We start from the raw sequence: 60,948 nt of genomic DNA on the forward strand, positions 1-60,948 counted from the left end.
GGTAGGAGGTATCACTATAAACTGTATATCCACATGTCCCACTCGGTAAGGCCAAACGGGTGCAGTAGTCAATCACTTCTTTAGTTTTGAAAAACTCTTTTCACGATTCTCATTTCACTCAAACTTGACGTTATTCTTTGTGAGCCGAGTCAAATGAGTAACTAGGCTAGAAAATTCTTCTACAAACCTGCGGTAATAACTTGTCATTCCCAGAAAGCTACGAATCTTCTTGACCGATGTCAATTTCTCCCTATCAAGCACTGCCTCAACTTTTTTGAAATTCACTAACACTCCATCCCTTTGATATGATGTGCCCTATGAAGGTAGTCTACTCGAGGCAAAACTCACACTTACTCAACTTTGCATACAACTTCTTTTCTTTAAGAACTTGTAAAACCTGAGTCAAATGGTGAGCGTGTTCCTCTCTACTTTTTGAATAGACCAAAATATTATCGATAAATACAATGATGAACTGATTTAAGAATTGTCTGAAAATCCTGTTCATCAAATCTATAAAGATGGTTGGTACATTGGTTAGTCCAAATGGCATGACCAGGAACTCATAGTATCCGTACCTAGTTCGGAAGGTTGTCTTGGGAATGTCCTCTGCCTTGATCTTTATCTGATGGTAACCTGAAAGTAGGTTTATTTTAGAGAAGGCTTGAGCATCCTACAACTGATCAAAAAGGTTATCGATCCTGGAGAGGGGTACTTGTTCTAGATCACGACCCTATTAAATTCCTTGTAGTCAATACATAATTTTAACGTCTCATCTCTTTTCCTTACAAATGTGACTCCAGCACCTCAATGAGAAATACTGTGTCGGATGAACCCACTCTCCTATAATTTTTTGATATATTTCCTCAATTCTTCCATCTCTATAGGACTCATGCAGTAAGGAAAAACTAAGATAGGTTGCGTGCCAGGCTGAAGGTGTATGGTGAACTCAACTTCCTTGTCTACTGGTAGTCTAGAAAGTTCATTAGAAAACACATTTGAAAAGTCTCGGACTACCGGGATCTCTTGAATACAAATTTGTTTCTTAAGTTTGCACAGTGTAGAGAAAATAACCAAGTTAAAGGGCTATGTAATAAGGAAATTATTATGAGGGAATAATATTCAAAACTTTTATTAGCTTGTAAATGACTATTTGTTAGGAGGCTTAAATACAATTTTTTCCCTGTAGAAATAATCCACGATGATGTGATACAGCGTTAACCAGTTCATTCTTAGAGATACATCAGGGTCCCCCATGTCAATCTCTATCAGGTCCATCATGAGTGAAACTGAGTCCCGTGGAAGAGAGGCTAGATGTTGCTGGGAAAGAACCGGGTGGCCCTGTAATAGTGACGGATGATATAGTGGTGGCTCCGAATTGTATTGTGACGGTGTCAGATGATATGACGGAGGAGCAAGGTTGCATCGAGGTGGCGTTAGATCCTCTCGTTGTAGGGATGGCTCATATTGTGGAAGTGGTGGAGGGTCAGACAGTTCCCTCTTCTCCTCTCTGCCCTACTAGGCAGAGATGAGTCTCTCAAAAATCTCAAAGAGCTAATCGACATCCTCTTGAAGTGACCCGTCTCGGGCTACCCTATTCAGTAAGGAACCTCATCTCCTCGTGTCTTTGTACTTATTTTACACAAGGAATGGTTGGGCAATAGTTCGTATTTGATGTTTTTAAGTCTTTGTGTAATGAATAGTTTTGAGAAACGCGACTCTGATACCAACTGTAAATATCCGGAACTTTTGATACAATAAAATCATAAATTAAATACGGAAGCGAAATAATAGAGTTAGAGTTTACATTCCTTACAAAATAATTTAGAATGCACAATAGAGTTACGGGAATGTATATTCTAAAAGAACAGACGAAAATTAAAAAAATAAACGAAAGGCAAATAACTAAGCAATTCTAGGACGACCTTTACTAGCTCTTGAAGGGAGTCGGGGTGGTGAACTATTCACAACCCCTTTATTGATCGGGATCTGGATCTTGGTCCTCTTGATCTGAAATAATTAATGAAGAGATGAGATACACTAACTCAGTAAGAATATCACACTAATCATATATACGGAAAATTGAAAATAGATAAAAATAAAAAAATAACCAATGAAGCCCTTAATTTAATATAAATTTATTTACTATAAAGAAATTCATTTATTCCACATTGTGTAATAAATCTTTCCTAACAATAACTTATGAAAACTCATATTCATATATTATTATTTATTATATATAAGATGACAAGAAATGATCATTTTATATTTTTACCTACTTACCGGTACCTCTGGGGGTCTATAGGGATGTCCTCCTACTTGTGAACCTAATATCCAATTGAACAATTAACTAGCCATTCCCATACCCTGTCCGGTAATGAGTGTCAAATATTCTACCATCTCAATACTCCGTCTGGTATGAAAGTGAACCATATCTCTCAAATCTTACTAGTAAGGGACTTCTCAGTCCCGTTCGACTGAAATAATGTTGATGATAGGGTTCCCTATGTACCAGGCCCGTTCGCCCTTTTCTGGGTACCTAGTAAGTCTTTTCCATATAGATTTCCATCAGCATAACAATCAACCATGCAATAACTATATTTCATTTTATACTCACCGTTCACTTAAACAACAATATAGTTTAACACAGTCAAATAACTAATGACTGGAATACCGACATGCAATGCAAGGAAACAAATAATAAAATAACCAAAAAGACTCTAAAAACTATCAATTGAGTTACGCACAGTATAATAGTAAATAAATATAGGCAATACAGAAAAATAAATAGGAAATTAAAATGATTGTGAACTAACTGGTTCTAACTCCACTAGTGACCTGTAATTATTTTTAATATTATCTAATTTTTCATAGAAATACAAAATTATTAATTATTAAGCCTCAATTCACCGGAATGGAGAAAATGGTAAGGGATCCTTACCTTAATCGGTATTTCAGGATATCGCGCTGTCTACTACGCTTTCTAATAGGTATCAGATTTCCTGAATTATCCCTGCGGAATCCAAAACACTTATCATATACCTAAAAATACCCTATGAATCCAAAATCGGTGAAAAAATCATTTCCAACCAATTTCAGGGTTCCGGCACAGTAACACTGTCGTGCTCCGGTGACGACACCACTGCCTGCGATGGTGATTTACCTCGGCCTGGCCATTTTCGGTCAGTTTTGGCCAGTTTCAGCTGGTTTTATACATATCCATGCAAAAAAATACATTAAGGGGCCTCAGTTGGCCAAACAATCAGAAAACAGAAACCTATCGGTGGTGGAGTTTTTCAGGTGTGGCGGCTTCGCTAGCTCACCTTCGCGGGTGAGAGTTTTTCTTCGGTCAACCTATAGAAAACAGAATGATGAACACAACGGTGGAAAAATCGCACAAAACAGAAAACAGAAAGGGGCTCAAGGAGGAGGTTGTGGGTTTTGCCTACGGCAGCGCTGCCAGGCTTTGCTTGCGGTTTCTGGCTCATCCACCATTTGTTTTGCTCCGATATGGCCACATGGGTGCTCAAAATCAAATTTCGAGCGGGTATGAGAATTTTTTACCTTTTTTTGCGGTCGGAGGTGGCTCTGGTGCGGTGGCGATCGGCTATCAGCTGTCGGCTCCCTTCTCCAGTGATTGGTTCTTCTTCTTCGACGGAAGGTTGGTGGCTAGAGTTTGGATTTAATGTGATGCGAAAAATTTATACTCATCTCGCTTTAATCTAGACCATTTATCACATTTGATCTCGATCGTCCGATCACGTTTAAGGAGAAAATGAATTTAGATCGTTCATCGTGATTTGATCTCGACTGTCCAATTACGTTTAAAGATGCAACAAATCTGAGCCTCCACGCGCACAAGATCGATCCTGGGCCGTTCGATCGGGGGGCACGCGGATCACTTACGTGGTATCTCGCGTAGCACCAACGTTAGCATGTCTTGCCACGCGGCGTACTCCAGTTCGTCGGGATTATTGATTAGGCAGTCTTACATGTCAAAATTTTTCTTATTTATACTCTGACATCTAGTTTCTAATTTTTCTTTCAAAAATATCATCCGAACCCAAATTTTTACCATTTTTTCTCAAAATTATTTTCAATTTCATGCATAACCTATTTTTTTATAAATTCAACAAAAATTAAAATAAATTAAATTTTTAAAAAATTTATATATTTAAAATGTTAAAATTAATCACGCGCCAATTTCCAGGATCTAGTATTACAACAATAATAAAAAAATAGACCAAAATTTTTTATTAATTTATTAATTTAATTAACTAACCAAAATTTTAATTTATAATTTTTTAAAGCGTATAAAAATGACATAAATTTGTAATTTTTTTTTTACTAAAAATAGAAGAAAACTGGATATTTATAACAAATAGAAAATATTATAGATTAAATTTTATTAAAAAAATAAGAATCAAATTATAGTAAGTTTAATAGGGTAATTACTTTTAAAAATTTTAACAAAACATATTCAGTTACACATGACAAACAAATAAATGACTAATCTATTCCGACTCCATTAGTAACCTATAATTATTCTTCAAGTTTTCTAAATTACATAAAATATCATATTATCAATTATTAAGCTTCAATACCATAACAGATAATAAGGTGAATGATTCTTACCCAAATCGGTATTCAAAACACTGAACTTTCAGGTGCGCCTACTGACACTCCTCGATTTTCCTGAATTTTTTTTGCGGAGATTAAAACATGTTTCACGTACCTAAAAATACCCAAAAAATTCAAAATCGATGTTAAAAACCTTTTCTGATCAATTTCAGAATTCCGGCACGATTGCGGTTTGCCTTGGACTGGCCGTTTTTGGCTAGTTTTTGCCGATTTTATACTCATCCCTACGAGAAAATATGTTAGGAGGCCTCGGTTGGCAAAAAAAAATGAAAAATAAAAACCTACTGGTGGTAGAATTTTTCGGTGCGGCAGCTCTGCCACCTCACCTTCATGGCTATGTGTTTTTCTTTGGTCAACCTGTAGAAAATGGAACTTAAACACAATGGTGAAAAAATTGCACGAAACGAGAAACGGGAAGGGGCTCATCGGAGGTAATTTCAGATTTTACCTGCGGCGCTGCTGGGCTTTGCCCACAGTTTTCGGCTTATCCGTCGTTCCTTTTGCTTTGATTTGGCTATGGGGATGTTTGAAATCAAATTCCAAGTGGATAAGAGAATTTTTACCTTTTTGGACAGTCGAAGGTGGCTCTAGTGCGGCGGGGGGCGACGGTCAGCTCTCTTCTCCGGTGATTGATTCTTCTCCTTCAGCAGGAGACTGGCGGTTAGGATTTGGATTCGATGCAATGCGAGATATTTATACCCCTCTCTCTGAAATCTGAGTTGTTCATCGCGTTTGATCTCGACCGTCCGATTGTGTTTAAAGAAAAAATGAATCTGGACTATTCATCGCAATTTGATCTCGACCGTACGATCGCATTTAAAGAGAGAATGAATCTGAACTGTTCATCGCATTTAATCGCGACCGTCCGATCGTACTTGAGGAGGGAACGGATCCAGATTGTCGACGCACGCAAGAATGCATCCGAGCCATCCGATCGCGGGCACACGGATTGCCAGCGTGGCCTCCCACGTGGTACCAAGTCAGCGTGCCTTGCCACGCGACGCGCTCCGGTTCGTCGGGGCTGCTGACTTGGTAATTCTACGTTGCGCAATTTTTTTTAATTGTGTTTTGACCTCCAGTTTCTGATTTTTTTAAAAAAAAAATATCATCCGAACTCAAATTTTCACCCATTTTTTTCAAAATTATTTTTAATTTCATCATCAACCTATTTTTTTTTCTAATTTTACATTAAATAAAAATTTATAAATTATGGGTCCAGATATCACAATTATTGCATATAATAAACTCAATAATTAAATCAGATTTTTTAAAAAATATAGATACCAAAATTATAGCAAAATAATACATTAACTAATTTAAATATTTTAAATTAGTACATAAATTAATTTAATATTTGAGTTTAAATATATGTGTCTTTCAAATTTGAGAATTGGTGTGATATATTAAATTTAATTTAAAATAATTTTTTAAACTTATGAAATATATTATTGTGTTAATTTAGATTCAAAATATTTTGTATAAATTGGTCTTGTCAAAAAAATCGACAGGATTAAATACAACTCAGATTTGCTGGAGAACCTTTTAAGATCTCACATTTTGGAACCAGTTTAAGTTTAGAATCAGAATCGGACCGTACATTTTTCAGGTGGCTTTGCCAATTGGATGTAATCCGGGTCGGTCCAATTTCGATTTCGGATCCTTGTTGATGGGAGACAGAGTGATGGTCAAGACCCTCCACGAGGGGTGAAAGAAGTGACAGTATCCATGCGTGTTCTCGGTGCCCGACAACTCATCTCCTCCATCAACTTGTACACGTGTCGCATTCACAGTGGCCACCTATAGATGTTGTTATTATAATATTTACTATTTCCTTTTTAACTGTTACGAAAATTAAAAAAAAAAAAAAAAGTTTTTGAATTTAATAGTCAAAAAAATTATAATTATTATTTAAATTAAAATTTTAATAATAATGTCTAGCTATGGAAGATAGATAATAACGGTCTTAGTTTTTGTTTAAAAATATGTTTTAATTAAGAAATACTTTGTTCAAATATATAATATTCTTTTCTATTATTTTGTTATGAAAAATTCTATCGAACAAATAATTGAAACAGATATTACTGTTTACTATTTACTTTTTTGTGTGTAAAAGATAATTAAAATTCTTAATTTAAATATTTTTTAAAAAATATATTAAAATCGTTGAAATTTATTTTAATTTAATAATTACATTTCTATTAATAAATAAATTTTTTTATCGTATTGAATTAAATATTATAAATTAATTATTATTTATTTATAATATATTTATAAAACAATAAATAATATTTAAAATTAAAATCTTTTAAATACAGAATAAGAGTTTTAATCAATTGTATTATTATATATTATATTATCCCCTAAATAATTTTTTTTTTTTTTTTAAAAAAAAAAAGAAAATCCACTCTCACCATTACAAGTTCATGTGTGGGGACAGTATGATACTTCAGGTTAGTAATAATTAATGGATAAAGTTAAAAGCACAGGGTGTATTTGTATTTGTATTTGTATTTGTATTTGTATTATGTAATTTAATTTGAAGGGAAACAAAATTAGGTTTTAGTCATAATAAAGAAGGTTTTTTTTTTTTTGTTAGTTTGATTGACAGATATTCTGAATTATGTAATATCACTTTCAAGTTTATTTAACTACAAGTACGTATAAGACAACCTACAATTAATTTTTTATCTCGCTAGCTAAAAAACACACGATTAATATAAATATAGATCTTACATATCCGTGATCCTAGCTATTACATAGAATATATACATATACATATACATCCGATAGCTAATATATAAGGGGACAGATTCAATGGAATGGGACATGAACCTAACTTATGTATTTGTTGAAGTTAAATATGCATGAAAAGATGGTGTATATGTTAATTAGGCAGCTAAAGGTTGATTAGCTAGTGATATAAACATAAATATATATATATATCTATAACTATGTTAATTTCCTAAATTTGATTTCAATTTAGCCGATGTTTTTTCCTATTTTTTTTTAAATATATAACCTTGTAAATGCTCAAACTACTTACTAAAGATTTCGAACGTATAATTCAGAAATAGTAAAATAAACAATATTAAATTTATAATTTGGCAGAATCAATTAGAGTTTAAGATTACATTCCTTACACAGTTTACATAAAATGCCGAGTAAGATTATGAAAATATTTTTGAAACTTTAATGGAAAAAAAAATAGAAGGAAAAGTAAACATGATTAATCTCTACTCAAAACTGACAAAGTGGAAGAGACAAGCTCCTAACTAATTTCTTATTGTTCAGGAACCGAGTTTTGGTTCTCCTGATCTAACATGGTTAATAATAAAGGAGTGAATTACATTAGTTCAGTAAAAATATCAACGACTTACCACTGATACGGAAAATCAAAGGGTTGTAGAAAATATAAAACAATCAATGAAGTCAATTTTTAATAAAACTCGAATGTTATTGCATTTATTATTTGTTTCGCTAAAAATGTTAATATTTTCTCAATTCACCGGAAAATTCGTAAATGTCATTTATTAAGGTAATAATCAAAATAGCAATTTACAATACGTATTCTAAAAGACATATGACAGTTAACCTTACGTTATTTCTCAAAATTGGATTCCTTACAATATTCATCATTATCATTTCACATTTCCTACTAATGTCGCTGGGGGTCCATAGAGATCTCCACTATACATAAACACAAACATTCTCTCTATAATCAAACGTTTGTTCTCATACCCTATCCGATAATAGATGCCAAAACACACAACCGTCTCAATACCCCTTTCAGTATAAACGTAACTAAAACAATTCCCAACTCCTTCTGGTATGGGACTTCTCAACCCTATACGATTGAGGGTAACTTTCACGGTAGGGTTTACCTTATGCACCAAGTTCGTACACTCTTTTTCATGGCACCCGATATGCTCCTTTCATTCAATACTATTAATTTACGCATATCTTATTTTTTATATACTATTTGGCCCTAAAAGACACGTATATTTATATTCCAAACAATAAATGAGTACGAAATTTATATTTTAGAGTAAGTACGTGAAATAAACATGCATTACATCGACAAAAACGTATCATACACACAATAGAATGATAGAATAACGTAGATCAAGAAACCTTATCATGTTAGCTGTAGATTTAGAGTGAATAAATTAAAGTAAGTAAAACAGTAAATAAATAAGCATAATAAACGATTGAATAAATAACTATTGCAATTAAAACTCAAAACAGGCATAGACTAACTGGTTACTTGCTCCATTGACAACATGTACTTAATTAATTAAAGAACTGCCGATTAACTAAAATTTCTATTTATTATGAGTTTGGTTTCAATTTAACCGTAACAGAAAAAATGGATGGATTCTTACTTTGTGTCGGTGTCCGGAACACCGTTTTTTTACTACGATTTTCGATTGTTGGATTTCTTAAGTTTTCCTATTAAGATTAAAGCGTACGTTAAAATAGTGTAAAAATATGCGAGAAAAGATAGAAAAAAGACAAAAATCTTATCGGGGGGTCGAGTTAGAGTTTCGGGGCAGTGGCGCTGTCGTGCTCCGCCGCCTGATCCTCCTTCTGCAATGGCTCCTCCTCTTGGTCAAGCCAGTTTCAGCCGACCCATGGTAAAAATATGTTTAAATCATGGTTATGAGGTATCTATCGATAAAAATAGGGAAGAAACCGAAGCTTATCGGCAGTTTTGGCTTTCGGTTGCAGTGGCTCAACCAAGCTCCACCACTCATTCCTCGCGGGTTACAGCTTCCCTTGGTTACCCTGCATTGAAAACACGTTAGATAGGCTAATGCAGAGAAACAAGAAGAGAAAAAAAGAATTTTGGGCTTACCGGAACATTTTGGTGTTCTGGCACAGTGGCACTAGCTTTCCTCCGGTGGTTGGTTTCCTTTTCGACCACACTTCTTCTTCTTCTTCAGTGGGTGCATCAGCTAGGGTTTTATGGTGTAATGCCCCGTTTTTTTTTTCTTTCAACGGCGTAAGATAAAATAATCTCATAACCCAACACGGAAGTCCCATGCCAATTTAATCACACACAAAGAAAACTTGTCCACATTTCATTGTTCAAACCCAATGTAAACTTACAATTCTACATATACATCAAATGACAAAACTATATCATACACCTCCAGCAAACAATATCTATACTAATATAAACTTTTACACACTATAACCCGCCACAAAGAAAACCCTTGCTCTATGGCGGTAAAGAATAGGCTCAGCAACCAGCAACTCAGATCCCAGCTCCATCCCTACTTCATCTGTTAATGATAAAAAGTGAGTTCACATAACTCAATACGATAAAAATCAAGTTGTAGGTATAATATGCAATGACAAGAAATTCAGTATGTCTATATGCATTTCTCCTACACAACCCAAGTCATACCTTAGAACCACCCTAGAACTAGCCATCATTAACCTACCCCGAAGTCCAATTATGGTTATCAGTAACACATATAACAACAACAAATCCAGTACCCCCATAGGTACCCTATCTATACCACCTACATCCTGCCTTAACACTACCCTAGTACAATACCAACCCCACTTATCCCGGTAGGCTATTCATATTGCGCATCAAATGTGACCCCCTGCCGAAGTCACACCGTGAGCACCCCTGTTCACATTTATCACCAATATCGGCGACCCATACTCAATTCTCTACCTCTCGACCCTAATAGGCCACACACACAAACATATACTATTATCTCACGTCACCAACATCAGCAATTCATACTCACTCCTCCACCTCTCGACCCTAATAGGCCACACACACACACAGATACCATTATCTCACGTTACCAACATCGGCGACCCATACTCACTCCTCTACCTCTCGACCCCAATAGGCCAGACACATACACAGATACCATTATCTCACGTCACCAACATCGGCGACCCAATCCCTTACCCATCAGAGTCTCCCGACCATCATCACTATCGGCGATCAACCTATTTTTTCTAAAAAGCGACACTAATATCGGCGTCCCCCTCCCGTACGACACACACCAACATTTCACTCATACACCGGCAATGTTCCCTCGCCAACCTTTAAATTTACAGCAGCTATACCAACCTATATCCCCTCCACATACTCACACTACATAACTACAAACACGCCCCTACTCTCCCACCTTAAACCACACCTTACAAGCCCCTCCTGTGCCATCCCAATCTCTAGCAGCTACACTGTCCTCCCCCTTTAGACTTACCTTTCCCTACAGTCATAACACGTCTCTTCCCTCACCTGAATCTCTTCATACACACCAATCTCTTATGTTACAGTTCACTCCATCGCACAGTCCTGAACTCTCCTCTCCCTCACAGCCCTCACGTCCCGCTTCCTTTATTCTTCTACCTTCCAAGGCCTATTCGAAACATCTTGACTCACACCGTCACAATCACCAACACTCATCCCTCTCACGGGACACTCACTGAAGACATTCTTCATTCTCTCTCCTCTTGCGACTCCCTCCGCACCCCCGCTCACACACACAAACTCTCCTCGTCATCTCGGATCTCCCACACACGCCAACTTCCTCACTCACCCTCTCTCCCAGTGACCTTCACTATGTGATCACACTCACCTCACACAACCTCCACTCTCTCCTACGGATCTCTCGTACACCCCAACGTCGCCATCCTCTCCCTTCCCACGGCCTCCTCCGTGAACGTCTCTGCCATTCAACCCATACTCTACACCGCCTACCTCCACTTCTCAGTTCTGCCACACTACATACTAACTACCTAGATTCCTCAACCTACAACCAATATTTCAAAATCACACAGCACCTACACAATCAAAATTTTTACCGTACCTCCCATTTCCATCTTCCTTCCTCCCGCCGGTCGCACTATCACTGTTCACTTCCTTCTTCTCTCTTCCTTCTCGCTCCTCTCTGCTCTGACTCCCCTCTCTTTCTTTCTCAAACCTTCTTTTCTCTCTTCTTTTCACCTTCCCACTCTTTTCCTTCTCTGTTTTTCCCTTTTCTTTTCTTTCTCGTCCCCTATTTATATCTCACCTGCTTCCTCAAAACGACGTCATTTTTTCCCTTTCAAAACGACGTCGTCTTTCCCCCACTTTTCTCTTTTTTTTTTTCCAGTTACTACATGGGGAGTCAGGTAATAGAGGTTTAAATACCTCTCATTCTTCAATCAGGACCGTTCGTGCGCGCCAGAGTGAGCACGGACCGATGGATTGCTGTGGCACGCGGATCACCCTCGTGGAGCCTGTGCCAGCATGTCCACCACACAGCGCGTTCTGACTCCCCATGCTGCTGATATGGACGTCGTACATGGCTCATTTCTTTTAATTTACGAAGCGGCCCCGTTTTTCCATATTTCTTTCAAACATACCCTCCCCTTATTTACAGTTTGGTCATGACTTCTGAAAATTGTTTAAAAAAATTCAAAATGTATATTTCTAGAAAAATAATAAATATAAATAAAAATTAAAATTCCTTTATTTTTATTGTTAGAAAAACATCCAATCTCAACATTCCAAGCCTAATATTTGGACTCTGAGTGTTATAACTATTCATCTTTCCGTCAAAATTATTATAAATTAAGTAAAGTGTCCGTTATTTAAACAACAAAAGAATATCTTATTTTTAAACTTTAAAATCTAGACTATAATTAGGTAAGATGTAACATATTTGGATCATGGTGAGTACAAAATATAATGAATACAAAATTTAGGTTAAAAAAGAAGTAGGCTTAGTTAGTATTTTAATTCCTTATAAAATTCACTATTTGAATCATAAGTAATATTTTAGTAATTCACTCTAGTTTATTATTTATTTTTTTTTTCAAAAAAATCTAGAATTTTAATTATTTTGGTAGCTACATCGAGTATATCAATACTTATCTTTTTCAAGATAAAGATGAAAACGTATAGTAGTAGATAAATGATATTACAACAATTACATATCTAGCAGGAAACTAATACAAAGACAACCATAAACCTAACTTGATAAATTAATAGATGATATTACAATAACCACATTTTCTATTTAAAAAAAAAAAAAACTTTACATAAGTTTTACCAACATGTGAAGGAACAAGCTACAAAGTCATTCATAAAATAAAGAAATAAAAAAAAATCATGCAAAAGGATAGTAGGATACTGCAACTAAAAGTAGTTGAAGAAAAAAGCACTAATTGATATTGTCAATAACAAAAGGCAACTCTATAACATACTCAGACACTGGCCACTAACAAATGACAAGTAGTCAAGCAAACTCGCCAAAGACAACATGGATGAGGCTCTAGTTAGTAGAAACAAGAGAGAATGGTTGAATCTATACTATTTAATTCTATAAAAAAAAATAATAACAATAACACATAAGACAAGTGATACACAAACTAAATATCTTTTGAAGTCGTGCAGATTCATATTATAAATTTTTAAAAAATTAACTTATTATATTATAAATTTAAAGAAGATGAGTAATATATTTTAAATTTTAGAATACAAATTTGTCACTCTTTCTTTTTACTACCTTTAAAATCGTACTCTTTCACTTGCACCATTATTTTTAATTTCTGAGTCCCTAATTTTTTTACATGTATATTGAAAATCAAAATAAATACTTATAATTATGTAAGGATTGATAATCCTTATACAATTAACACGTGCTTTTAAGGTATAGTTGTTGGTGGGGCAATGAAACAATGTTGATGTATGTTAGATTGTACCATTCACACTAGAAAGTAGCAACATCAATGTTTCTTGTGACTAGTCCTTTCCCCCGTCTTTCTCGGGCTATTTTCTTCCTCCAATCACTAATTACTCATAATGGCAGAGAGCATATTATATTAATTTTAATTATGAAAAATTAGTTATCACAAAATATTTTTTTATTTAAAAAATAAAAAATTTAATTTAATTTAATTTAATATTATAAATTAATTAATCATAATTTATAATATTCAAATATAGATCGAATTTGTGATTTTAAAATAAATTATAAAAATTTCAATCACTAAATCATATTCTTAATGATAATTATGCCACATGTTATTTTCAACTGGAAATTAATTTTTTTTTTCAAATAAAACCCAAAAATTCCCCTATAAATTATTGCTCCTTATTTAGCTCTCTCATGACTCATAATGGCAGAGAGCAGCAGCTCACCAATCATCTCCTCTTCTGATTTCTCATCCGTCACTGACGTGTTGCCACCCGACCATCATCATCATCATTACGAACCAGCTTCACCAGTCAAGCTCTTCGGATTCCCATTAACCCATAACCAGCAAATCATTACACCCCACCACGACGACAAACCAGAAACCTTCGGAGAGATCAGGAAATTCGAGTGCCAGTTTTGCCGCCGAGTCTTCGCCAATTCCCAAGCACTCGGCGGCCACCAGAACGCACACAAACGAGAGCGCCAACGCGTCAGGCGCAACAACTGTCACGCCAATCAGAGCCACCCACTAGCCCCCATCGCCTCACCGGTGGCGCCGCGGCCGTCGATGATGCCCGCCATTTGTCCACGAGAAAGTAGACTCGAGTCTGGACAAACTTCTTATTACCAGCTAAGGCCTTTGGTGCTTACTTCGTCGTCATCGTCGTCATCATCCCCTCTGCCTCGTCATCATCAGCTTCGTTCAGCTCGAATCTACATCGCGCAGCCATTGATGCAGATTGCTGCTACAGCGAATGGGTTCGGTACTGGCAGATTGGCTCGAGAAGAAGACGTGGGTGTCGATCTTCATCTTAAACTTTCTAACTGATCAGGTCGATGAATACATATATATATGTTGGTCCATGCATATTTGACGAACTTTTGTCCACATTTTTTTCCTTCAATTTCTTTTTTCCTCCATTTTGGTCATTAATGATTGTGATTTACTTTTGAAAAATATATATTTTTTTTCGTTAGTGATAAAATTCAAGGGTTTGTTTGGGAAGATTTTAATATGTAGAAAGATATGTGAATTAAATAACGTAGCTTGAACCGTCAGTTCAGTTTATAAAGAGTTTTATTTTTTACTTTATTAATTTGGAATAATTGAATTTCTAAATACATTAATATTACCTTAGTCTTCTTCATATGTAAAAATTGGCATAAAAATATTTTTACTATTTTATAAATTTATCCAACCGACATGTCACATAAGTGTATAAAAATTGATATATGCAATTAATTATTGTTTAAGTTATAATGGTTGGTAGGTTTCTTTTCCCATAAAAAATTATAAGTTTTTGAGTTAGATATATCTTTATTTAAAAATTATTTATATAATACTATAATTAATATTTGTATATTATTTAATATATAAAAATATATATATATATATATTTTTTGATATGATAGAATAAGAAAAAAAAAATGGAACAACCAAAATTTATCTTGTTATGATCATCAATAGAATTTTCTCCTCCCCAAGTTGTTAGAAAAAAAAATAATGAGATTTTTTTATTTTTAATAACTTTAATTCAATGTTTTAAGTGGGAATTTTCAAAATAAACATAAAACTCCATAATATGAATTTTGTTATATTACATAATTTTTGTAATGGACATAAAAGAAATAAATAATAATAAAAACATTTTCCCACAGCCACCGCAGCCGTACAGACAGCTTCATCCTGTCTTTCATTTTCATCTCCCTCAGTTACTCATCTTTCTTTCTTTATTGGTCGTACAACTTCTCCTTCCTCTCCTTTTCCATCCTTTCTATATATGTACGTATATAACATATAATATAAAAGTAATATTTGCCGCAGTGTGTGTGTATATATATATATATATATATTCGTAGTATATATGTAATCTTTTTTAGTGCGGATTAAAATGATACAAAATATAAAACAATTCGGTCTCTAGTCTAAATATTTTTTTCATTGGTTTTTCTGTCTGGTCCAAATAAATTCAATCCGGTCCGGTCTAGTTCTGAACTAATAATGTAAAAATTAAGTTTGATACAAATTTTAAAAGTTAGTGAAATTAGAAAAAAAAAAACAATAGTTAAAATTTCATCAATTTTAATAAAGTTAGAGATACTATTATCTTAATAACAAATAAATGACATTAAATTCTTAATTTAAATTAAAATTTTAAAATATGTTAGAAAGTTAATTTATAAAAATATAAAACTACAGTAACAAAAAAGGAATAGTAAAAAATTGGAGCGAAGTGAAAAGCAGAGCATCAAGCAAAGCGAGCCGTCAACTTTTTTGCTGGTTCCGGATTCCTGTAATGATTTATTTTGCTTTTCTAAAAAAATCTCCAATAAATAAATAATAAAACAGAAAGCGCCATTTTTAAGCAACATAATCTGGAGAGGAAGACAGGAGTTTCATCCAACAAGAAATCAGCAAATTTGTGGCTGTTACTTTTAATATTAAAATTTCTTCAGCTTCCAGAAAATAATTTTTAAAACAATAAAAAGTACGTCGTTGAGTTGCACAAACCACGTATGCAAAATTGCAAACTGTTAAAATTAAAACAGAAAAAAAAAAAAAAAAAACCAAGCTTTTATAAAACCCTCTTTCTCTTCATTATTCTATAAATTTCTTTTCACTTTTCCTACTTTACCCTTTTCCCTGTTCCCAATGCCCAAACCCTAAATTCTCTCCAAATTTCGCCTTATAAACCCAGCAATCCGCTCCCTATCTATCTCGCTCTCCCGCTCTCTCGCTTCCCATCGGAGCGTCCGCCACAGAGATGGACGGATACGGCTCGGGTCAGAGGAGTTACGGAGGTGATCGCAGGATGGAGATCGTTAGCGGGAAGAGTTTCAGCATGAGCTCCAATCAGATCTACGCGAGTCGCAATAACTCTCCCGAACGACCGCCGGTCCCGCCGCGGGCGACCCGGTCGAGTCAGGGCGCGTCGAAGCCGCCCTGGGGTTTCAGCGATCCTGAAATGAAGAGAAAGAAGAGGATCGCTAAGTATAAGGTTTACACCGTCGAGGGAAAAGTCAAAGATTCTATAAAGAAGGGCCTCCGTTGGATCAAGAACAAGTGTTCGCAGATTGTCCGTGGATACTAACGGGTTGCCTCTGATTGATTTTGGTAGAGATAACGTACGTCCCAGATTAAAGTGTAAAAGTGAGGTGGGTCCCCCCGGATCGTGGCCCGGGGCTCTGCCGACGTGGGAAGATCTTGATCGTCGGATTTGGCATTTCGTGCTCAGCCGTGGGATCATCAATGTTGGTGGAGACCGAAGAGAGAGCTTGTTATAGGTAAGGGGCAAAAGACAATTGAGAGAGACGACCTACTCTGTTTTTTTTTTCTAAAGAAAATTCATTTTTTTTTTTCCTTGGGTAAGTGTCCTTAAAAATTGGTAATTTTTTAAAAAAGAATTTTACTGCTGTAACTTGGTAATATCTTTATTTGCTTTTTATTTTGTTTCTGATTTTTCATTTTATTATTCTCTTTTCTTTTTTTTTATAATTTGTTTTATAACGTATGGTGGGTGTTAATTCATTTGAAACTCATGATTTTAATTTACTTTAACAAGTAGGAACTATAGATTGTTCAAATTTAAACAGGAGAGGAAGAAACTTAAATAAAAAAAAAAAATTATAATTCGATTTTGTGAAATGAAATGAAATGAAAGTAAAAAATAAATATAGACCATAAAATTTAGGATACATGAGAGACTTAGAAGAGATTGGTATAATTATTGTAATTATTTTATATACAGGCAGTATTTTTTGGTACTTTCTCTATAATATATCTATTTTATTTCAAAAAAAATATATAGAACATAAAAGGTAAAAAATGTGTGTCAACCTTTCTACCAAACTCTTTTCTAAGGATCAAAATTAGAATTAATTTTAGTCTTTATAAAAAAATTTAAAATTTAAAATTTATGAAAATGACTAATAAAACTATGAACAATTATTTATAATGATAACATTTTAAAGAATTATGACTTTCGTAATTATAGGGTGATCCACATTACTTCATGAGGTATATGTAACGATATTTAATTAAATATAACTTCATTTTATATCATGAACAATAACTCAAAATAATAAAATTTATATAACTTTGCACTCAAGTATTTTTTTTAATCATAGGTTTCTTTTTTTTTTTTTTTTGGTGTTTCAATTTTATTTGGAACGTGAGACATAATAATTTTTACACTTTTAATTGTTGAGACAAAATTAATTAAATAAGTAAATTTGTTATTGTCATTATGTCTCCTCTCAAGCTCATTCATGATATGGAAGCCCAAACCCAAATAAGAAAATTTAATTCATAGAATGTTAAAGTTCATGAGCTATAACAATATTATTTTGAATTTATCAACCTTTAATGGAGGCTGATTGAAATATTATTTTAGCCATAGGCCATAAGCATAGTGCTAAAATATTTGAAATCACCTTGCTAGAATCTATAATTAAATATTTTCGATATACCATCCGGGTTCGAGCTTTATGAGCTCCTATACTTTCGATAGTGTGTTAAGTTTCATTTTCATCCGACACTTTTTCAAGATGTACGTTTTCATCGTTTAAAATTTGAGTTGTAGAAATCGATATAACATTATTTGTTGAGTAGCACATCAATTTCCGTTGACATTTTTCAGTAAAACAATAGATTTCTGCTTTCTTCTTTTAGTGACCATAAGATGGAAATATTTAGTGTTTAAATCTCCTTGAGGAAATCCATCTTTTTTTCGGCTTCTTTCCCTCCAAAACATCTCTTCCTGGGTCAACAACTCATGTAATTCAGTTTGTAGAGAAGTTTTCATTCAAGTTGTCTTGATTTAGGTGTTGCTGTAACTTATTAATTTCTTGTTCAGTTAGTTTCCAAGAACAGATTTCACCATTGACAATTTTCTAAGGCTGTATCAAGTCTGGCCTTTGAATTCGCAACTCCACATCTCTTGTTCGACCGGGGAAAAGAGTTCCTTGTAAATCCAAAATCCATTAAGTCAAGTTAATCAATCACATTCTAGAATTTATTTGTTGATGAGCTTTTACTATTATGGTTCTTGCGCCTTTCTGAATCTTTTAGCACACCATCGAAGTCACCCATGAGAACCCTATGCATTCGCAAATTTTAATTAAGTTCTCTCAGAATTTGGTTTTAGTAGAGTAAAACAGGGGGCTATATACCCATATGAACACCCAATTTACATTAATTGTGTGCTCTTTAATTAGCACATAGACATCAACAGAAGCTCTCTAAGCAAGACATAATCCACCTCTTATGTCATTTACTGGCCAAATTTCAAATTATCAAAGCCGAACTTATGGCTTATAAAAAGTCATATGTACATCATTCTACTTTTGTCTCTGATATAAAGTGAAAATCTGGGCTTATTCTCATTATTAGGCCCTTAGTCTGCTAATTACAGAGGCATAGGACAATCCTATGCAGTTGGCTATTATAATCTTCATTGGGCCTGCCTCCAAGGCCTTTGGATAAGAGGAGAGAAGTGGTTTTGGGATTCATGCTTATTATCTAACTCCAGCTTCATCTGTATGGTGATGAACCAGATGATATAGAATATATTTTGACCAAATGATAAAGGTTTCTGGGCATGAGGGACTGGTAAAGAGAAAGAATTGAAAATGGTAATTCAGAGTATTTATGTTTCAAGAATGAGAAGAGCACCTCAGAGGGAGGAAGAGAGAAAAGGAGAAAAACAAAAAGATACCTTAAAAAGAAGGCAAATGTTGTTTACAATAAATTAATTAATAATACAGAATATTGAACCTATAGTTATAAAGAAATCAAAACTAGATTAGAAAGAAAATGTAAGAGACGAAGATTTAGAGGTGTGAAACATTGTATTACAGAAACTTGATACAAATGAGAGGAGGAAAAGATTACAAGCTTACCAACCCAGTTTCTCCTCCATTAATATTCATGCTAAAAAACACCCCCTAATTTAATAAAATAACAAGAAATTAAAAAACTATTATTACAAAAACCAATAGAAATAAATTTAAAAAAAAAAAATGAAAAAACTGAGAAGAACACCAACCTTCTTTTCCCCTTGAATCCTCCTTTTTTTCAAACCCTTAATTAAGTACTACTATATCCTGAATATGTTGACCCCACGAACCACTACCCGACAAAGAAAATAAAACAGAATTAAAGACATGGATACGATCAGCCGCACAGCATCAAACCCATTAAGTTCATGACCGATGTGCATGCATGCAGATGCAGAATCATCAAAGTGATGAAATTATTATGAGTAAACGTCGACGTTTTAATCCTCAAACCATGAACGAATCCTGGCGTTGTACGTAGGCGTTGTACCGGTCGTTGTACGCCTTGTTTTGAATCTTAATCTGAGCGTAGAATTTGGCGATGAACTCCTCGGCTTTCGCATCGATCATCTCGTCTCCGCCATTGTCATCGTACACCTCCTCATCGTCATAATCCTCATCATCTTCTTCGCAGCTGTCGTCATGATGGCGATCAAGCTCCTGGAGATTTAATGCCGACTGATACCTGCTCATGTCGTCGTGGGAACTGCTGGACGTCGTAGGGGAGCAAGGAGGTGGCGTGAACACCTCCTCCACCACCACCTGCTCATGAACCGCAGATGACGGTGACGGTAACGGTAACGGAAGATCAGAAGTCATCGTCAATGGCGCAGGAGGAGATTGGTTGCTCTGGAGATGCAAAGGACGAATGGAACCCACAAGCCTTTTCCACAAGCTTTTATTTTCAGCTACACCCACGTGATGAACGAGCTTGGATTTGGACGAACGGTGGCGGAGAAGGTACAAAGCAACTCTGATAAGCTGCATTGCTCCTCTCTTTTTCTTACGCACGGGCAGGCCGCCATGATCACGGTCAATATCAGGTTTCTTGACGGTACTCCCAGTCCCCTTTTCTAATGCCTCTTCCATCAAAAAAGAAGATAGAATTAACAGAGAATTAACTAGTTTTTGTTTGTCTCGAAGATTTCTATGATGGGTTTTGGGCGTTAACTGGAGGGACTGGTGTCCCTGCGGCCTGCGACGAGCGCAGGGCCAATTTTAGGTACCACCTTGAAGGAGAGACTCAGCATTCACAGGCAATTTATATATGCGGAGTACGTGGTGTTTTCACCAACAAACGCGGCGAGAACAGCAGAGCAGAGCCGCTTGTTTAAATTGACAAAGTAAATGCGCGTGAAATCTAAGCGCCAAATACAGCTCAAGAAACTAAAACCTTGGTCAAGGTTAAAAATGGCGGTGAAGGAGAAAGTCGCCTATTAATTTAATTTCCTAACTGGTTTACTGAACCTTACTTTGCCTGCAACCAATTCTCTCTTCTGTTTTTGGTAAAAGAAGAAAATAAAGTTTATGAGCAGATCAATCAGTGGTTTTCTTTTGGAGCTGGCATGACGCATGAGTTGGAGTTTATTAATACTTGAATATGCCCATTGCGTATTCACCTGAATTTTATGGTTTCAATGTGTATATATATTATTACAATGATTTGACAAGTATAAAAATTCAATCTTTTTTTTCTGGGTATCTTCTTTATCGCTAAGTAACAGCTTAAAAACACAATTAAAAATATTATAAGCAATTACTATGAATGATAAATTTAAAGTATATACTATAAAAAATTGATTCAATTTTATTATTTAGTAGGCACTAAATATTCTTGCTGAGAAGAATGTTTGAATCGTGAGAGTGATTGAGGGAAATAAAGTAGTAGTTGGTTGTGTTTTCTTGTTTCCTAAAAAAGAAAATAACTGATGTTCAGTGGGTGGACAGCCGCGGAACCGACGTTTCAGCCGAAGGAACCGCTAAGTGTTACGTCTTCTACCTGAGACTGGTCGAAAGAAGGACGACTTAATCCAACGGCTCTCACCTCAACCGGTGACGTAATCACTTGATCCAATGGTTGGCTGATTTATTTTCTTTTCTCTCTTTTTTGGCTAAATAAAAATACAATATTTCTCATCATATATATTTATATATAAAATTCTCCGTATATAATATTAGGAATGGAAGTCGAGAACCATTCAATATCAGTGTATTAACATTTTTGTAATTACGTTCATTAATTAGCAAGTGATGCCATTTCTGTCAAATAATTATATATACATACTTACTTACAATTAAATTCGATGGTTTTCACGCAATAAATTATGCATAGCTTTTTATATACATTAATGATTAATGTGTTGTATAATACTGAACTTACCACATTAATGAAATACACACACACACACACACACGTATTATGTGTATATTGTTGCTTATTATAAGGCAAAATGGAAATTGATCTCAACAATAAGCAAGCTTAATTAGGTTTAAATAGGGGTGTGTGTGTGTGTATATATTAAAATGATATTCTTTATCATCATACCAAGAGATTAATTAAATTGCACATACTAATTAAATATGTATACAAGTTAATTATGTATAATCAATTAACTCAATTAATTGTTTAGTTCTAATCTAACTTTCTTGAATAATCTATATATATATATATATATATTGCTGTGTTCTTTCCCCTATAAAAAAATTATGATTTTATATTGAATTATACTTCCATGTATTTTTATTTAAAAATTTATGATTTTAATTAATTAAATTGCATATAAGTTACTATACATATAACCACCCGATAGGACCACATTACCATGGTGATGGCATAGACCAATTATCGTCACTAAATAACGTAGATGTGTATATACATATATAGTCAATACATATGCGTAAGGTAAGCTAATTGATAAGCAATTCAAATGATATTGGTAATTAAATATGTATATGTATATATATATATAGATCTCCTCACAGCTCAGACAACCTGGAATGCATCTGCCCAATTAAAATGTTCACGAAGGTGCCCACAACAAAACCATTTTAAGGAATTGACATACCTATACATATAAACAACTAATATCAATATTGGCTAGCTATATATATAGGTACATGTATTATCAAATAAATAAAAAGTATATCTTGAGTTTGAAGAAATAGAGGAGATGTATATATCTTTATCGTGCAACATAATTAAATGCTGAGAATAATGCATAAAAAATGGAACGTTTGCAAAATTAAGGCAACCAAATATTATATACGTGATTTGAAAGTTTCAATTACCCACAACTACTCAATATATACATTGCACATCATAATTTATAATGTGCCTCCCAAACTTCTGCATGATTTAACTCTAGATTGTTTTTCTTTTTTGGGTCCTCTTTTATTTTAGTTTATTGATTAAAATTATTTATTCAATGTATAATAAACTAATTAAAGGATCATATATTTAATTTAAAATATTTCTCATATGCGTTTTTATTGAATATTATTTCTTCAATGTTATAATTTACGTATGTATATAATTTGATTGATAAATACTTTCATTTTTTATTATATATAGATATATATTTTTATTCTCAAGGACAATACAATCCCGTAAGGTGAAAATGCTTAATATTGTAATATTTGTGACTAATCTTAACTTCGTGTATATATATATATTTTTTATCTACGAACGAAAATATAATTTAAACAGACAATATAACATTTTTATAAATTGAGATATGTATCTATTATTCAATCAAAAATTTCTTCCTAAATGCATGTACATTTATTTTATAATTTGGTCCGTTTAAATCGAGGTTGGCCAATTGAATATGAGTTTGTATTATTTGTTTATTTATATTTATATTTATATTAAAGTCTTCATTTGCTATTAATTAATAAAAAATAAAAAATAAAATTGTGAATAAGGACAAAAAGAAAGCTGGATTTTTGTTTTTTAACTTTCTTTCTGGAGACAGGAGGTTATAGTTTCTGTCAACTGCAAGTTGTAAACTAATTGAGACTTTTAAGACAAGCACTGAAATCAAGTGGCACCGCAGTTAAAATATTTTCACTGTTTTTTTTTTACTTTCCTTTTTGGTTAAAATAGTTAGTGTAGGGCCTACCTTTTTACTTAACTAACGGCCAAGTTCACTCCTGCAATTGATTGATGTTTTCCCTTTTTAAAATAAATAAATATATTTATGTATCTATCTATATGATAGAGAAAATTCTTATAAATAAATAAATATTAAATGCAAATGATTTTCCTCAAATTTATTTTATTTTCTGAAAATCACAACTCCTTAATGAATGAAATTAAAATAATTAATATGAGTGGTATCCAACTCAGTCCATGCATCCCTTAATCTGCGTCTCACTCTTTCCTTTGATCTTATATATATATATATATATGCCTTGAAATGGGTCTCATTTTTCGATTAATTTTCTTAATCTCTACCAAATTCGAAATCAACTATAAATATATTTGTACGTATATAGACACATTGACCTAATTAATTATGATTTCTCCCTTTCCCCTCCATTTACTTTTTTAATTAATGCTTATTATTTTTTAAGCATATATTATAATAAGATTAGTGAATATAAGGAAACTGACATGAAAAGAGGAAGTGAATTACATGATTATTAGTGATTAGTACGGTTCTCTATACACGGTTTAATTACAAAATTTTATTCAATGAATCCAACATCTCATTAGAAAAGTACTTAATCATCTCTCTGTTTTAATTCAAACCCAATTATTTTTTTAGTAAAATACATAAAGAATTCAAACATAACAGTAATCAAAGTTGACTTTTTAATATATATATATATAAGTAGATATAAAAATTGGATTAAAATTTGTTGGTTTTCATATATAATTTTAAATGGGTAATTTTGTTTCTTGTTTTTTTTTTACTGTAATTAATTTTTTTTAATATTAAAATACACTCATAATCTGAAATTTACAAATTATACCAAAGCCTTGATGGTTTATTTTCTTGTTTTAGGATCTCATAAAATCAACAAGCAACCGTTTGCTTGTGTAAAAGTCTTTAACCTTTTTTTTTTTTTTTTTTTTTTTTTTTTGTTTCTTAATTTCTTAATTCAAACGCTAAAAGTTAGCGGCCCCAACAAGAACACAACTAGAATTGATGGATTCATTATAAAGGTGTGTGGGGCCCATCCCTTCTAATCATTCACTTTCTTAACTTCCTTTGCATTTCCTATGTAATGACAAAAATACCCTTCGAATTAACCAACTTGATGTGATGTCACCTTGCTTTAAATTATTTACTGCTTGGTGTTTCTTCTAAAACAAGATTTACTGTGGCGGTAAATCATTGATTTACTTGGCCGGAACATGCGTACGCAAATGTGTCATGGTTCATTCGTGTGAATCGTTAAAAGGGTTGTGTAAAAAGAGAGTGAAAAAAATTCTGAAAGCTTCAGTTTATTGAGAAATAATTATATGTTAATTTTTGTGACCAAACAAGAAAACTAATTAATTAATTTAATTTCATAATCATTTAATTAGGAAAGGGCAAATTAGGAAATAAAACTGCAACAGCTCGATTTCTCCCGCGTACAGCCATGTTTCTTCCAAGCTTCCACCGCCCACAGTTTCACATTTTTTACTCACCAAACCTTTTTTCTCTCTCCGCGTATCAAAAAATCTCCTATGCTTCTCTAACACATTACACACACTTATACACAACCTATACGTACATATTCACTCCTATATATATGTATATATATCTCCCCCTACCTTACGAACAATTCCCAAGTTTTTTCTTAATTCAGTATATACTTTCAGCCTCTACCCAAACAAGAAAAGCCAAAAAGAAAAAAGAAGGAATCAGAACAGTGAAAACTTACCAAGATGGCCAATAAGCAAAATAACGGCGTTGCTAACAGAGCATGGAGGCTGCTGAGACTGGCATTGCTGTGGACGAGAAAAGGCGGCGTCTTCAAACGCCGTTTATTAATGGAGCTGCGGGTGGTGAATAAGTATTTGAGAAGCCTTGCAAACCAGAGCTCCAACCACGAACTCATCCGGTACGGCGAACGTGAGCTCTCGTTTGACAAGACGCCCATTTTCCACGTCAAGATGCACCGACCGGCGGCCTCCATGCGCCACCTCCTCCTCCCCTGCATCACTCCTCACGCGGTTGACTTTGATTGTGATTTCGATTTAGACGGCGATCACGAACATGATCATCATTGTGAAGAATATGGGTATGGTTATGATTGTAGGAGGAGGAGTTTCTTAGGAGGTCGAGCAGAGGAGGAAGATGGAGATTGTCAAGGATCAATGGCGGAGGATGATGGGATTGACTTGAGAGCGGAGAAGTTCATAGCTAACTTCTATGAACAAATCAAGTTGCAGAGACAGATCTCGTATTTACAGTACAATGAGATGTTGAACAGGGGAACAAGTTAATTGAAACTGGAGAATGTTTGGATTGGACATGTTTACTTCTCCTTAATTTTGGGTTTTTTTTTTTAGTAATTTCAGAGATATATATATATATATATATATATGTATTTGCAAGACAGAAGGGTTTTTTGTTTGTAAATACCGAGACTTGGATCCAGTATTTGCAATTTTAATCATGAATAATAACTAATAGGATATCCATTTTTCCATTATGAAGAATCCGGATTTGATTTAAGTTTTATTTTTATAAGATTAGAACAATAAATACAATTTTTTTTTATACATAATATTTTAATTTCAAATGAATTTCTATATCTAATACAAATTAAGCTTTTTTTAAAAAAGTTTTTTAGAACATAGATTTAGGAATCCCTTTTGGTATTGAGATTTAAATGCTTAGAAGCTCGGTTTGGCAAATTAGGAAGAATGTCCACATTCTGAAATAAACGATGAATATAGATGCCTTCTTTTGGGAGAAAATCTACGATCTATTATTCATACCAGGGATGATATTATTTTCTATGTTTGTAATATTTATTTATCAACAAAATAATTAAGTTGTTAAAAATCTTTATATTTTATATAAATGTCACAAATTTAAATATCATAATAAAAACATAAATTTTATTATTTTATAAATACATTATTAATTAATAATAATTGATCTATAATATTTAATTTAATAAAATAAAAAATTAATAAATTATAATGACAAAATTAGATTAAATCTTAATAACATATTAGATTTTTAAGTTAAAGAACATCCCATGGTAAATAAATTCCATTAGTTTGAATAGTCACAACAGATAAAAAAAAAAAAAAGAATCCGATTTTACTGTTTTGATTACTTGAAATTTTTTATTGCTATTTAATAATTTTTTAACATGATACTGTCGCCCATAGTAGAACCCTTCTTTTGGAAGCACAAGTCAATGACATGTCAAAATGGGTTGGGCCAGCCACCCAACCTCCTCGTCCAACACAGTTTAGGGGCAAATCCAGTCCAAGTAGAAAAATTATTAAGGCATAAATTAATGGAACCATGACCTACTCCAAAAAATACTTGCCAAATCTAACAAGTTCGGCCCAAGCCTTGACCAATTAAAAGCAAAACTCATAGCCTATGCTAACATTACACCAAAGAAAATCAACGTGTTCACCTGATCAAAGAAGAAAAGGAAGATTCCCAGAAATAATTTGCAAATACAAAGATCAATTACAAGACTCTCCAGTGTTTATCTTCTCACCAAAGCCATATAATCTGTCAGAAGTTCTCTTTTTCTTTGTTGGGTAAAAGTTGCACAATCTAAAAAATACCTGCAGGAAATTAAATATACAAGTTTCGTTTTATGCTTTAAAAATGCTTCTTCTACAAGTATGTCCTTTTCAAGTCCAAAAGGAAGGGGAACAACTTATATTCCCAGCTTAGAGTTTGTATGTCTTTAAAAAAAAAATCCACCAGCTATCTCCCAATTCGAAGAACCAATTTCAAATCAATATCAACCTTTCAGGCATTGCCTCATTGGTCATCTGCTTTCTATTGAGTTAAGTTCGTTTTACTTCCCAGGCCAAATCCTGATAACTACAGTCTTACCAACTCATAGAAAAAAGAAAAGTCAGTTCAAATTCCATTCTGATGCCTGTTAAGATATGCATTCAACTGTCCCGTTGCTGCCAATATTAGACCTGCAATTGCCAAAGCATATTTTTGCAAATATTTACTTGAAAAGGAGTTAGTGAGAACACAGTAAAAGTTCTACAAACATGCTCATGAAGCACTTCACTGCTGCAAAGATATTTTTATTCATATGCATACAGAAAGCACAATAAGGTTAGGCAACTTCAAAGAGAATGAATATTCAAACCAAGGGAGTGTGATGACGCTATGGTAAATAAATGGTTAATATGGAGTGCCTAGTTTTAAAAGAATAAACTTCAGTTATACAAAAACAATAGTTAACCAAATCTGTTTATCTCCAAAAGATACCATGTAAAACCATAAACCTTTAAAAACCTCATGCATCCTAAATCATATCCCATGTTAACCCATGTTTTATTAAATGTATAAAAAATATAGTTAATCAAATATTTAATCGCTTATGGGTACCATGTAGAACCATAACCCTTGAAAAACCTCCATCCTCCTAAATCAACTTCCATATCAACCCGTGTTTTCCTTGGATGTCATTAATAAGAAGATATGACATGCTACGATACTATACTTCCCATCAGGTTGCATTTCAAAATCACAGAACATAAAGAAGGTTTAGCATTCAAATTAATAAATACCAAGAAATAGAGCAGAGGGCCTTGCAGGCCTTGATTTGAATTCTGGATGAAATTGAACTCCAACATAGAATGGATGACTTGGAAGCTCCAGAACCTGAATGACAAAAGATGAATGAAAAAAAACCCCTCAAATACTCATATCTCACTTGCAAGAACTAAAGTGTTCTTTTTTTAGCAAAGAAATTGACGACTGTGTTTAACAGTCAAAAGTCGCAAAACTTTTAAGAGAATTAAAAGGAAAGATTAACCAGTAAGACTTCTCCAGTTCTAAGCACATTAATTATGGCGAAGTCAAAGAAACGAGTTAGCATGAGCCCAGCTGAAAACCTCCTAGCAGGAAACCTACCTCCATTCTTTTTCCAGTTTCATCCTTCCCAACGAATTTTAGGCCTGCTTCTTCCAGATTTCCAATCACTTCTGGGTTTACCTGCAAATTAGAAAATTAAGGTGGTAAAATATCAAGTCATACATATCCAAAATGGGAAATGCACTGTGAAATCATCTGCTTTATGTAGTATATTGGCATTCACAACTAACCTCATATCTATGTCGATGCCGTTCATCCACATAATCTGGATTTTCGTACCTGCCATTTAAGAACAAGTATAATCAGGAAGCATGAATAGAAGGAACCATGACAAAGTGCAGAACTTTTGAAATTATAGGAAGTGAATTATTAGACTTCGTTTATCATAATGGACCTCCACTTTATATTTGCTAACAGCAAAACTTTGTTATAGAAATGGACTGCCGGCTAGCACCAGAAAAGGAAAGAGCAATTGGTTTGATATCTTATCAATGTGCACATATGCATGTCCAGCTGCAATAATTTTATAGGGAAACTAGACACAATGATAGCTGACAGACACAAATGCGCTAACCAATGCTTATAATACTATTTGCATTGGTTTTTCTTAACTACAGAACTTCAAGAGAAAAATAGATCATGTAATAAATTCTTTTGGTCTATAAGCCTTTAATTTATTGACCAAAAATGATCTCAAAGAAAAAAGTTCCCCATGTCAGTTTTGTTTTAAGCACGTAAACTCTTAAAAAATAAACTCGCTTTCAACAAAAACTGTAAGCAAAATATTCCTTCTCTTTATAATTAATGAAAATATTTCTTCAGAGCTAGCCCAAAAAATCCAATCCAATTCTATTCCTACTTTTAAAATCCTAGTACATGGATTTCTTATTCGAACTTGGTGAGATAGAAGTTAAAATGCAGTTCACTTAAATTGAAACTTGATTTAAAATACTTTCTTATTTCGGTCTTATCTCATTGAAATGTATCTTTATTCTTTTTTCATAGAAGTAGCATTTGATAGCCTTAGTACTTTATACATTAACAAGGTAAATGAACAAATTTCCCACATAAGATTGACAAGTATGGCATGTTTCTTTCTTTTTTCTTTTTTTTTCTATCAAATGATTTATAATGAATTTTCAACTTGAATGATGCAGAAATCATGTGAGCCTCTTCAATTTCTGGATGTATATGCAGATAGATTACATACAATTTAGAAGTAATACAGTCAGGAGTTTGTAACAGTGTCCTGCGAGATCCTAGCCTCATTGTGCTTCCCATATGCGTTCTTGAACCCTGCATCAGGATGGAAGAAAAATTACAGGCTTAATGTAGAAGGTTAACATATTTGACAAAGAAAAGATTAGTTCAAGTGCAAATGCATACTTCTGGCATAAAAATTACAACAGGATCAGGTGTCTTGTCGTCAAATTCTGTGCTGTTGGCTCTTTCCCAGCCCAGAACCTAAAACAAATTGTTAGGACACTGTGTTTGCTGGAGAAGCTGAATACTATTATTGAAAGAAAAAAAAAACTTACAGATCTAGCAAACTCAATTACTGAAATCTGCATGCCCAAACATATCCCAAGGTAAGGAACATTATTCTCTCTAGCATATTTTGCAGCCAATATCATTCCTCTCACACCACGATCTCCGAAACCACCAGGAACCAAAACACATTCTGCACTCTGCAAATATTGTTGTAAAGATCAACTTCTATTAATTTCATAGTGTTAAATATTCACGTCTCTTTTCTAAGAATATGTTGTGGAGAAAAATTGGCCGGTCTTATAAACCCACAAACACAATAACTACAGACTTAGAGAGTCCGTTTGGGCATGTACATAAATAGAACATATTTATTCACTTGCTAGTTAAAATCAGCTACCATTACAGAGTTCTATAACTATCATGCACAATGGTATCAGAAACAAGCCACACTATCCTAACAGGAAAAAAAAGGCACAAACAGGAGGCCAACCTGGAGAAGTTTCAAAGAAGAGTGATCGAACACATTATAGAAAAGCATTTTGACAGATCCAAGTAAACAACATCTAGCATCATAAAAAATTAAAAGAAAAAGAAGTAATGATACATTTAAATGCATTTCTTCTGTGAACATTTCACTAATGAGTTGTTAGTTGAAAATTTCATGATGACTATCAATCAAAAGGTAAGCATCCAGGATAAGACATAACACCATTTGGAGCTAAAAAATAAGAAGAATTTGGTCAAGGGAAAAAGATAAGATGTTTCTGGAACATAAAAGCAAAGAACAAATGGGAAAGAGTAAAATGCAAAATAGCACAAAATAAATAAAACCTACCTTCAGAGTCTTCCATGCAGCAGCATGAGCTTCAGGGGTCTGTATGCAATAGAAAAATGTTCAAAAACTTGGAAAAAGATATCAAGGAAATCATAAAAGAAGGTTACATAAGCATCGCATGGGAATTCAATACCAATTTTGCACTGTCATCTTCTAGATCAGAAGCTGCAATCCAATCAATTGATGGCTTAAAACAACAAGCAATGCAGGCATGCAAAAGGGCCTGCAAGAAAAAGGAAGAAAATAAACAAAAGGGTGTTATTAGTTCACTCAATAGGAAGAGTAATGGGTTTTAAAACTCTTGACTTAGATCAATGTAAAGGAGCACTAATGCAACTGGGCGCCTGAGTCAAAAAAAAAAAAATTGAAGTTCAATGTTAACACTAATTGTACAAAGGGCACTGCCTCAAAAGAGTAGTAGTACAATCCAGAAAGATGGAAAAATCAACACCCAATGCAGTGCAACTGAGAGGCTCTTCTTTTATCAGCATCTTCTTTTTAAGCTGAATTGTTTCTTAGAAAGTTTAATTGGAAAAATCACCTGCCAAGTGCTATTGTTAGCACCACACTATACTCAAAATCAGAATAGACCTTAAGCTAGTCCGTACCTTCACAACAGACAGATATGAGTCTGTTAGGCCGACATATTTCCCAACCATTGCAATTCTCACCTGTGCAATTATCAAGTTTTAGTCTCAGATGCAATGGTTAACAATCCTGACAAGAGACTGAGGTTACTTGCTAGATGTGATAATACTAACAGAACTGGTGAGATTATCAAAAGTTTCAGCCATCCTAGTCCAATTCTCAAGAGCAGGTGGTGTGGCAATGCTGAAAAAAGAACAGGATCACCTCATTAGTTAACATAATAAACCCATTTCCATGTAGTATATTTTCGTCATGGTTGATTGCATATTATTGTATATGGAATCAATTTTCAACAAGCAATAGTTACTATTGGAACCAAACACAGAATTCCACTGTTTTAAGAAAAATAAAAACAAGAGGATATTGACTACCCATCGAATTTATAACTCGTTTCATTTTCAGTTACATTTCAGATAGATCTAAACAGGATAAGTTTTCCTATAAGCCCGAACTAACCTGAGCAAATTTAGCTGTTTGAGAATTGAATGATGTGCATTTTGGTTCTGAAACAAGTAAAAAGCATCAGAAAACATAAAAAGCAGAAAGTCTTAGCATAAGAAATTGGAAGTTCTATGATTTTCAAAGAATCCAAAGCCTATTAAACCCACTCTAAGTAAAAGAGGAATATGCCATATGTTGGGAACATCATGAATATTGAGAATATTATCAGCCTGTAAAAACCATAAAAAGATATGTAAGATTAAGAACCCCATTAAGGAAACAAATTTCGCCCAGAAGACTTTACCCAAAAAAATCACTGAGAGAACCACAAGCGAACTACGTAAACAATTTACCGGAACATGGCAAAACCGAGAAAGTTTCTCCTTCGTATTTTCCAGTAAGGGCTGCAAAATAAAGGAAAAGAATTACATAGTTAAATATTGCACTAGGATATCTTCCAAAATAATTCAGTAGATTGACAAAATAAACTTCACACTCATCCCCGCTCATGCTAAATAAAGAAAGGGGAAAACGGTAATCAAACTCATATAGATTTAGTGACAGGCTTGATGTCAATATCAACAGGATGCTATCTAACATATAAGAAGTACAGATGCCCCACTAAGGCATAAAGTCACTTGTTTCAAGGGTATTACCCCAGGCCCACACCAATCCTGCCCCAAACTATTAGCACTAAGTGGGTGCAGTAGGATCAACCGGAAGGATCAAGCGCATCCAAGTAGGAACCAAAGGAGAAAAAAAAATACCTGAGCAGAGCGACATGCCAAAAGGTGAGGAGTCAAGCCTAGTGCTCTTAATTCTCGGACACTGTGTTGAGTAGGCTTAGTTTTCTGCATAAACACACAAACAGAGAAACATACCATAAACAAACCTACATTGAAAAAGAAAAGCAAAAGATAAAACTCAATCTCCAAGTTAAAAATATTTTTAGTCAAATAGAGACTTGGCAAACGTATTTGAACCTTGTATACAGATTTAAACAAAAGTTTGCAGCATTACCTGCTCCCCAACAACACCCAAAACAGGAATCAGGCTCACATGGATGAGGCAGAAGTTATCTTGTCCTAATGAAATAATGATAATTGGTATAAGCAATTAATGCACATTAAGAAACATTATCAAATTTGTTTGTTATCAATGAACTCATTCCCCTAAAAAATAGAACCAAACTACATGCATATCCAATTTGTCTCACTAATTTATACTATAAAAGACTGCCACGCAGGTAAAGCACAATCATAGACTATGAATCTAAAGAATCCAACCATAACTCTCTACTTGTGGTTAGTGAATACCATAAAAGAATGACAAGGAAAACTAATCAAATGGAGGAACAAGCATGTAGAAACAAAACAACACCCAGGGCGCAGTAAAAACATTCCTGGTGTTAGCAACAAAATGTTCAAGCTTACCAACTGAAAAGGACAATTGTCGCAAAGCTTCAATAAATGGCATTGATTCAATGTCACCTGTTGACCAGGAAAGGGGTGAAGGATAGCATTAATTATCTCTTCCTTCTTAAGTAAAACAATCTATGATCAATTCATTTCAAAAAGCTCTTACCTACTGTCCCTCCCAACTCTATGACACAAACATTTGCTGGGCCTTCTTTTCCATCCACAGGGATGACGGCAACTGATTCAATCCAATTCTTAATAGCATCTGTGATGTGAGGAACCACCTAAAATCCACGCAAAATGTTGCCTATACTCTTTTTTATGTCACAAAACTCGTCCATTGATTTAGTTAAGTTGATCATTACCTGAACAGTCTTCCCAAGATAATCACCTCTCCTCTCCTTCTCAAGGACAGACTGGTTAAGCAAGTAAAACATCATTTAGCAACTTGTAGAAATCAGATATCCCATAGGCTTGATTCTACACCGAAATAAACCAACCACCTGATAAATCTTCCCCGTGGTAATGTTATTATCCTTAGTAAGTGTCACGTCCAGGAACCGCTCATAGTTACCCAAATCTAAATCAACCTTTCAAAAGAAGCAAAGACATAAACTGGTTAACACATGGTCCAAAAAACCATTTACTTCTGGATACTATATCATATGAGCAGAGCAGATTGATAGCAGATCACCATCAAAATTCTTTTAAAAAAAAACACATGTAGATAACCGGGAAAACCAGGAAACAAATAGGAAAAGAAAAAGCACAGGGGAAACCTCTCCACCATCATCCAGAACAAAAACCTCGCCATGTTCAAAAGGAGACATGGTACCGGCATCTGTGTTGAGATATGGATCTGCAAGACACAGAAACAATCACCTATATGCCAAGAATAAAGGAAAATGGAGTAATAACAATAAACATTCCTACTTTCTCCATTACTGCATATTCAGTTTAATAAAAAACACATCACCATGGCCAGTGAACGAAGCCATTACTGAGCAATATTTTCTCAAAAACAAATAACAAAGTTAACTAGGTCTGAAAAGGGAAAACATCAATTACAAAGTTTGACTATCGGTTCGGAAATCAAATAATTTACGCTGCTAGCAACAATCAAAAAAACAACGAGAAAATGTACACAGAGAATCAACATGAAAAACAAGAAGCGGCCGCAGAACGAAAACGAAAAAGAAGAAGAGGTAAAACCGATTTTGATGGAGGTGACGCGAAGACCGCAAGCTTTGAGGACGACGCCTATGCTGCTAGCAGTAACGCCTTTGCCCAGCCCACTCACCACTCCTCCTGTCACCAGCACGTACTTCATCTCTCTCAATCTCCTTTCTCTCCGTAACTGATTTCTTTACTAATGCAGGCAAAATGTTTGTGGTAATGTCCAAGCGGGAAAGCTTTGAAGAAAACACGCCGAACCTCTTCCTCGATTACGAAACTCAAGTCGTTTTCCAGTTTTGAACTATCAATACCCGCCATGTGAACCAGTCGTATCGTGCCATCGCATCACCAAACCTGAAATTTCCCAATTCGACCTACAACGCATGACATGGATTAGCGCCATTTAAATAATCTTTTCTTTATGTTTTGTAACTCTTATGTTTATCTTGAATAAGATTGGAGTTAAAAAAAAAAGGGGGAATAGGATATTTATTATTTATTATTTAAAGAAATAAAAATAATAATAATAATTACTAACATGGAAAAATATATTAAAAGAATTTTAAAAAATTATTTTATTCTTAACTGTGATGCCTAACTTTATCCACCTAGCATAATAGCTTGTTTTAGTTAATGATGAAAAATCAAATTGTGAATACTTAAACTGACATTAACTTATCATTATTACTATTAATTTTTTATTTTTTATTTAAAATAAACATTTTAGTTTTGATTCTTATTTAAAATAAAATTAATATAATTTAAAATATACTATAAAGAAAAAAGTGGAAGATATCTTTTACTTTAGAAGGAAACAATTCTCTGTTTGCCATTGACAAAAACGTTGACCTTTTTATTTCTTCATTTCGTCTTTATAAAATGAAGTTCCTTAAAGAGAATATAATTTTTTAAAAAAGAAAAAAGTTGTCAACCTCAAAATCAGTGGTGGTCATTTTACCCCACAGCTTCAACTGTAAATTCGGTATAATATTTTCGTTTATGCCTGCTAGAAAAATTTATTAAAAAAAAAAAAAAAAAAGGTAAAAAAGGCCTTCCACAGAGTGTTCAAACAGAGGAATAACATGGTCATGGTCTTTTGTAGTTCAAAAGGATGGGAGGAAATGGAAAGAAAAAAGTATTCCTTCCCTTTTCATTTTCTTAATTTTCTTTAATGTATTAAAGTGCAAAATAGATTCTTATTTATCTTAATTATGTGTCTGGACATTTTTAATATAAAATTATTATTATCGTAATTAAATAATATTAAATATATATATATATATATTCTTTTAAGTAATGTATCAACGTTTCTCTCTCCTTATATAAGATGGTGGGTGGTGGTCGTTTTGACCAGTTTTTAGAGTTGGAAAGGAAGGTATCATTTCAAATTCAAATAGAGAAAGAGCCGTTGAGCCTAAAGCGACAGATGGAAGGAGGCATAAGCAAGCTTCGATCTGTGCTTTCATGGGCAGATGAAGTAGAGGAAGAAGAAGCTGCTGCAGTTCAATCGGATCTACAACAAAACCAGAAGCCCAACCCATTTGGCTCTGCAAGACCCAGAGAAGTCGTCCTTCATGAAAAAGGAATCGACTGGAGAAAACTCGATTCCGACCTCTATCGACCTCCCCGGTTAAGGTATTTTCCACTTCAGATCTCCATCTCCCTATCCCTCCACCGTGTTCTCCGTTTGCCGAATCTGATTAACAATCGCTAATCGTGATTAAATGAATAATTCCTTTCAAAATTTACAGAGACGGATCTCCTGCTCCACAAAGAGTGTTTCTCTTCACGCCTCAGGAACAGATCCCTTTGACATTTGTTCCTCCTCTGAGATATCCGCCGAAGATTATCGTGGGTCGTATCTTGGAGACTGGAGAAACTGATCGCCTGAGCATTTTCGCAAATGGGTTGCAGGCTTGTCGATGCCAAAGCCCCCCCATGTCCGAAAAAGAAAATAGATTCGATGAATCCGTAGGTCAAAATAGTCAGCACTCCAAGAGCTTGAGCCCCAAAAGTCAACAAGCCGATGACAGGCGCAAGTCTGCTGCATCTCGGAACAAGGGGGAGAAATCTAAGAGCACAGAAGATGGAAATGAAAGAATCGAAGCTTCAGGGTCTTCGAGGAGTGGACTTGTCGCGGAGACCCACAAGCGAGGTAAAAGAAGTAACGGCCTGGACGAGTCAGTTTTGCGAGTCATTAATGGCGGAAAAAATGGTGAAGATTGTAAGGGCAAACGGGAAGGTGGATGGAAAAGAATCGATAGGAGATTTGCACGTAAATCCATGGGGATGGTTGGTCAGAGGAGTAGTAGAGCAAATAATAATGTTCATGTTGTTAGCAAGATCTGGAGGGCAATTCAGTAGGGTTTTGGTTTTCAATTTTCCAAATTTCTTGTTTGAACTTTTTCGTGATGTTGAAGATTTTTCCAAGTTCTAGCAGACAATGATAGAATTCAACCCAATTGTTTCCAACGATCTGCATACGAAATAAACTGTCTGAAAACACTCTATAAAAATATAAAAATTTAAGCCAGTTTGTTTGAACCGTTAGATGATAAAATTTTTAATAGAGTTGTTTGAATCAGTTTGCTGGCTCAGTCTATTACAGGTAAGGCTTTGACCAAACTATATCTTACATTTTTAAAATTTTATTTATATATATATATATATATTTTAGCGGGATATTCTTGTATTTATAATAATAATAGTTATTTATTATATTCTTATATATTTTCTTTTTTGGACCGGGTCTGGGCTAAAGAGGAACAAATCATAAGCTATTATTAACCGTGAAACCGTTATCATCTCAACAGTCTCGAAGAAGTAAAAGGAAACTTCTGGGCTTAATTTGATTGTGTCAAATCAAACAATTGGGCTTAACATATATTTAATTTAGCGGTTGAGGATTTCGGATTCAAATCCAAACCCAGAACCCAGAACCCGACCCAAATGAAATATAAAAGAATTAACCGGCTTTAGCATGTAATTATCAATATTCTCTCTCAAATTAGAGATTTTAATTTTACTATTTGTTAGTACAAAAACTATATATATTATAATACTATTAAATATATATATATTGTAGTGGAGTAGCGTTGTGGAAAAGTAAAGCTATAGACCGAGCTCCTCGTATTATTAAATAAAAAATATTATTATAAAGTTAAAATAATAAATTGTATTATTTATTTTGATTTAAATTAATATCTATCTTAATTTTTAATCAAATTAATAATATTAATATTATTATTTTAAAATATTACGTATTAAATTTATTACATTAGATATTATATAAAAATTAATTTAAAAAATAAATAAAATTATTTATTTAAAATATTTTATATCATATTTATATTAATATGTGAAATTTTTTATTCTTAAAATATCAATAAAATGTGACTTTAGATGTAAATTAATTTGAATAAAAATATATAAAACAGAGATAAAACGGTTGTTTTAATAATTATTTATAGTATTAAAGAGGGTATGGGGAGTCGAAGTTAGGCACGTGCTGCCACGTCTGCACTTCATCGGGAGTGCTGATAAGTCTGCTCACACTGACCCACTGCTGACATCACATGCAGTGACCCAGCCGACGACAATCGGTTTCGGCGCAACAATACAACTACATACCCCTATCAATTTACCCAATTGCCCCTGTCGTTCTCGTCTTCCAAGTTTCCAGTCTCTTCCCCTTTTTTGCTTTTGTTACAATTCTACCCTCCAATTATTCCTTTCAGATATCCATCTAGACCCTCAAACAATCCACGTAAACAAACACCAACAAATGAAATTCCCAAGCGAGGAATAACGAAGATACTGAGGCAGGCACATTAATGAAATTTCAAAGGAGAGGCAAGGGTGGAAAGGTAAATTCAAATCACCTGAAATTCAAAACAAGACAAACTACTGATGTTATTAAACAGACGTTATTTTTATAGATTTATCTATAAAATCACAACCAAAAAACGGAGCATAACCGCCCGAACGGGAGAGAGAGAGTGAGACAGAGAGAGAGAGAAAGAGATTGTGGAAGCTCGAAAACTCATTCATGAATATGATATGATGTATGTAAGCATTCGCCTCGCTCTCCGCGTCTCCTCTCTGCACAATTATTGCGTGTCGAACAAGCTAACTCACTGAGTCACTCACAGCAGTCAACACCGAGCCTTCCTGTTTCGTCCTCTACTTCTTCTCTTCTAGTCTCTCGCAATGGTCCTGCTCTCGCAGATTCGCAACAATGGTGACCGGAGCTTCTCCTGTGCTCTCTCCGTTGCTCACGACGACGACCTCATCGACTCCACTGAAACGCCGCGTTTCAGCGAGGACCTTGACTCCACCTGCTCTACGCCTTACGTCAGTGCTCCTTCCAGCCCCGGCCGTGGGGCTCCCACTGGTTACTTCTATAGTGCGCCTGCGAGTCCCATGCACTTCATGCTATCTTCTGCTCCGTCAACCACATGCAAGCCATCCGAGCCGGCAGCGTTTCTGCCTGACACGTCGTCGTCCGAGTTTGAGTTCTCGTCGCGTTTCTCAACCAATGGTTCTATAGCTGTTGGATCCATGAGCTCTGCCGACGAGTTGTTCTTGAATGGACAGATCAGGCCCATGAAGCTTTCCACGCACCTGCAGAGGCCACAGATCTTGGTCCCCTTGCTGGATCTTGAGGTCGAGGAAGATGAAGACAATGATAAGAACGATGACGAGTTCAAGCAGAGTGACGAGTCGGTGAAGCGAGGGAGAGATCTGAAGCTCAGAAGTAGATCTCTTCATAGAAAAGCGAGATCGCTATCACCTCTTCGAAGTGCAGAGTTCCAGTGGCACGAGGAGGAGTGCAATAGAGAACGAGATGTCAGCGAGCACAGTTTGGAGTTACGAGATGATGAAGAGACGAAACAGAGCGAGTCGACTCCGTCCGATTCCAGTTCGTCGTCACGGTCGTCGTCCTCTGGTAGGAACTCGAAGAAGTGGATATTCTTGAAGGACCTGTTGTATAGAAGTAAGAGCGAAGGGAGAGGAAACGGGAAGGAAAAGTTCTGGTCGTCCATTTCTTTCTCCCCTTCGAAAGAGAGGAAGCTCCATCCACCTCCATTGACCATCTCCAGGGAGGAGAAACTATCTCTTTCCTCTGATAGTAATAGCAGTAATACTACAGATGTCAAAAAGCAAAAGCCGAAGCAGAAGCTGAAGGAAGCTAAACAGGTTTCTGGCAAAAAGCCAGCTGTAGGGAAACTGGCTAATGGCGTCGCAAAACGACGTGTTCCTCCATCGGCGCATGAGTTGCACTACACAGCGAATAGGGCCCAAGCGGAGGAGATGAAGAAAAGGACCTTCTTGCCGTACAGGCATGGACTATTTGGATGCTTAGGATTCAGTTCAAAAGGGTACGGTGCGCTCAATGGACTAGCGAGGACCTTGAATCCAGTCTCGTCCAGGTAGAGATCAAAGGAATATCTTATAATATATATGAAGAGATTTCAGATTTTGAGAATTAAAGTTCGATATAGCATATACACTTTTACTACTTCTATCCCTGTAATTTAAGATTTGGCATGCTGATTTGTATAGTAGAGAACTAAGAGAAAGCCAAGTTCGGAACCACCATTATTGTGATCTATGTTGGCATTTTTATTTTTAGTTACCCAGGTTCCAGTACGAGTCATTCGTTCCACTACATAATCTCCCTTAGGTAGTCTTCTATAATATCTTTACGGATTCAACTATCTTTATATATTCCTTCTGCTGATAATTACTTATTACTGATTAGTTTGCTGCAGCCATTTCTTGATTACTCATTTATGAGTCATTGCGTTAAATCTTCTGTAGTTGAAAGCAAGGTTCTTAATATCGGATCTAACTTGTCATTTCAATGCTAATCTCTTGTATTTTTGTTTTTGTTGGTACCCTACAATAATTTGCTTATACTGTTTACTTTCTTAGCGTCAAGCACAGTTTATGTTAGCTCTCTGCAGGATGGTGATGGTGGCATCTACTGGGGTCTCTTCTCTTGTCTCGTTGTTTTGATGTGCTTGTGGATGGATTTTTTCAGACATATAATTGAGGGATTACTCAAGTAGTAGGGGATATCAGTGGACCCTTCACTGTAATCTGACCACAAGCCACCCAAAACAATCCCAATGTTCTTTTCCACACGCTTCAGCGATTCGAGTTCTTGCGATTCTAATTGCTTCTCCCCCCTTTTGATAGAATCGTACAATGGAATCGCCGTTATCATTGAACCTAAAGATTTTTAGGTCATAGTTTTATTTTTTTATTTCAGTTTCGTGAGTGGAAATTAGTTTAGTTAGGGGATATAGGTTAACATTATATCTCTCTGTATGATTATTAAAAGAAAAAATTGGACTTAATGTATATCAATATCACTTATATCTATTTTACAAATAATTATATCGCATAAAACTAAGCTTGGCCCACATGGCATGTTTTTTTCTGGTTAGGTAAGGTGTCTTTGAAGGGGGGTTATCTGTGTCAACATACTTGGATTTCGTAGCCGGATGAGGTCCGCATGCGAGGACTATGGCTTCTGTTAGGTCTGGATCTGACCCACCTTGAAAAGCTTTTTGTATGTGACCTTTTTGGCAGTTTCCTTCCTCTCTAACCCTTGTAATTTCTATTTGAATATATTGATTAGAGGGGTAACGATGCAGGTAGTTGGAGGTGAAATGTTATCCCATTTGACAGTAAGTGGGACGTAATATTACTTCCCTGTGGCCCTTTCTTCGCACCTTGTATAGAATTAGTAATCTTAATTGTAAGTATTGATTCTTAATATTTTATAATCAAAAAATTAGTGTTTTCAATTATTTGTTTTCTAAAAATCTTTTGCCAAATGAGAAGGGGTGTACTTTTCAGTATTTGCAATAAATAGTTAAAAAATTATGAGGTTAAAGCATTAATCATTCAATTGTGGATTTCTTTATTCAAGCTTGAACTTTTTTGCATGTTAAAAAACTGAAGTAAGGCTCCGGAACTGGAATTGGATTTGGAATTGGATTGCTTTAAATGTTGTTTCTATGATTATTTAAATGATTTCAAATAAATTGGTAATTTTCAAAGTAGTTGCATCGTTTGGGGGAGAAGAGGAATATTCTTGTGGGTAATTTAAGTGTTTCTTGAGCTGTTGATCTAAGTTTTGAGATCTGTAATGAGTCTGATGGAATATTGGATGGGCCCCAATGTACGTTAATCATGTTTCTTTGTCAGGCTGGCCAAATGCCAATCTGCAAATGTGTTTAACCGATTTAGGTTTGCTGCGTGGTGAATTTTTTCGATGGTGAATCGGTTCAGTCTTATTTAATGTAAGACTGACCCATACTACGTTGCAGTGAATTATTTCGTTATTTTGGCCAACATAAAATCAACCTATATTACATTGTTTGAAAAGAATTAGGATTACTGTTGGACAAATTGTTGGGTTTAATTTCATTTTTAACTTTTTTCTTGTTCTCTTTCCAAACAGACCTTCTAAGACTGTAGAAAGGCGTTTAACAGCCTAAGCGTAAACAAAAAGCATTTTGCTAGTCTCCTAATGCACTGTGGATTGGACAAGTCAGTTTTTGTTGTCAAGATTCTGAAAATTGCAACGTGTGATAAAAGTAAAGTACTGCTATGTCACTGATGTTCTGGAAAAGTTTTTACATCCTCCAAGATGATGGTTTTATTGGGACCTTCTTTTTCTTATAAAAGGAATTCACATGTTGTATTTTGTTAAAATTACCTTAATATCTTTAATACTAAAGTATAAATTTGTTACTTGTTCTATTTGTTTTTGTTCAATTTAATTTTTATCTTTATTTTGTCTCAATTAGTCATTGTTTATTTTTTAAAAAATTCAATTTAAGTCGTTAATGTTATTAATTGTTAATGCTATTCACTTAGACGTCACGTATTAAATTTATTAATGTGATAACTTTTGATTAATTTGATCATAAGTTAAATATTATATCAAATGTCAACTAAAATTTGATGTAGAAAAAATAATTTATCATAGACAATTAACAACTCATGTTGGGTTACATTTGATGGAATAGTACAAAAGAATTGTCCTTGACAACTTTACCATAATATCCTTCATCTCGACTGTTTTAACACATTTCACAGTACATATAATCCAATAGGGAGAGAAACCAACAACATGGAAAACGTCTTCAATGAGTTCCAACTCAATTTATTATAAATTTTTTCTAAGTCCACCTTAATAGCCATGATTCCTCTTCTACCTCATAATATCGATAGTTTTCTACCAATAACAATATTATTAGTAACTTGTTTTTTGATAATAAAACTAATTTGATTATAGATAATAGACAATACCAATTTAAATTGATTCGCAAATATTTTTGTTAATATTTTAGTAATGACATTACAAAAACTTATCAAATTAATATCAATAAAAAGTATCATAGTTATGTTTTTTTATGGATAAAAGTGATAATGGTGTCATTAATTGTATTAATCAAACTCCCACTCTTAAAGACTTAAGTGATAAAATTAATCACACTCTAACCCACTACATCATAATAGTTATAGTAAAAATAGGCACGATAAATCTAATAACATTTGAGATCTTAATACTTTTAATAAGTTTATTCATCTTAATATTATCTTTTGAGGTAATGCAAGTGCAAAGAGCATTACTCATGAGTGTAGAACCATTACCCACCTCTTAAAAAAAGACTTCTAAAAAAATCTTTAACTTCACTCAATATGTTAATAAGATCATTAATAACACTACCTTCATGATTAGTTACACAAGTTATTCATTTTTTACTATTTTTAACTTTCCATTTATTATACTAATATTTCGTATTTATATATCTGGTACCAATTCATTGTATATACACATTTTGGTATCAAAAAATTTCATACTTAGATCTAAAGTCATTGAATTTGACATATAATTTTTTTTTTAAGAATTTTAAAAACTTCAAATTTTTATTGTAAAAAATATTTTTGGATCTCTGTAATTTTGTTCTATAAATATCTTAACTTTAATATTAATTTATATATAAGTTTTTTTTTTAAATATCATTTTTATTTTTATTTGGGCTTTTTGGATCTTATAAGAGATTTGTTTACTTCTCTCATTTTGAACATATATTTTTCATTTATTAATTATGTAACCGAGAGGTTTTTTGTTTAGGATATTTGATTTAATTGAATCTTTACTCTTCTTCCTACTATATTTTTAACTATAACTATTATACAAAAAATATAAATTCAAGAAAACATCAAACATGGTTACATGCTTGCATTCCCCAATATATATACTTATATATATATAAGTTAGTGGAAATATGAAATCTACTGTTATTCTTTGAAAAGTTAAACATGAAATGAAAAATAGATTATAGAAAAACTGGAATAAATATATTGATGAATAATATTTTTTTTTTTTTAAAATCATTTATTATTATATAAAAAATTATATATAAACAAAAAAAAAAAAAAAAAGAACTCCGAAAAACCAGATGTAAAAGAAGAAGTCTGACAAATACACCTTTCCGTATCTGAGATCCAGTTGCCAATCTTTATACCGCACCTGCGAAACACCGTAACTTTTCTCATCGCCAATTTCCTCTGGGTTTTTCTCAGTGCTGTTCGCCTTTTCACTCATCCTAATTATCGTTGCACGTTTCGCTTTTCTCTGGTTGGTTTAATCCACTCTTTTAATGTCCTCTTATATCATTATACTAATTGAATGAAGAATTAAACTCAAGCAAATATGGGACCCGAATCAAGCTCCGCGCCGGCACCGTCATCGGCGACGGCGTCGACATCGATATCGACATCCACATCAACTCCATCGCCGTGTGTAAAGCGAGGCAGAGATCCTGAAGATGAGGTTTACATTGATAATCTTCACTCTCACAAGCGTTATCTCAGCGAGGTTTGTTCTTCTAATCTCCAGAAGTTACGATTTCTTCCTTCTTTTTTAACGCTTTATTATCCACATGTAATTATTTTCCACTTCCCGGACATGGAATTTTCTATCTCTGAGATTTTCTTGTTTCTGTTTCTTTTTCAAATTTTGACGGGTTACGATGGCATATAACTTTGAAGAAGCACCTCCCCGCTCTTCCTCCCCAATTTTCTGCTCAGGGTTTCCAATTGTGCACTTTTGAATTCGCCTTGAAATAAGGCGGCTAATTTCAATTTTCGTGTCTTCTTTTGTTATTTATATAAATATATGTATGTATATAATACACGCACCCTGACATTGGATTATTTTGTCTGATTACCAGTATTTTTTAATCATTCTTAGCTTTTGTTTGTATCTGTGTTCGCATATGAGCTCTTCATTTCGTAAAAAAATAATAACAATAATCTCTGGTACAGATAATGGCGTGTAGCTTGAATGGATTAACTGTTGGAGACACACTTTCTGATAATATGATGGAATCTCCAGCCAGGTCTGAGAGCATGTTCTATCTCAGGTATGAATTCTTATGAAATGGTTGACGAAAGATAAAGCAAATCTTACAAGAGAAACAGGAAAAATCGTTTAGAGATAATGAATGTTGAACCATCCTAGTCATGCTTATAGTTCAGTTCTGGCTACCAAATATGGGTAATCAAAGATTATATTTATCGCACTCGAATCATATGGATTAACTGTTTACTTACAAATTAATATGAATCATTTGTATAGGAATCTAGCTTCCCTAACATATGCACTAGAGTTCAGTTTCCACCTGTATTTTTGGTTTAAAAATGCTAATTCCACAGAATAGGAATGAGAATTCAATAAAAATGGGATAAGGATTGAATGAAAATGTTGTTGTAATTCCTTTTTCAGTTCTTGTTGGGTGGATTTTTTTATTTCCTGTCTGGCTAAAGCATAAAACAGAAATTCCTCTGTAATGAATTAGAACACAAATTGAAATAAACCAAACATAGCCCAAGGTTATTCTTGTGTTCATTGCTATAATGAGGTAAAAATATGGTTTTAGAAACAACATTTGGCAATTCTCTGTCGTATATAGGTTGGTAACAGTCCTTATATTAATAAGACGAATCAGAGCTTCGTTCTAACCTACTAGGGTTTATGATCATGTTGGCTCCAAGGGATGAAAAGAAAACTCCTTTTGATGAATAACTCAAGCTATGCTTGAACATTTGTGGCTCCTAGCTATAGCGTAATTCTAAATCGAACCATAAGGCCTTGATTAATGGTTACTATGCTTCTGCATGTATATTGCATTGGGAAGGATCAACTTGCAGCATTGTCCTCATTCACTAGTGCTAAGGTGTGTCATAAGCATTTCATTATTAATATAGATGGAGACCCTAGTTTAATATGCGCAGAGTTCGTTTAGAGTTCAGAAAAGCTCAAGGAAAATGATGAGGAATTATATATTTATATTTCATAATTATCTTAAGCCCAATTGGCATTTGATTCCTCTTTTGTTTAATTCCTTTCTCTTTCCTCTCTTCTGGTTTTGTCATATTCAATGTATGTTTACAGGGATGAAATGTCCTTGCAATATTCACCAATGTCAGAAGACTCAGACGAATCTAGGTTTTGCGACAACCATATAATTACTTGCTCGTCTCAACCTGACAGCCTGCCAACTAGTCCAGTTTCCCCATACAGATACCAAAGACCACTTGGTGCATTCTGCTCTACTGCTTCCTCCAGTTCATCTTCTTCGCATGGCTGCACTGTTACTTCCGTTAATTGTACCCAGCCTCGTCAACGGGGTTCAGATTCAGAGGGGCGGTTCCCGTCATCACCTAGTGATATTTGCCACTCAGCTGACTTGAGGAGAGCCGCACTCCTGCGGTCTGTGCAGATGAGGACACAACCTTCTATTCCGTCATCTTTTGAATTGCCATTTGGGTCTGGGCAAGAGCCTGTCCATAATATAGAAGTTGAAGAACGGCAATGCTCGTTTATCAAGTCCTTAGTTGATGACAGGGGATATCAAGTTGAGGACTGTCCTCCATTGCGTATCTCGGATCCCGAATTTAGCAGAGAAAAATCGTGCAGGTTGCTGAATACAAATGTGAAGGGGGGTGAATCCAGTCATTGAGATGCCAATAGATTGCAAAAGGCGACTACCTTGCCTTGCACATCTCTTTTTTCTTGAATCCGTTGTGAGATTTCTAGCATTTAGCAGCTAGAGGCAAGCGTCAGCTCTGTTTATAGAAGAACTATCTCTGAAAGATGGAAATCCATAGGTTAAATCAGAAGTTTTGCCCAGAGATTTTGTTTGTTTAGGATGACTGGCCCATTCACTATTATTACCTACTCAAGGCACAATTATTATGCATTAAACAAAACGTGCCCGGGATTATAACCGGTGAACATGTGTGTGTGTGTGTGCGTGTGTATCAGCAGCCATGGATGTTAGTTCTTACAATATTTTGAAAAAAAATAATCCTTCATTCTGATTAAATACAATTTTGTAGTTAATTGTTAAATTGTTTGAGTGGATCAATGGATGATATTTAAAAGTTTTCTGTTGTTTTCGCTCAATTTTCAATTTGTCAATAATGTTAATATAGTATAAATATGACAAATTTAAATAAAATTATTATATTCAATTTAAAGTAAATGTTTTTGTGCTTTAGATTTTTTGCAAGGAGGAAATGTCTCATTACTGTATAATTGGATATAAGGATAAAATTAATTTATGTATTTATTAACTATGACTAATTACTACATATTAAATAATTAAAACCTGGATATTAAATTAAAAGAGAATAATCTGAAGATGTCGTGATCTGAAAAGATCACAGTCCAACAAACTAGTATGTTTAGGTAGGCACATTGACAGTGGTCATAATGGCTATGATGAATTAAAATCTGATCATGTTATCTATACCATGTGGTTGGAGAAGCAAAGAAATTGCTTTGGTAAATCTTTTTTAAAAAAGTACTTTTAAGATTGAATGTACAGACTATTTTGACTATAAAAAAAAAAAAACAAATTTATAAGGGCTCCTTCTAGTATTACGATGATAAATGAATTTCTGTGGCTAATAGTACTCCAAACCGGACTAATGGTATATATTTAAAGAATAATAGTTTCCAAATTCAGAATTTAACAATTATAACAACTAAAATACATGGGCTTACAATTAATAGTGTAAGGTCAAAGCTATAGTAAGACTCTCTTTTTAATATTTCTAACGAAAAAACCTTTTTTTAAGGGCAGATGAAATCGTCCACCACTTAGTCCAAACTTCCAGAAATATTGGAACGTGAATCTAAACATGCCGCACTCCACCATACAATCGAAGCAACTAATTTTTTAGGAGAAAAAGCCTTCTCTCAACCACTTTGAACTTCCACTAATCACATCCAAGAAAATACTGAAATCACGTGCAAGTTCCTCAAAAGGTTAAACTGGTTAAACTGGGCACTAAAATTTCAAATAACTTGTTTGTAGCTTATCTTCATTGGCACCATAGCAAGATAGAAATCTAAAGTTTGTATTGTAGAAAGAGAACATAAATTAACCAGCCGAGAAATCCTTTATGCAAAAACAATTTAAGCCTCGTCTATGTAAAGAAAGGTACAAATACAGAGGGGACAATCCATATGGCCCTGCTGACTAGCTTTTTTACCAAATTCTTAAGTACTAAACTGTGCTTTAATTAAAATAAAGACCGGTAATGATTCAATGTTTAAAGAAGCCTCTGCTTGAGATTAGATTCAAAGTAAATTGGGGATAAGAGAGGTGGAACAAAAATCAATCCTCACAGAAGTAGATAATCACTAACCTATCCACTTGTAAGGGAAACTATAACATGAAAGTTGATAGAATGTTTTTCTTGAGGGTAAACTCATCCGCCTTTGCTGAGCTGATTGACTGCATCAATCAAGAAAAACAAGCAAATATGAGATAGCAGCCTATTATAACTTCCCAACTATTAGTTGTTTCTGTCACTCTTTACTAGATTGATTTGATTTATTTAATGAGACACTGGTTAGACTGAATATTACAAGAAAATACAGTGACATCAACATATTATCTTCACCTTTTCAAGCATGCGTTGGAGCCGCTCAGTCTCTTTCTTGGCATAGTCAGCCCCCTTCTCCATGTATTTCTGAGCAAGTTTGATATATATCTTTCCATGCCTAAGTTTAAAAGGAAAAGAGAAGTCTGGGTATCATATTCTATGCTATTGAGCAATTAGAATCAATTGATTTGAAGAATAAGCAAATTAATGCATATGGAAATAGTCAGCTGATAGAATACCTTCCTGCACAGCCCTTGAGCTTCTCCACCTCCTCTTCTATCCGAGCAAAGACTGCCTTCTTCTCTTCACTGCTAGCAGCCACAAACTCCTTCACCAAGGCATCCAAACTTGCCACTATACCAGCCTACAGAAGAGAAAAGTATAAAAAGTTAGCGAGAAATGATGCTATGGCAGCTTTACCTTTAAAACAAGTTCCATACATTTGAAGTAAGTTCTCCTTTCCCATCACGGCTGGTGCCACACTTTTCATTAATGAAAATTACAAAGTCATCTAAATCCCTGCCGCCTTCATATTCCTCACCAGCTTTGTTTCCCTTTGGGAAAAATTTCAAAGTTGGGAACCCACTAATACCGTATCTGCACAAACAACACTTGCCTCAATATAAATTCTTACGGTGGCAAAAAAAGAACAGTATCTATGGCATATCAATAGCTAAGAAATCAAACACCAACTTTTCAGCAAGATCCTTGTATTTATCAGCATCCAGATTAGCAATGACCACATCTTCCTCTGACTTAAAAACTGTGGCTACCTTTTCATAGGTCTGCAGGAATCACAAATGGGAAAAAATTGCAGATCAATATTTGTTCATGGTGATGAAAAACAAGTAATAATTGGAAAAAAAAAAGCGCACTCACAGGAGCAAGGTTTTTGCAATGACCGCACCTGATAAAGCACATTCAAAAAATTAACCATGAGTTTCATACTTTTAGTAGTGACTGGAAAATATCATACTTTTAAGTACCAAGGTTCTCAAAGCATGATAACAACAAAACATATCATCCATGCATACCATGGGGCATAAAATTCAACCAAAACATCTTTCGTCTCATCCAGGACAACCTCATCAAAATTATCAGTCGTCAGAACCACCACATTGGAGGGGACTGTAGCTATCTTCACATTGGTCCCTGAAAATCATCAATGTATTTAGAGAATTTTAATTCAAGGAACTAATTAAAAAGACAAACAAAGAGGATATGACATTTTCAAATTCTTCAAAAGTGCAAAAATTTATTTTTTTTCAAAAAAAAAAAAAAAAACTAACACCTCTAGACTCAGAAGACAGCAAACCAACCATAAAGACATGCATCCTTCAAACATCACTTGACCGGGGTATTCACATCAAACAATAGATTTTTCCATGCTCAAACTCCAGAAGTTGCAAAAATTGTAAATACGATAATGAAACCAAGAGGTGTAATTTATGTATGTTCAGTCAACCCCTTGTGGTGAGAGATTTGACAAGAAAGGACAACTACCTCCTTCAGTATTCACAAACTCGACCAGAGCTTCAGCAGTTCGTGGACCTTCATACCTGTTATTAGATGTATATTTTCATTTAGTTACAGCACTGTATTTGGAGACTTGGAAACGGATGTTGAGCTATAAACAAATTATTAGGGTTCCAGGATGTGGTCCAACAGGTTTGTGTATACTTACTTTTTGGGCTCCAAAGAACCCTTAGAAAACCACTGAATGGTAGGGTATCCAGAAACCCCATATTTGCTGCACAAGCTCTTGTGCTCATCGCAGTCCACCTATAGCACATTAACCAAAAGAAGGTTAAAAAGTATCGACAGACTCCCAACTATAGTGCAATTAACCATAGAAGGTTAAGAAGTATCAACAGACTCCCAACTAGTAAAGAAACAAGAAGATTTTTCAGACACGAGCCTGAAAAAATTACAATATACTTCACAATATGAGAAGACTCTTTTGTCCATGTGAAGTGCAATATCATCGCACAAAAATACTGACGAGGAGCAACTCACTACTGATAAGAAATTCTATGATCCAAAGGCACAGGAGAGCTAACCTTTCCAATCACCACAGACTTAGCTTTCTTAAAGCTTGCACCGAGCTTTTCATATTCCGGAGCAAGCTTTTTACAGTGCCCACACCTGTCATGGTGGAGGATAACAAAAAAAGAAAAAGAAACACGACATAAGATCTTCATTGAGAAAAAATAAATAATTTCAACAGCATAACAGTATTTTCATAAAAGTCTAACGAAGCTTCTAATAAATCCAGTGAAATTCATTGAAGTGGATTTTGGCATTTTTACTATTCTCTCTTTTGATTTTGGTCTCCATTTGTTTATGGAACTGGATCATTCAATTCAGACTGACAGTAGTTATTCGACCACATCATACTTATTTAGAAAGTGTATTTAAAAGACTGTTAGTGTGATATGGAGAAAATTGAGAATCGTATCTATTCTACATGTTTGCTCAACTGAAATTCGGCTCTTAGAATTTAGAAGAAGTTTCTTTCAATATTTCTGTAAGGTAGGATTTTGGACGAACTTAAAAAGAGACAATATGCACGGCCCCATAGCCAATAGCTGTCTCCATAAATTCCTAAAAGCCTCATCCGTTATTTATTTTCTTTCTTTTTAACTGTATTTGTCGCTTTTCTGTAAAGCGCAATAACAGAATAAACATCTCTACATTTTCCGCCTAAATTTCACCACAGGAATCTAGTCTCGTATCTGTTTACTTTCAAAAATATGCTCATCCATAAACAGGAAACCACAGAGCTGGTACAACAAAGAGAGATTAAAATATAAGGCACGAGCTTCCTCGATCGATACAAATAATACAATCTATTACTTACTTCAACAGTGAGATTTTTCACGAGAAATCGAGAAAAATTGCAGATCCATATAGCAATTGCGATCATCATATAAGATCTCGAATCGTAAGTTAATTTGAGATAGAGTGATAGATTATACCAGGGAGCGTAGAACTCGACAAGAGCACCTCTATCCTGACCGACCTCCTTCTCGAAGTTTTCCTCGGTGAGCACGACGACATCGTCTGCGAGAGCGGACACCAGTAACAAGGCCACAGCCACAAAAGTCAGCCAGATCTGAGACCTCTCCATTTTCTATCTTCCTTCTTCGATTTCTCTGTTTCCACTTTTCACTCTTCAGATTTGTATTCCTAAGTTGGGATGAAGCCGAGCCTTCAAAGCTTTATATAAATTATACGAGCCTGTTGTTCTGTTTGAAGTTTGAAGTGGTTTTTGGTTGGATTTTTCATTTCATAAGAAGAAAAAATAATGTACGAGCAGCCTCACTTTGTTATCGTGAGTCTACGATTGATTTATTGACGTGGCGAAATTCTATGCGTACGACTAACAATGGTTTTAAATCCACGACATAGATGAATCGTGATGATGGTTGTTGTTCCTTTACTTTCTACCGCTCATTGACGTGTTTTCGCTGACGTGGCATTCTGTAAGAGGCTGCTCTGTTGTCAAGCGGGTCCCATTATAGAGAAAATAAAATCAAACGTAAATGAGAAGTTATTGGAGTTTTGTATCAATTTTTTACCATTCAATTTTTTATGTTTTGGATAAATATTATAAATTCAATTTAGCAAATTACTTATAATATTAAAATAATTATTAACTCTAATTTAAAATATTTATAAAGCATATATCATAAATTTTTGTAAACAAGTAAATAGAAAAATAAAATAATTTTAACTGAAATTATGAAAAATAGTCCTTCAAGATCGTTCGTTTTTGGACCAAAATTCTATCAAATTTTTTAAATATATTTTTGAATTTTTATAATTTATTTGTATTTATTTTGAGGAAATATTGATTTGTGTTTTGATAATAAGTTTGATAATTTATTAAATTTAATTATAATATTTACTAACAAATAAAAACGAATTGTAATTTTTTAAAATAAAATTGTAGTTGTCATTAGGCCCAATATATAAGAATTTCGCATTAATTTACCCAACATGAAAGTTATTGTTGAGTCATCCGAGAACTTGGGCCTATATGGGCTCATTTCTCTTGGTATGACCCCTTCTTAAGAGTTCCGAACTGTATGGGCCTCTTTTTTTTTTTTTTTTTTATTTATGACAACTTAGAGGGTTTGGTTGAGTCATTTAATAGAATATTTATTTTATGCGGATATGTCATATTTTGTTATGATAAAATTAACTTAATCACTTAAATCAACAACGTACTAATAAACTAAATTATTAATTTTTACTAGGTCAATCATTATGAATTAGTTACTAGTCAATTTATAATATTTTCAGTGAGATTGTAAATTCATAACCTTCACTAACACACTAATAAATTAAATCAATAATTTTTACTATATCGAATATTATGTGTTCGTTACCGCTAACTTATGATCTTCTCGGTAAGATTGCAAATTCATAACTTTTAATGTACATAACATAAAATTTTGGATTATTAAATTATTGTATTGATAACTAAATTAGTGTGACGCTCCTGCTCTCATTTGAAAGGATTAGAGTCGTCAAATATCAAATATGCAGCTAAAATACAATTAACAAAATGTTTATAGATTTAAAATATTCATCATCTATTATTTGATCACATTGTAATATTGTTCACAATATATAATGTTCGTATGATATAGTCAAAACAAAATAGATATCCGTTTAGTTACAAAATATGATTTCCGTCACATGTACTCATATAGTTTCTTCTTGATTCGGTTCAGGAGTGAGATCCTCCTTATCTACAATTGGAATCTCTTGATATGGAAAGATGATAATTTAATGGGTTGAACAATTTCAACACATTCAGTAAGTATAAAAAATAGATTACACCTTAAGCATGCAACATATAGTCAAACAATCAATCAAAGATGTAAAACTTTTCTTTATCTTTTTATTTGAAAACAATGAAATATAAAGATATTCAATTTCCTATCTCATCTCTTATTGTTTCCCCTAACTTCCTTCTATTTCTCAAAATCCTCATAGATTTATGTATTATCTTTCTAAATTCTCTTAGACTCATTTTTCCTCATAATCTCTATAAATTCATTTTATCCCATAGCTTTCCCTCAAGCCATCTTTTATCTCTCGAAATCACCACCAGAATTTTTTATAAGTTTTTAGTCAAATTGTGACATCCGTAATCCCTCAGTGGGTATCCCCAATTCTCGATTTGCCCCAACACAATAATCAAATTGAAGTTATTAAAGTTTTAGAATTTTTTTTAAAGATTGAACGGATGTATCTGTTATCAAATTGGTACTATTATAAGATTAAGATTCTTATTATCACAAGGGGATGCACACACAAACAATACATACACATTGGTCACAGCAGTCCGTCACCAAGTAACTTAGAACAGAATACACGTTTCAACCACCTTTGAAAGGATTTCCATCCACCTAAATATAAGGTTCATCACATCGCTAAATTTAAGTCATATCAATCTTAAACGGTTTATCTCTAAATTTTTGCTTCTTTTAATTTTCATATTGTTTTCTTTTCTTCTTATTCTAGTTAAAATTGATATTTTATTTTGTTTTATTTCACAATAGAAGTTTCACTTGTCACTCTTCCCTTCTCTTTTCTAACTAATTCCCCTTTAGAAATTTTATTTAATAATTTGAATTTTTTTTTAAATATTCGTTTACTTTATGTAATTCTTTATAATTTGTTAATATTATATATATATTTGCTATTATTATTATTATTATTTTATTTTATTAGTATTTCTTATATTATTATTATTATTATTTAATTTGTTATATTTTTTTATTTTTAAATCTTGTCCATACTCTAATTCCTTTTATTATAACTTAATTATCTATTTTCTCATTTAACAACTTGAATCTAATTTTCTTTTATTTCTAATTTATTTCCTTTCTATTTTTTTTTTCATCTACTTAATTTTTTAATTTTAGCAACCCATTTTTCATATTTTTTAAATTTTTTTTCTTTCAAGGCAATTTATACATATATACGTTATATAAGCATCATGCATGCATTCAATTAATTCAATCAAGTAAATAAGAGTTTAAAAACATGATAAAAAAGCATCAAAATATCTAAACAAATAATTTGAGAACCATTCCCAACGATTTGAACTGCTTGGATAGGTTCTGAGATGGGTTTTAAACCCAGCTCACCAGCCCCGCTTTGGAAGCTTGTAACTTTTTATCCGGTCTACGAAATCTAATAAAATTTATGTTATGTAAGTTTTGGGTTACCTATTAATTATACTTACAATTTAGAAGTCCTTACAAAGTGATATGAACTCCAAAAATGTCTTCCAAATTGAGAAAAAATCTGTAGAGAAAAATTTCTTCTTGGGTCACTGATAAACCTGTAACTTGCATGCGATTTGTCATGCATGTATGGCCTTATTTTGGTTTAATTTGAACTTCAAACATATTTTATTACATGCAGACTATCTTTAGAGCATTTTTTAATTAAAATTATAAATGGAGCTCTGGAAAATTACTTATCAAAATATTAGTTTGATCACGCATTGGAGTTGTAGGTTGTTGAAAAATTCAACGAGTTTTCGTAATTTTCAACACTGGTTGGCCGCAAATCGCCCTTCTCTCAATGGTAGACCCTTTGTTGGTGATCTACCTCTCTTTCTCCTCTTTTTTCTTCTTTCTTCCGTTGAAAATGGTGGATTTCAACATCTCATTCTCTTATTCTTCCTTTCTTCTTTTTTTTCTTCTTCTGTTTGTTTGTTTTTTTTTTGTTTCTTTTCCTTTCAAATCGGGGTGGGTTGAGTGACTTGGATGGGTTTTTAAACCCAACACTCAACAAATGTAGACCACACAAACATCGTACGCGTAGCTGCAAGCGGTCCATTGGACCGACCTTCATTAATTGTAGAATCGTAATTTTGTCATCCTGTTCCTTGAACATTTCAATTCTGTGACCATTGAATCACCTCAAAAAGCATACAGACCGTCCGATTGGCATCTTACACGTGGACTGTTGGATCATAATCATCTCTTCTGCATGCTTGGAAGTTGTTAGATTTGATTGTCAACGATCTTAAAGTTGGATTTTTTCAAAATGCGTAGGGTTGTTGGATCGCAATCATCTCCTCTGCATGCCTAAGAGCCATGGATCTGATTGCCAACGATCTCACCGTTTGATCGTTTGACCACCAAGGCCCGCTTGGCTGACCAAGCAGCAATCCCTCATTGGTCCGCTGCCAAGTCACTGATTGAACCACTCATATTTCAAAAATTACAAAATAACCCAAATTTTGTATTTTGACCCCTAAATCAATTTATAAATTTACAAAGGCCCCCAAATAAATTTAATTTTGTTCAATTTACTCTCTAATTTTATTTTTAGCATATTTTGGGGGAAGTTTTAATTTTATTTATTTTTTTCATGATTTAATTTATATATAAACTAATTAATTGAATTTAAATCTATAAATTAATACTTAAAATTTACATGTGATGTTACAATTAGATTGTATTTTATTACATAAAACAACATGCTTTATTTTCAAAAAGATAAGATTTTGTCAAACTACTCTTGTCTCGAATTTGATCTTATAAATTGGGAAATTATCTGAATTTAATCGAGTCATTTGAATTTTAATCCTATTGAGTATTCAAATATTTATAATAAAAATTAGAAATTAAAAATTATTTAACCAAAATATCTCACATATCTAACATGAATCTACATAAAATTTTTACTAAAGATGTTAGTGATAATTGAAAATCATAAAACAATATAAAAATTATTGGCTAATTTAAATAACAAAAATAGCGGGAACTAAAATAATAAAAAAATTTAATACACGAATCAATTTAACTATTTTAAAATAGTACAAGAATCAATTTAACATGTGTAATACCCGTGCCAAAATTTAGATTGGGATTAATTTTAACATTCTAAAATGTATAAAAATTTATTTTTTGAAATTAATAAATTTTAATTTAATGTGAAATTATGAAAAAAAATAGGTTAGGAATGAAATCAAAAATATTTTTGGGAAAAAGATGTGAAATTTTGGGTTCGTATGGTATTTTTGAAAGAAAAATAAAAAATTAGAGGTAAGAACACAATTTTAGAAAATTGCAATACCTAAGACCGCCCAGTCAGCAGTCTCGACAAATCAGAGCACGCTGCGTGGCAAGGCATGCTGACTCGGTGCCACGCGGGAGGCCACACTGGGGATCCGTGTGCCCCACAATCGGATGATCCAGACGCCTTCCCACGCACGTGGACGGTCCGGATCCGTTTCTTCTTCAGTCGCGATCAAACGTGATAAACGGTCTAGATTTATTTTCTCCTTATGCACAATCAGATGACCGAGATTAAACGCGATGAACAACCCATATTCGTGCGAGATGAGTATAAATATTTCACTTCACATAGAATCCGAACCCTAGTTGCCAACCCCCCACCGGAGAAGGGAGTCAACCACCGCCGCATCGGAGCCACTTTCGACCGCCAAAAAAAGGTAAAACTTCTTCCACCCACTTAGAATTCAATTTCGAGCACCCTGTGACCATATCACAGCAAAACAAATGATGGGTCAGCTAGAAATTGTAGGCAAAACCGACAACAACCTCCAATGAGCCCTTTTTCGATTCCCATTTCGCGTGATTTTTCTACCGTTGTATTCATCGTTCTGTTTTCTACAAATTGATTAAAGGAAAATGCTCAGCTGTGAAGGTGAGCCGGTAGAGCCGCCATACTGAAAAATCTCACCGCTGGTAGATTTTCGTCTTTTGATTTTTTTTGGGCCAACCGAGTCTCTCTAACATGTTTTCTTGCAGGGATGAGTGTAAAACTGGTCGAAATCGACCAAAATTAGCCGAAAATAGCCAGGCCAAGGCAATCACCACTGCAGGCGGCGATGCCGCCGTGCCGGAACCCCAAAATTGGCTAGAAAAGAGTTTTTAACACCGATTTTAGATTTTTAAGTATTTTTTAGTACGTAAAACGTGTTTTAATCTGCACAGAGAAATTTAAAAAATTCAGGGACTGTCAGTAGGCACAGTAGAAAGTTAGATATTTTGGACACTAATTCGGTTAAGAATCCCTTAACTTATTTTCTGTTTATGAAATTAAAGTTTAATTATCAATAATACGGTATTTTGTGTAATTTAGAAAACTTCAAAAATTAATTACAAGTTACTAATGGAACCAGAACCGGTTATTTATTACTGTTTGTCATATTTTAACTAATTGTTTGATTTTACAGTTTTAAATGTAAGATAGTACATTGGAATTGGTAAGATGATTCAGTTGTATTTTCTTGATGCATGTATTGCTTATCTTACATGATTTACGGTTAAATTGTAAAACTGAAAATTAAAATGTAAACAGAAATATGATTGATTAAGTAGATGAGTGAATGATTATCTTATTGGATATCTTGGAAAATGATGGACGGACCGGGTACATAGAGAATCCTATCGTGAATGTTGCCTAATATCGGACGGGGTATCGAGGAATAATATCTTTAGTGCTTATACCGGACAGGGTATGGGGACGACCTGATTCATCCTCATACCGGACAGGGTATTGATAGATGATACTTTTAGCGCTCATACCGAACGGAGTATGGGAACGGTCGGTTAGTTGACAAGACTTGATATGAGTTCACGCATAGTGGGACATCCTTTTGGACCCCCAGGGATACCAGTAAGTAAATAAAAAGGGAAAGTTGTTGTTCTGGTCACTTTAATATGAAATTATGATGTTTTTTGTGTCATTGCCTCTATAGGTTAGTTTTAGAAATCTCGCAACGGTAAGTATGCAATAAATAGTTTTATTTATGATAAATGAATTTATTTAATTTAAGAGTTCCATTGGTTGTTTTGTAATTTTTACTAACATTCATTTCTGTATCGGTGAGTAATGTGATATTTTTACTAGGCTAATGTAGCTCACTCTTTCATTAACTATTTCAGATCAAGATGATAAGATCAGATTCTGATCTACAAGGAAGTTGTGAATAGCTCACCACCCGGACTCCCTTCAAAGGCTAGTGAAGGTCGTCATAGGATAACTAATTGTTTATTTTTCATTTATTTCTTTAATTTTTCATTTGTTCTTTTAAAATGGTCATTCTCATAGTCTTATTGGGTATTCTAAATTATTGTGTAAGCAATGTAAACCCTAAATCTATTATTTCGCTTCCGCATTCAATTTATGATTTATTTCTTTTTAAGTTCAGGGTCTCTACAATATGTCAACAGAAAAACATCTTTTGTTTATAGGTACCTATTTAATTCATTTGAAATTATTTATTAATTCAAAATTGAATTGATAAAAAGTGGAACATGTACAAAAAGAAAGTCTTACATATGTGGATCAAATATGAGAGTTAATTGGATTTTTGTTTTTACATTTTAAATTTTTTTAGTTGCAATAAATAATAACTACTAATTTATCATAAATTTCGGACACTAAAAAAGTTTAAGATTTTATTCTTTATTTTAGAACATTAGTTGTTAATTTATTATTAAGTATTTGTGTAACACTCGGGTCTGAAATTTAGACCAGTGGTAATCAATTTTAATAATAAATAAATTAGAAAAATTAAATTTTTAGTTTCTATTTGAAAGTTTGAAGAAAATTGTGTTTTGGGTGTATTTGAAAATATTTTCAAAAACTAGGGTCAAAACAAAAATAAGAGATGACCTATTTGAAAAGTAATCTGAAAAACTGTGGTAAAAGTAAAAATAACATAAATTTGACCACGTGGACCGCCACGTCAACAGCACGACCGATCATCCACGTGCCAACAGATCCAATGGCCTAGATCTCCTCCCGTATGCCTAGACGACCTAGATCCACTTCCTCTTCAGGTGCGATCAAATGACCAGATTTAATCCATTCGTGCAGCACAAATTTGTTCCCCCAAATAAGAGTGATCCGACAGTTGGGAGCAGACTACGTGTTCCTGTACAAACGGCCCAGATCGACATGAAGATGGTATTTAAACATCGTTTCCCAGAAAATCCTAACCCTAAACTGCAGCTGACCCCGTGGGAGAAGAAGAAGAAGGGTGGCTGGAAGGAAGGAAGCCAACCATCGTCGCCGCCGCACTAGAGCTACCATTGATAGCAGGGAGGTGAGTGTTTTCCCTTTTTTGCTTCGAAATTTGATTTTAAGCACTCCTACACCCATATCGGTGCCAAAAAGCCAAGAGAAAAGCCAAAAATTGATAAGAGAGCTCGGCCGAGCCGCTGCACTTGCGACCCAAAATCGTTCCGGTGAGCCCAATCCTGCTTTCCGTTTCCTTCCATTTTTAAATATTGTATCCTAACCCTTTTATAGTGCAAGACCAAAGAAAATCCTCGGCCGCAAGAGAGAAACAGCGGACCCGCTGCACCGAAAATCTCTCCCACCAGTAAGCCTCGACTTTTCCCTTTTTTTGGCCAACAGAGGCCACCTAACCTCATTTTTTGCAGGTTTTTACACAAAACCAACTGAAACTGGCCAGATCGGAAGGAGACACGGTCATAGGCGGCGAAGCCGACGCCAGAACACGGTGGTGCCGCCGTGCCGGAACCCTAAACTAGCTAAAAATTTTCAAATTTTGGCATGTTTTTGGGTATTTCGGGATATGTGACGTGTGTTTTCGATTTTTGTAAAAAAAATTCAAAAAATTCGAGAATTGACAGGAAGTGTAGTGGAAAAAGCAATGTTTCGAACACTAACCCGGAGTAAGAACCCCTCACTTTTTTTTTTCCATTACGATTAATTAAAGTTTAATAAATAATAACAGTGTAATATTAGAAACCCTTAATTAATTAAATACAGATCACCAGTGGTGCCAGTAACTGGTGAATATAAAATTGCTTATTTTATATATATTGTTCATTTATTGCGAGATTATTATTGTTTGCTTACCGCATGCACTTTAATTCATAGATTTATTTGTCTTCTCGTTTATTGATTTACTTAACCGTTTATCCCTTTCTGTTGATTAATTTAAAAATAAATATCATGATCACGTTTTTTCTTAGTTGTTAAAGTATCAATTATTAATACCTGTTTAATTGTCGATGTATTATTATGTAAATATGGAATGGGATGGTTGTGTGTACTTGGTGGCTGGTTGATGATGTGAACATGTATGTAAAAGGGTTATTGAGTATCATAAAAAATAGTGTACAGACCCGATACATAGGACAAACCCTACTGTGGATATTATCTCAGTCGAACAGGGTTGAGAAGTCGCATACCGAAAGCGGTTAGGAAGTATCTGTTCACCCTCATACCGCATGCGATATTGAAGCGGTGGTACATTTGATGCCCATTACTAGACGGGATATAGGAACGACTGATTAATTGATAGATTAGATATTTAGTCCACGTGTAGGGAAAACCCCTACGAACCCCCCAGAGGTACCGGTAAGTAGGTAAAAAGATAAAGTTTGATTATTTTTGTTCCTTAGAATGTATAATAAATTGATATCTTGATTATTGCCTTCACAAGTCGAAATTAAAAACTT

The 60,948-nt window shown here is 34.0% G+C and overlaps 9 protein-coding genes across 19 annotated transcripts; 6 read left to right on the forward strand and 3 right to left on the reverse strand.

Moving 5' to 3' along the window:
• Nucleotides 1–13,747: 13,747 nt before the first annotated feature.
• LOC110819532 (uncharacterized) lies at nucleotides 13,748–14,667 on the forward strand. The gene has a single exon (XM_022048777.2). The coding sequence runs from the start codon at nucleotides 13,777–13,779 to the stop codon at nucleotides 14,401–14,403; it is 627 nt and encodes a 208-aa protein (XP_021904469.1). The 5' UTR covers nucleotides 13,748–13,776; the 3' UTR covers nucleotides 14,404–14,667.
• A 1,488-nt stretch (nucleotides 14,668–16,155) lies between these two features.
• On the forward strand, nucleotides 16,156–17,020 carry LOC110819513 (DUF3511 domain protein, putative (DUF3511)). Its single transcript, XM_022048744.2, has one exon. It carries the CDS (start codon nucleotides 16,340–16,342, stop codon nucleotides 16,664–16,666), a length of 327 nt encoding a protein of 108 aa, XP_021904436.1. The 5' UTR covers nucleotides 16,156–16,339; the 3' UTR covers nucleotides 16,667–17,020.
• Nucleotides 17,021–19,405: 2,385 nt separating this feature from the next.
• Nucleotides 19,406–20,775, reverse strand: LOC110819515 (uncharacterized). Its single transcript, XM_022048749.2, has one exon. It carries the CDS (start codon nucleotides 20,499–20,501, stop codon nucleotides 19,860–19,862), a length of 642 nt encoding a protein of 213 aa, XP_021904441.1. The 5' UTR covers nucleotides 20,502–20,775; the 3' UTR covers nucleotides 19,406–19,859.
• Nucleotides 20,776–25,168: 4,393 nt separating this feature from the next.
• Nucleotides 25,169–26,070, forward strand: LOC110819502 (uncharacterized). Its single transcript, XM_022048724.2, has one exon. The coding sequence runs from the start codon at nucleotides 25,294–25,296 to the stop codon at nucleotides 25,852–25,854; it is 561 nt and encodes a 186-aa protein (XP_021904416.1). The 5' UTR covers nucleotides 25,169–25,293; the 3' UTR covers nucleotides 25,855–26,070.
• Nucleotides 26,071–27,024: 954 nt separating this feature from the next.
• Nucleotides 27,025–34,903, reverse strand: LOC110819533 (CTP synthase family protein). The gene is made up of 22 exons (XM_088219718.1): nucleotides 34,493–34,903; nucleotides 34,060–34,139; nucleotides 33,784–33,870; nucleotides 33,646–33,696; nucleotides 33,447–33,564; nucleotides 33,296–33,352; nucleotides 32,883–32,947; nucleotides 32,630–32,713; nucleotides 32,216–32,266; nucleotides 32,030–32,092; nucleotides 31,878–31,924; nucleotides 31,535–31,604; nucleotides 31,382–31,444; nucleotides 30,907–30,996; nucleotides 30,774–30,812; nucleotides 29,986–30,135; nucleotides 29,834–29,911; nucleotides 29,658–29,743; nucleotides 28,678–28,726; nucleotides 28,487–28,567; nucleotides 28,141–28,234; nucleotides 27,025–27,537 (listed from the first exon to the last, which is right to left on the reverse strand). The coding sequence occupies exons 1-22, from the start codon at nucleotides 34,608–34,610 to the stop codon at nucleotides 27,473–27,475; spliced, it is 1,686 nt and encodes a 561-aa protein (XP_088075844.1). The 5' UTR covers nucleotides 34,611–34,903; the 3' UTR covers nucleotides 27,025–27,472.
• Nucleotides 34,904–35,768: 865 nt separating this feature from the next.
• On the forward strand, nucleotides 35,769–36,989 carry LOC110819520 (uncharacterized). The gene is made up of 2 exons (XM_022048756.2): nucleotides 35,769–36,091; nucleotides 36,208–36,989. Exons 1-2 carry the CDS (start codon nucleotides 35,784–35,786, stop codon nucleotides 36,818–36,820), a joined length of 921 nt encoding a protein of 306 aa, XP_021904448.2. The 5' UTR covers nucleotides 35,769–35,783; the 3' UTR covers nucleotides 36,821–36,989.
• Nucleotides 36,990–38,394: 1,405 nt separating this feature from the next.
• Nucleotides 38,395–42,235, forward strand: LOC110819498 (stress response NST1-like protein (DUF1645)). Of its 10 annotated transcripts, XR_015819129.1 has the most exons (4): nucleotides 38,396–39,888; nucleotides 40,917–41,004; nucleotides 41,122–41,225; nucleotides 41,934–42,235. XR_015819129.1 is itself a non-coding variant. In XM_022048719.2 (2 exons), the coding sequence occupies exons 1-2, from the start codon at nucleotides 38,666–38,668 to the stop codon at nucleotides 40,528–40,530; spliced, it is 1,338 nt and encodes a 445-aa protein (XP_021904411.1). In that variant the 5' UTR covers nucleotides 38,395–38,665; the 3' UTR covers nucleotides 40,531–40,877. The 10 variants fall into 10 exon arrangements, 4 of the variants coding, with proteins under 4 accessions (XP_021904411.1, XP_021904412.1, XP_021904414.1 ...); XR_002540688.2 differs by lacking the exon at nucleotides 41,122–41,225 and having other exon boundaries at nucleotides 40,912–41,004; XR_015819128.1 differs by having other exon boundaries at nucleotides 40,917–41,225.
• A 1,705-nt stretch (nucleotides 42,236–43,940) lies between these two features.
• On the forward strand, nucleotides 43,941–46,900 carry LOC110819617 (pollen-specific LRR extensin-like protein). Of its 2 annotated transcripts, XM_088219670.1 has the most exons (4): nucleotides 43,941–44,363; nucleotides 44,813–44,910; nucleotides 45,685–45,723; nucleotides 45,942–46,900. In XM_088219670.1, exons 1-4 carry the CDS (start codon nucleotides 44,199–44,201, stop codon nucleotides 46,507–46,509), a joined length of 870 nt encoding a protein of 289 aa, XP_088075796.1. In that variant the 5' UTR covers nucleotides 43,941–44,198; the 3' UTR covers nucleotides 46,510–46,900. The 2 variants fall into 2 exon arrangements, with proteins under 2 accessions (XP_088075796.1, XP_021904567.1); XM_022048875.2 differs by lacking the exon at nucleotides 45,685–45,723 and having other exon boundaries at nucleotides 43,945–44,363.
• Nucleotides 46,901–47,933: 1,033 nt separating this feature from the next.
• UNE5 (thioredoxin family protein) lies at nucleotides 47,934–51,704 on the reverse strand. Its single transcript, XM_022048760.2, has 11 exons — nucleotides 51,424–51,704; nucleotides 50,506–50,590; nucleotides 50,130–50,227; nucleotides 49,949–50,004; nucleotides 49,480–49,597; nucleotides 49,325–49,352; nucleotides 49,139–49,230; nucleotides 48,886–49,042; nucleotides 48,685–48,809; nucleotides 48,464–48,563; nucleotides 47,934–48,294 (listed from the first exon to the last, which is right to left on the reverse strand). Exons 1-11 carry the CDS (start codon nucleotides 51,573–51,575, stop codon nucleotides 48,226–48,228), a joined length of 1,080 nt encoding a protein of 359 aa, XP_021904452.2. The 5' UTR covers nucleotides 51,576–51,704; the 3' UTR covers nucleotides 47,934–48,225.
• Between the last annotated feature and the right edge of the window lie 9,244 nt (nucleotides 51,705–60,948).

This window comes from Carica papaya, chromosome 5 (genome assembly GCF_054855325.1).
Source record: "Carica papaya isolate Zhongbai chromosome 5, ASM5485532v1, whole genome shotgun sequence".
Lineage (NCBI taxonomy): Eukaryota > Viridiplantae > Streptophyta > Magnoliopsida > Brassicales > Caricaceae > Carica > Carica papaya.

What these genes read in the sequence shown, in the direction of transcription:
- LOC110819513 (XM_022048744.2), top strand. Translation starts at nt 16,340, where the DNA reads ATGGACGGATACGGCTCGGGTCAGAGGAGTTACGGAGGTGATCGCAGG.
- LOC110819502 (XM_022048724.2), top strand. Translation starts at nt 25,294, where the DNA reads ATGGCCAATAAGCAAAATAACGGCGTTGCTAACAGAGCATGGAGGCTG.
- LOC110819498 (XM_022048719.2), top strand. Translation starts at nt 38,666, where the DNA reads ATGGTCCTGCTCTCGCAGATTCGCAACAATGGTGACCGGAGCTTCTCC. An exon ending in TTGAATCCAGTCTCGTCCAG is followed by an intron (nt 39,889 to 40,415) that starts GTAGAGATCAAA and finishes AGTTTATGTTAG; the next exon opens with CTCTCTGCAGGATGGTGATG.
- LOC110819532 (XM_022048777.2), top strand. Translation starts at nt 13,777, where the DNA reads ATGGCAGAGAGCAGCAGCTCACCAATCATCTCCTCTTCTGATTTCTCA.
- LOC110819520 (XM_022048756.2), top strand. Translation starts at nt 35,784, where the DNA reads ATGGTGGGTGGTGGTCGTTTTGACCAGTTTTTAGAGTTGGAAAGGAAG. An exon ending in TATCGACCTCCCCGGTTAAG is followed by an intron (nt 36,092 to 36,207) that starts GTATTTTCCACT and finishes CAAAATTTACAG; the next exon opens with AGACGGATCTCCTGCTCCAC.
- LOC110819533 (XM_088219718.1), bottom strand. Translation starts at nt 34,610, where the DNA reads ATGAAGTACGTGCTGGTGACAGGAGGAGTGGTGAGTGGGCTGGGCAAA. An exon ending in TTGATAATCTCACCAGTTCT is followed by an intron (nt 31,445 to 31,534) that starts GTTAGTATTATC and finishes ATAATTGCACAG; the next exon opens with GTGAGAATTGCAATGGTTGG. An exon ending in AAGATGACAGTGCAAAATTG is followed by an intron (nt 30,813 to 30,906) that starts GTATTGAATTCC and finishes TATTGCATACAG; the next exon opens with ACCCCTGAAGCTCATGCTGC.
- LOC110819515 (XM_022048749.2), bottom strand. Translation starts at nt 20,501, where the DNA reads ATGGAAGAGGCATTAGAAAAGGGGACTGGGAGTACCGTCAAGAAACCT.
- UNE5 (XM_022048760.2), bottom strand. Translation starts at nt 51,575, where the DNA reads ATGGAGAGGTCTCAGATCTGGCTGACTTTTGTGGCTGTGGCCTTGTTA. An exon ending in GTTTGTGAATACTGAAGGAG is followed by an intron (nt 49,598 to 49,948) that starts GTAGTTGTCCTT and finishes GATGATTTTCAG; the next exon opens with GGACCAATGTGAAGATAGCT. An exon ending in TACAAGGATCTTGCTGAAAA is followed by an intron (nt 49,043 to 49,138) that starts GTTGGTGTTTGA and finishes TTGTTTGTGCAG; the next exon opens with ATACGGTATTAGTGGGTTCC.
- LOC110819617 (XM_088219670.1), top strand. Translation starts at nt 44,199, where the DNA reads ATGGGACCCGAATCAAGCTCCGCGCCGGCACCGTCATCGGCGACGGCG. An exon ending in ACAAGCGTTATCTCAGCGAG is followed by an intron (nt 44,364 to 44,812) that starts GTTTGTTCTTCT and finishes TCTCTGGTACAG; the next exon opens with ATAATGGCGTGTAGCTTGAA. An exon ending in CCTCATTCACTAGTGCTAAG is followed by an intron (nt 45,724 to 45,941) that starts GTGTGTCATAAG and finishes GTATGTTTACAG; the next exon opens with GGATGAAATGTCCTTGCAAT.